The sequence below is a fragment of the Lytechinus variegatus genome, chromosome 4 (assembly GCF_018143015.1).
Source record: "Lytechinus variegatus isolate NC3 chromosome 4, Lvar_3.0, whole genome shotgun sequence".
In the NCBI taxonomy this organism is placed as follows: Eukaryota; Metazoa; Echinodermata; class Echinoidea; order Temnopleuroida; family Toxopneustidae; genus Lytechinus; species Lytechinus variegatus.
This window is the reverse complement of record NC_054743.1, coordinates 51359385-51425568: the sequence shown is the minus strand read 5'-3', so window position 1 is coordinate 51425568 and position 66184 is coordinate 51359385. Positions and strand designations below refer to the sequence as shown.

General features: G+C 36.4%; 1 protein-coding gene and 1 long non-coding RNA gene across 4 annotated transcripts; one reads left to right on the top strand and one right to left on the bottom strand.

Moving 5' to 3' along the window:
- The first annotated feature begins 6076 nt into the window (after positions 1-6076).
- Positions 6077-35773, top strand: LOC121414270 (probable ribonuclease ZC3H12D). 3 transcript variants are annotated; one of them, XM_041607386.1, is made up of 7 exons: positions 6077-6510; positions 25462-26210; positions 26536-26675; positions 30298-30532; positions 33306-34220; positions 34612-34696; positions 34940-35773. In XM_041607386.1, the coding sequence occupies exons 1-7, from the start codon at positions 6250-6252 to the stop codon at positions 35366-35368; spliced, it is 2814 nt and encodes a 937-aa protein (XP_041463320.1). In that variant the 5' UTR covers positions 6077-6249; the 3' UTR covers positions 35369-35773. The 3 variants fall into 3 exon arrangements, with proteins under 3 accessions (XP_041463320.1, XP_041463321.1, XP_041463322.1); XM_041607387.1 differs by lacking the exon at positions 6077-6510 and adding an exon at positions 23028-23363; XM_041607388.1 differs by lacking the exon at positions 6077-6510 and adding an exon at positions 23585-24211.
- A 2628-nt stretch (positions 35774-38401) lies between these two features.
- On the bottom strand, positions 38402-40575 carry LOC121414269. Its single transcript, XR_005969832.1, has 2 exons — positions 38702-40575; positions 38402-38480 (listed from the first exon to the last, which is right to left on the bottom strand). It is a non-coding gene; the product is annotated as an uncharacterized LOC121414269 (long non-coding RNA).
- Positions 40576-66184: the final 25609 nt, after the last annotated feature.

Sequence of the window (66184 nt, the reverse complement as noted above, 5' to 3'; positions counted from 1 at the left end):
TCTCTATCTACTTTTTAAAAAATATTTCTGTTATTTTGTGCAATAAAAAAATCTTTTATTGCATTGTTTGTCTGGTTTTCCTCCCCCTTCCTTTCGAGGCCTTTATCACTTTCAAGCTCTATAGCTTAAGATGGAGGTCTCCCACATTTCAAAATGTATTATGTCGATATATGTATATATATTTTTCAGCTCTTTGTTTTGATAATTAAAAAAAATATCAGGTATGAATATATGTCAATTAGATTGTTAGAATATATGTATGCATATGTTATTCATTATGTCATTTGCTTATTGTTATGTTATGCTAAGAAAAAATTTATTACACTTGTATATATTTGTGTTATAGGAATGTGGTAATGTGGAAATAAATAAATCATATCAAAATATTTTTTTTCCACAGGAGTTGCTTAATGAGTGTAGAAAACCACCTACGAATTATCATATCTCAAAATTATTCCGTTAAAAAAAGAGAGCAATCTGATTTTGGGGGGACTTACTTTAAATTGTTGTGTATATTAATTTCTCTTCCTTCTCTCTTCTTTCATTTTCTTCCTTCTTTTATTGTCATTCTTTTTATTTCGCTTTCCGCTTTCATTTTCTTTCTTTATTTCTTTCTTTCTTTATTTTTGTCTTTCACTCTTTCTTTCTGTCTTTCTTTCTTTCACTCTTTCTTTCTTTCTTTCTTTCCTTCCTTCCTTCCTCCCTCCCTCCCTTCCTTCCTTCCTTCCTTCCTTTCTTCCTTTCTCCTTTTTTTCTTTCTTTCTTCCATTTTTCTTCAAATTTGTATGTTCTGCTTTTTTCTTTTATTTTATCTGTCATTTATCTTAATCATGTTAATTGGGTTAATTGGTGGTAGATAAGTTTTTCGGAGGTCGGAGGGCAAATCCGTTAATTTTTTCTGTTTTTGCCTTCTCAGCCATTGTTTTCATGGGGGGGTGGATATTAACACTCTTCAAATCACAAAGAAATTAGTGTGCTATGCAGACTCTGAATGGCTCGTGAGGTGGGATCTGCTGGTTTGCTTCGCAAACCAGCCTGAAAGGGCGAGCGAAGCGAGCCATTACCTAGTCTGCTATGCAGACTCGTTGAATCAGCTGAGGTACACACACACACTGCAGATGTGGGTCTACATTTGTAGACTACAAAGAAATATGAGCAAAACGCGCGCGCGCGCGTGTGTGTGTGTGTACGTGTGGTTTTTTAAGCTTTTACTGTATTTTATTTTCATTATGTCATATTCTCTTATTTTTATTCAATTCTTTTTCTATTCGTTTAATTGAATTCATTATTATTCCATAAATGTATTAAAGTAACACTTTAAATATGGTTTTAAATCACCATTCTTTCAGTTCATGGGCTGGGTATTTCATCTTTCCGTTGTGTGTGTGTGAGGATGCGAGTGTGTACATAATTGCGATTATCACATTTGACAGAGGTTTGATACTTAGGGGTGCTCCAGGCTGAAAAAAATAATTGAAAAGGTAAAGAAAAATCAGACAAACAAATCACTGAAAATTTGATCAAAATTGGACAACGAAAAACAAAGTGATGGCATTTTAAAGATTTGCATTATTCCGGTAAAACAGTTCTAGGCATGTCTTCATGAATATGCAATGAGCAAATCTCTGATGTTATATCCCCCACTTGTTCTTTGGTGTTTTATTACATGAAATTAGGCTTATTCAAATTTTTACTTCCAAGAACTGAAAATTGATTGACAACTGATTTAGCATGTTTATTGCATTAGATATTCATTGTTGCAACTCATTTCATTATAATGGTTACACAATGTATGGAAAAATGCTTATGATTTCATGTAATAACATACGAAAAAGCAAAGTGGGGATTTGAAATCATCAGCCCACCTAGTGAATATTCATAATGACATGCATATATTTTTGCAAAATATTGCTAAACTTTAGAATTCAATAACTTTGATATTTGTTATCCGATTTTGATGACATTTTCAGCATCTTGCTCTGCTAATTTTACTTTATTTATTTAGATATAGATATTTGCAGTCTGTAGCATCCCTTTAATGTGGAAGTGTCGTGGTGTAGCGGTTCTGACTCTCGCCTTGTAATCAGAGGGTCGTGTGTTCGAATCCCACCATGGCCTAGCGTCCTTTGGCAAGGCGTTAATCCACACTTTGCCACTCTTCACCCAGGTGTTAAATGGGTACCCGGTAGGATGTGAAAGCCTATATGTAATATGCCTAGCAATTGAGGCTTGGAACTCTTGTTGGAATGCTCCCCAGGGAGTGGAGAAGGTGCATACATTGTATGCAGGCATGCAAGGATCCGATGACCGGGGTAATAATATGTCTGTATTAAAAGCGCTTAGAGACAACGTTCCGATGTATCAAGCGATATAAATGCGGAATATTATTATTATTATTATAATTTGCCACAGTCGTGTATGTAGGTGAGAGGACAAACAGTTATGAACGTGGAGCCGAAACAAGCTGTTGCTTTTGTGAAGAATGGGAAATGTTAGTAAATGGTAATCATCCAATCTCAAAAATAAATTCATTATTTCAAAATCAATGGAGTGTAAGAAGAGCATAAATACCAATGAATGAAAAACACTGGCCACTGATGCTATTAATGTCTGTCTGCCTAATCGTGAATTAAAATTCTTTACCAATTTTTAAAAGGTTGCCGGCTCAAATTTGAATAAAGGTATTATGCTTTTTAATTTCATCGCCCTTTTTGCATGTTTAATTGGAAAAAAAAATGAAATCGCATGCCAATAAAGTTAAATTGGATTAATTTTTTTCTCATTCTCATAGGTCATTCAAATTCGTTCCAAAATGATTAAAGATTCATGTCGTTAAAGGGGAAGTTCACCCTGACAAAAAGTTTATTGTAAAAAATAGCAGAAAAATTAATGAAAAATATTGCCGAAGGTTTGAGAAAAATTCATCAAATAATTAAAAAGTTATTAGAATTTCAATAATTTGATTTGTGACGTCATATGCGAGCAGCATTCCTACATAGCGAATGGTAAAAAATCAATGAAATGTCATTTTCTCAGAAAATTGAAAATGGTTTTCACTGTAACTGTTGTATATCAATAGAAAAATCGTTTCACACCCGATCATGAAAAGAAAACAAAATTAAGTCATCAGAAACCATACAAAATTTGAAATTTATGCATTTTATATTGCATAACACATGGGACAGCTGCTCGTTTATGACGTCACAAATCCAAAACTTTGAACTCTAATAACTTTCTTACTCTTTAACGGATTTTCCTCAAACCTTCACCAATATTTTTACTATTTTTCCTGCTATTTTTACAAGAAAGTTTTCTTCAGGGTGAACTTCCCCTTTAAAGGGTAGGCCTACTCCGGGCTGAAAGTAAGTATATTCAAATAGATAGAGTAGAATTAACCGAACATAACGCTGAAAATTTCAAAATTTGATAGTAAATAATAATGTAACTGAATTTTAACCTGAGGCAATTCTGTGTGAAACGGTTGCTGTACACATCCTTATGAATATGCAATAATGCATGGGCTGCTGATGGCACGCCCCACTTTATCTTTTCTGTTAATAATCATGATTATCGCAAAGTTTTGACATGTATTATGTCGCCCTTGTAACAAATAAGTTCCAACAATCTTACACATTACATCAGTTGTCAATCCATTTTCGCCATCCTTGAAGGTTAACTAAGGAATAGGAGATCGTCAGCTTGATGAATTCATGAAGAGATGGATCCAACTGTTTTCACTGAAATAATGCAAAAACTCTCTTTGTCTGATTTTTATGAAATTTTCAGTGTTTTGTTTGTCTGATTTACTTTATCTGTTCAAATCATATTGCTTTCAGTCTGGAGTATAGCTTTATCATTTAAAGGTCAAGTCCACCTCAGAAACAAAATGTTAAATTGAATAAATAAAAAAAAATCAGACAAGCACTATAGTAAAAATTTCATCAAAATCGGATGTAAAATAAGAAAGTTGTGACATTTTAAAGTTTTCGCTTATTTGTCAGAAAATAGTTATATGCACAATTTAGTCACTTGCGAATAAGAATATCGATGATGTCCCTCACTATTTATTTTGTTTTTAATTGTTTGAATTATACAATATCTAAATTTTTACAGATTTGACATCAAGGACCAACTTGACTGAACTTTAAAATATTAACCATTGGTAATTCCACATATTCAGCGAGAAACAAAATTTTGTTTCACATGCAGGACAATGAGGAGGAAATAAGAATATTTCATATTTCAATAAATTACAAAAGAAATAGTGAGTGAGTGATGTCATCAGTTCCCTCATTTGCATAATACCGACCGGGATGTGCATATAACTGTTTTGTGAACTTAAGCGAAACTTAAAAATGTCATAGCTTTCTTATTTTACATCCAATTTTGATGAAATTTTCAGTGTTACACTGTAAAAATGATGTGCTAATTTAGCACTAACAGTGCTTGTATACAGTGGCGCAGCTAGGATTTTTTCCCGGGGGGGCACGGGGGGGTCCTTGCTTTTTCAGGGGGGCACCATTTTTTCCGGAGTGTGTGTATGTGTCACAAGGGCGGATCCGACTTTCGTCCGTAGGGGACGGGGCCTAAAATAATCTTCACCTATATTTTCCCCGATCGGTCACTTTTTAGTTTTATTCTTAAAAAACAACATAAACATGAAATAATCTCATAAGCCTTATAAAAGGTGCGAGCGCGAAGCGCGAGGAATTTTTTTTTTACTTTCAGGTATTTTGTCCTGAAAATTTAATATTCTGGGCAATGTTATTTGTGATCCTGAACAAGATCCGTATGTAACTATACTGCGAAAGCGCGAGCAGAAATTTTTATAACTGTTCTAGCATTATCCAAAAGGGACCTCTTAAGGACTACTTACAGTTACCTATAGGAAGACGGTATATATGTCAATAATGCGAGCGCGAAGCGCGAGCAATTTTTTTTTTTTTGGCATTCCGACCTAAAAAAAATGGTCATTCTAAGCGCTTTTTGTATTGATAAATGGGGTAGGTATGTAACTAAACAATTTATGCGAGCGCGAAGCGCGAGAGGAAGAAAAATTCAGATTTTAGACCTAAAAGCGGGGCCACTCTATTCATATTTTGTAAATCATAAATAGGATATAGTTAATTGGGTATCATTAATAATGCGATCGTGAAGCGTGAGCAGACAATTATTGATATTCTGATGTGAAACTGGATAATTTAAGTACACTTTAAATAAAGAGCACGCAGTCTTTCGCGCATGTTTAGATTTAGACCTAGAATCTGGGCATACATTTGTTCAATGGAAAATTATGGAATACACGTAGACAATTGGAACTTTGCTAATCAAACAATGTGAGCACGAAGCGTGAGCTTAAAATGCTGATGTGTAGACCATAAAACGGACATTTTACAGAGCACTTACATTTGTAAATGAAAAAAATAATGAAAGATCGATGTTCAAGCTAAAATATGTTTTGTATATTGACTTTTTAAAACTTGTCCCATATCAGCCAATTGAGCAAGATATGAAGCTCATCGAATAGGCAATTTTGGCGCGAAGCGCCAGCATAAAATTTATATAGTAACATGAAAGATTGTTTTTAGCAAGTCTTAATTTCCCTGACATTATTTCATTCACTCGTCTCCCTCCTCTTATTTTCCTTTTCTTTTTTTTCTTCTGTCTTTCTTCTTCTTTTCCTTTTTTTTCTTTTCTTCTTTCTCCTTGCTTTTTTGCTCTGCCAATTTTTTTCAGGGGGGGGCACCTGGGGGGCACACCAAATCTCAGGGAGGCACGTGCCCCCAGGGCCCCCCCTGTAGCTACGTCACTGCTTGTATAGGGACTGCACTACTTGTACTGATTTTCTAGTTCAAATTTAAACTAGAAAATCAACACTCGTAGTGCAGTCACTATGAAAGCACTTAATTTTCTACAATGTATGCTTGTTGGATTTTTTTCTTTTGATTCAAATCAACTTTTTGTCGGTTGCGTAGGTCGGGTACATGGAGATATACTAGTACTAGTATACGTGGTCGGGTGTTAGTTTTCCTCCTCACCAAAAACATCATTGTCGCCCTCTTTTGGTCATTTTTTTTTAATAGAATCATACCGTCATATCGCGATCGATAGATCATAGATTAGTTTCACTATTCTTGATCTGCCCGATATCTCGTGAAAGAAGATGTCCATGATGTAGGCATATTCAGTTTGTACTTGACGAACATAGGACAATTACTTGCTGTTTATCAGCAGAAACATGTTAAGAAGATGAGCTCCGAATTTGTCGTTTCTGCCGAGAAGCGCGATGATGTTGCAAAGAAGCTTCTGCAAATCCAGGATGTGTTCGGCGTGCGAGTCCTGTGCGGGGAAACCGAAGGGGGTCGAAGCGGGGATTCGGGCTGTGTCCTCCCTGTGGATGCCGCAGAGCTGGAGCCGGAACTACCGGTATGTGCTGACTCGTCAATCTCGGCTGCTCCAGCGTGGGTTCAAGTCGTTGGCAGTTCAAAACAAGCCTGTGAAAAAGCAAAGGTAAGTTGATCAGGATTTTTTAATGTAAGTCCAGCCACAAGGACTGGTCTGGTGATGACCTTGTCATCATGGTCTGGTGGAGTAGGCTGGCAGCCACTGCACTTGGGCCTGGCATGGCAGTGGCAGCGCAGCCGTCTGTTTCGAGGAGTTTTTTATTTTTATTTTTTTCATTTCTCGTACACCGTCACCATGGTCACAGATGGCTCGCTATCATGCAGCCACCATTACTATTAGGCTAGTGATTAGGGGGTTATCAATGGAAAATTCCCCCGACAGGGCTCATCGATTTTTGTCTTTAAAAAAATATATGAAAAGAAACCAGTGAACCGTACCGTACCAAAATAAAGTTTATAATTCCGGTTTTTTTTCTTTTGGCCTGAAATGCACCAAAACAGTCACAAAAACAAAGATCACAAATGGAATACAATTTGCAATTATTAATTAGCTTAAAGTCACCTAGGCTAAGGTACTGAAATGACACACCATTAAAAGTAGATGTAAACATACGTTAACACCGCATGATTTTGGAGAAATTACTAACTTATTATTTTTTTATAAATTTCAACTGCATTTTCAAGGTCATTTCCCACAATACAAACTATGCCTACTTGTAGATAGTCTTTTAGTGCTAATTACAGACTCATCACGGAAGATATCATTTTGTCTTGGCTCTTCATCTTTGAGAAATCACAATTTGAAATGTGTTGATAAGCTTGTACATGGTGTGTCATTTTACATCAGTGTGGGGTGTTTATGACCATTTTTTACTGCGTAAATAAGCAGCTTAAAATTTCGTTAGCAAAACCCAAAATTTCTTTGGTAACCCTTGAAAATATGGGTAATACCTTGGTCACATTTGCTCTACGGCGGACGAACGGCAAGTCGAAAACAGTTGTTATATGTACGAGTTCAGTATGGGTTACATTTTATGTACGAGCTACATGTAGGTGGTTTGTCTAAAAATGAATGAAACGGATCTTTTTGACTCACTGTACGGCCGCCGTAGAGCAAATGTGACCAAGTTAGCAATGTCTATCAAAGCACAGAAATTGATGTCGTTCCTTGATGGGACGAGGGATGATCTGTACATGTATGACTTTGAACTTGGCATTTTTGAAAAAAATCCAACTTTGTACAAGTGCAGTCAGGCCAATATTTTGTGATTCAGTGAAGCATGTATTAGAAAATGTACATAATATTGGGTTCTTAACTATGATTTTTTTCTCGCCTGCATAGCAGAGCGAGATTATAGGTGCCGCTTTTCTGACAGCGACGGCGGCATCGTCAACATTAAAATCTTAACCAAGGTTAAGTTTTTGAAATTTCATCATAACATAGAGAAAGTATATGGACCTAGTTCTTGAAACTTGGACATAAGGGTAATCAAGTATTACTGAACATCCTGCCTGAGTTTCAGGTCAAATGACCAAGGTCAAATGTTATTCAGGTTTTCAGGGTCAATGAACTTAGACCATGTTGGAGGAATCAATCAAAATCTTTATAACCAAGGTTAAGTTATTAAAATGTTATTTAATATATGGACCTAGTTCATAAAACTTAGACGTAAGGGTTATAGTGTATCACTGGAGATCCTGCCTGAGTTTCAGGTCACATGATTAAGGTCAAAGGTCAGGTCAACAAACTAAATGGCTATGTTGGGTTTTTTTGAGGTACATTGTATTGTCATCAGTTTATGGATCTAGTTCATGAAACTTGGACATTAGAGCAACCATGTATCTCTGAATATCATATGTGAGTTTCAGGTCACATGACCAAGGTCAAAGGTCACTTACATGTACATGTATGGTCAACAAACTTTAGCCATGTTAGGGGTATTTGAGGAATTGTCATAATTTTGAAATTTTATGGATCTACGTGTAGTTCATGAAACTTGGACATACATGTAAGAGCAAGCAAGTACATGTATCCCTGGATATCATGTGCGAGTTTCAGGTCACATGACCAAGGTCAAAGGTCACTTATGGTCAACAAACTTTAGCCATGTTAGGGGTATTTGAGGAATTGTCATAACTTTGAAATTTTATGGATCTAGTTCATGAAACTTGGACATAAGAGCAAGCAAGTATCTCTGAATATCATGTGCGAGTTTCAGGTCACATGACCAAGGTCAAAGGTCACTTTAATATGGTCAACAAATTTTAGCCATGTTGTAGATATTTGTGGAATTGTCATAACTGTTTAAGTTTATGGATCTAGTTCATGAAACTTGGATCTACATGTAAGAGCAGCAATGTATCCCTGAATACACCTTTTGCGTGTTTCAGGAACATGGCACAAAAATCAAAGGTCATTTGGTTTAAATAAAATGACCTATGGCCGTGTTGGGAGTACATGTATGTGTTGACTTGGCATCATATTAAACTTAAAAAGTTTATGGATCTAGGCTAGCTCATGAAGCATCAACATATTATGAAGGGTAATCAAGTATGAATGATAGTTTTCCACATGTACAGTCAGTATGTCTTAGGTCACATGATCATGGTCAAAGGTCATTTTGGGTGAATGGGCATATTACATGTATATTATCACATACATGTATAAAGTGTTTTCTTCTAAAGGTGGTTTCAGACCGCCTCGAAGTTCGCCAGTTCCAGGTATTCTCTGATCGGGAAATTTACCCCGATCAGAAAATACCAGGTATTTTGGTAATGTGAAAGCAAACTACGCGTAATTTCCCCGAAAGAAAATACCCGCTAAATAGTAGGTACGTGTACTTGGTGAAATTACGAGAACTTTCGTGGGGATTTTTCCAAGGTCGCAGGTATTTTGGCAATGTGAAAGCAAATTACGGGAACTTATAGCACAGTGTGTCGTTGGGCACGTCGGCATGGGTGGCTGCTGGGTTAATGATTATGAATCTCGCGCCTTGCCTGCTTATCAGACAATACTGCGCATGCTCGTAACTTCGGGAACTTATCCCGAACGATGTGTTTCGGGGCGGTGTGAATGCAGGAATAATTAACGGGTATTTTTTAGCCTTAAAAAGTTCTCGTAATTTAACGGGGATTCTTGTGATCGAGGCGGTTTGAAACCACCTTAAGAATAAATTATTCATTAGCTGTTTTCAGAGGCAGCACTGCTGCTATATCGAATTGTGTAATAAAGGGAGACTGCCAGATTGTTAGATTTATAAGCCTCCAAAGATACATAAACATACATCATACATGGACCATAAAGTTCTTCCAATTTACTTAAAATGAGCAGTGAAACTAATACCCCTTTCATAAACCCAATTATGCGGCTAATAGCAGCATAATTTGGTCGTAAAATCGGAGGAGGACCAGAGTTATCCGCATGATTTTGATGCTGAGCACTATTATCCGCATAATAGCAGCATCGGGACCAGATTTTGACTTTATGAACGCATTTCCAAATAATGCGGATAATTGCCATGGTGCGGTCACGAGGTCACCCTTTTCCAACACCACCGCAACGGAGGGGGCGTGTCCAGTTGTCATGACAATTATCCGCCTTTTTCAGGACGGGCGCTTGTAAAAATAGTGGGGATTATTTTCGGAGTTTGTGAACGCAAATTTTATTGAATTATCCGCATTCTTTGGCGGCTAATTGGAGGATGGGTTTATGAAAAGGGTATAATTAAACTTTGCTGCAGCAGTCAATAAAAAACAGCTGTTTGACCACACATTGGTTGCTAAGGGAGGCTGTATCTTAGCAACCATTTGACCTTGGGGCAAAATATTTTGGAATTTTCTGTCAGACACTTGGGAGAACATTTGGTGCGAATAAAGACAATCGGAAGGGGGTCAGGTGACAAATTGTCTGAAAATTGGTTGATTTGATATGGATTGACCCAACCCAATAGCCAAAATATTTCTCAGATTGAATGTTATATTTTCCATACAGACACTTGTCTTTATAACTCCTTCATTCTCCCTCTCCCTTTTTAAAGGGGTGTGTTGGGGCGGATGGGGGATCTCCACAACTGGGCGTTGTGGCGTGCGCCTGTAATCCAAGCTGTGGGAAGTTACAAATTGATGCAGAGGTTCGAGGTTCGAGCCCTGATCACATCTTTCGGATGGTGACGTAAAAGGTCGGTCGCAGACGTAAAAAATCATACCTGATTGATACATGTCTGTCAAAAACTCAAAATACACACATACACATTCCATTTCCAATGTACATGTAATACCGAATACAAAGACTGAGACTAGCAATTATCAATCTTAAAAATAAGTGACATTAGAATTATCACACCAAAGAATCGTTTTGTTTGAACTAAAACCACTGTCAGTGTCAAAGGATTTTGGAAGATATTGGTAATTGCTGAGAAATCATTTTTTAAAGGCCCATGGAATCCTATCAAATTGTCAAACCTTTTTGTACATCTACACTGTCCTACATGTCATACATGTACGTACTTGTTTTGGTCATGGATAGATTTAATGGTTTTGCAAAGTTCTGTTTTATAATACATGTAAACTGTACCAGAGGTACATGTACAGTGTATGTAGATCTAGCAATATACAGTGACGATTAATATCTCATGATAGCGTTTACTGCAACCATGGTAGTGAATAGGAGTTACTTTGATTTCTTCTTTTTGAAAGAAATACAAAAAAAAAGATATTGGAAATAATTGTGTAAGGAGGTGAATACACTGTACATGTACTGCCAAAATTTGCCAAAAACTAAAAATGGTCAAAACCGAACATGTCCATGTAGGTTTGGGTGTTGGTTCAAAATTAAATTACTTTTATATATGACAAATAATGGTTTTTAGCTTGAGCTACAGTTTCATCAGTGGCTCTCATGTATGTAAGTGTGCCCTTTGTGAACCAGTATACAACTAGAGTTGCCCGGCGGGTCGCGCAGCCGAGCACATGTATCCCCCGAACCCACCGCTTCATCCTTCATTGCGATATTTATATAGAGCTCAAACAGAAATTTGACAAAAAATACAATTTTCTGTTATATGCTGCAAGAGGTGTGAGACAAAATAATTAAGCAATAAAAGTAGTCAATATTTTCAGTTTACATGTAATAGCCTCTTTTAGATATTATATTGTCCTCCTTTTCTATTTTTGCATCAATGGTTACAGAATGAGCAACAAGTTCATGGTCATCATGAATGAAAACCTACATGTACATGTACTTATGTATGTTAATTGCATAACTGTTTGCAATTGGAGCATTGTGTGGCCCAGTGGATTAGTCTTCGGACTTTGAAACAGAGGGTTGTGGGTTCGAATCCCAGCCATGGTGCAATTTCCTTCAGCAAGAAACTGATCCACAATGTGCTGCACTCAACCCAGGTGAGGTACATGTAAATGGGTACCGGTAGGAAGTAATTCCTTAAAAAGCTGTGTGCGCTATGAACGCCTAGCTTAGCCGGGTATATAGGAGCGCCTTGAGCACCTAACAAGGTGGATATGTGCGCAATATAAATACCCTATATTAAATATCATTATTATTATTGGTTAAGGTCTCTTTTACATATACATTTAGGAATCCCCAGCTAAATAAAGCATGTTTGCTTTAGAACTTTATTTATCAACGGAAGTTACCGGAAGGGAATTTCATTCATCATCTGTTTTAGATATTCCCCAGTATCCAAAACAATTGGGAGAAATAAAAAGACTGAAGGATAGAGTTTTTAACTCTTTTTATTCATTGCTCAAGCTTTGCCATGGCAATACAATCGAGACACCAAAATATTAGCAGTGTCCAGGTCTACAAACTTGTTTCTGACGTCAATCAAACAATGCACCTACGCATTCAATCGCTGGGATCATTGTAAACCCTGCACTTAAGCATCACAACTTGGGTCCAAAGTTCGGTTTGTCTGGTTTAGGTTGAGTAGCTTCCCTCTTTGTTGTAGAATTTTTATCCATAAAAGAATTTTCAGTCATGAGCTTTTACGAAGAGAATTAAAATCAAGGCTCTATTAAAGTTTGTTTACAATTACATGCACAGTGCATGTGACGAATTTGTGATGTCATACTTGGTTTATTGTGATGTCAAACATAGCCTTTGTGATGTCATTGCAAGTTACTATGAAAGTTGTGATTACCTTGAAAGTATTTTGGATGGGAAATTAAAATGTGCCAGGCATAAAATACATCTACAAATACAGATCAAACTTTATTTGCATCCAGACTCAGTGATGGAAGGAATGTATTACATGTATTTGAGGGAAAAGAATTTAAAGTGTAAAATTTTGTGAATATTTTCAGCTGTGCAGGACCTGTGAGTAATGAATTGATTTTTTAGTCCGAAGTTCAAGGCTAAGAGATTAGTTTGTGTTTGGTGCTTTTGACCTGGCCTTACTTGTCAACAATTTTAGAAGTACATGTATACTGTGGAATAGAAACATCATGGTACAGTGTGACTGTGTTGTACCTGGTATTCATTTTTCATCATTCCTTGGAAAGGTAGGCTCGTAATGTGCTGCAAAATTGATTTTGGTACTGTGTTTTAACTACCCCAATCTCTTTAATTTATAAATTAAAGAGATGCTGGCCAGTAGAAAATTGTTGAGTAATAGTGCACCTCTTTCTTTATTTCATTTTCATCCTCAAATAATCTCATGAATACAGATCTGAATAATGTGGACTTGGCAATAAAAACTGAGGTCATGAATTCAGAAATTGTTGTTGTACGAGTGCAGCAATGAATATTTGCAAGTGATACGTACATGTAGATTGTAGGCGCAGACCCAGAATGAAACTTTGATCAACAGTAGGGCTTGACCTTTAACACAGATACAACAACATAATATATCATTACAGAAAAAAAGGTGACTTTAATAGGGGGGAAGTATGTATATCAGAAATGAAGAAGATTTTATCAGTGTATGGCAAAAGTAGTCAGTTACATGCAGTGTGTGTACATGTACATGTATGCAGGGGGGGAGAGGGGGGTCAAGATGGTCAACCAATCAACCCCCTACATTTTTTTGATACCCAACCCCCTCAAATATTGGAGACCTTTTTTTTTTGCTGTCAAATTTCAAAGTGCTGGGTAATTAAACGACCTAAAATTTATGTTGAAGACCTTTTTCTTTTTTTTCTTGTCCTATTTTTTTGGTACAAGATGACCTAAAATTTGTGGTGCATACATGTACCTTTTTTTGTCAACATTTCTTTCAGCTTGAAATCCCGCTCCTTTCAGAAATCCTGTGTACCTTGGTTACAAACAGGGAATTGCTAGATGTACATCAATAAAACTTAAGCTGTCAAGAGACAAGGAAATACTTCAGGGCTACAAGTGATTAGGAGCGTGGAGCGTTGTGGCCCAGTGGATTAGTCTTCGGACTTTGAAACAGAGGGTCGTGGGTTCGAATCCCAGCCATGGCGTAATTTCCTTCAGCAAGAAACTGATCCACAATAGGTAGTTTCAGACCGCTTCGAAGTTCGTCAGTTCCAGGTATTCTCTGATCGAGAAATTTACCCCGATCAGAAAATACCAGGTATTTTGGTAATGTGAAAGCAAACTACGCGTAATTTTCCCGAAAGAAAATAACCGCTAAATAGTAGGTACTTGGCGAAATTACGAGAACTTTCGCGGGGATTTTTCCAAGGTTGCAGGTATTTTGGCAATGTGAAAGCAAATTACGGGAACTTTTAGCCCAGCGTGTTGTTGGGTACGGTCGCTGCTGGGCTAGTGATTTTGAATCTCGCGCTTTGCCTGCTTATCAGACCATACTGCGCATGCTCGTAACTTCACGAACTTATCCCGAAGGGTATGTTTCATGGCGGTGTGAATGCAGGAATAATTAATGGGTATTTTTCAGCCTAAAAAAGTTCTCGTAATTTAACGGGGATTCTTGTGATCGAGGCGGTTTGAAACCACCTAATGTGCTGCACTCAACCCAGGTGAGGTAAATGGGTACCGGTAGGAAGTAATTCCTTAAGAAGCTGTGTGCGCTATGAACGCCTAGCTTACATGTACATGTAGCCTGGTAATATAGGAGCGCCTTGAGCACCTAACAAGGTGGATATGTGCGCAGTATAAATATCCTATATTATTAGCTTTTATGATGGTCTGAATCGCCCCTAAAACGTCCCCAAATGCCCCTAAAACTTCCCAAAATGCATGCTAGGGCGACTGTTCTAAGATCTGTCACAAACAATATCCAAGATTATTGAAAAAAAATATTCTAAACTATTGAAGAATTATGATACTTGCATGTACTGTGTAATCACTTGTTACCCCTAAAAAGTAGCCCTTGAATTAAAAGAATTAGCCCATAAATTCTTAAATTCAATTGCCCAAATTTGGGGGAGGGGGGGGGAAGATAGGCCCCCCCCCCAAAAAAAAAAAGAACATGCTTAGTATGCAGTTTTCATTTGTAGTGAATTGATAGACCTGTTCAGGTGTCATTGTTATCATATACAGGTACTGTATATTGTGTGCTGGAGTTAAAAGTCATGTGACATGTCACCTGATGACTAATAGAGGGGTGACTGTGTTGTAATGAAGGTACAGTAAATGGTGCTAATTCGTACCAGTTACTACATGTATGATGTACACTTTAGGCCTACAATGTACCGGTACACAATTCATTATCAGACTGAACAGGGTAAATGGTGCTAATTGTCTATGATGTACATGTGTAGGCCTACACTACAATGTACATGTATGTAGAGTGTTATTACACTTCATGTAGTACTATTACTTGGGCTGTATACATACATGTACATGTACATACACATGTATTATGAATACATGTAATAACCAAATTCTTATGGGATTTGGCAATGATTTCGAGAAAAGAAATTGTCTACCTGTATGGGTGTTCAAAGATAAATACCATTTGTGGTAACGATCTCTAAATGAGTTTCAACAGAATCCAATGAAATTACTACCAAAGTGTTTGTCAGTATAAATAGAAAAAATGTCTGAATTATATCAAGCTGAGATTTCATGATTTTACAAAGATCAGTTTACATTTAATGTACCAAATCTAGATGTATGATAATATTTTGACAATTTACCATACAACTTTCTCATGAAATAATTATTTGCTGCAACTACAGTGTACGGTCTTTTACCTTTAATTCACATTTAATATCTCAGGTACAATACAACACATCTTTGCTATACAGGTATTAAATTAAGCCTTGTGGTACTGAGTCATAAAGTAAAAATATGAATGACATACAAAGATTTTGAAATGCTACCAAAGTGTGATGTCGTGAAGACAGTTTTTGGGATTACATCATGTATTACAACATACATGAAGATCTATCTACACTGCTGTTGCTTTAAAATATAAACATCAGTATTTTTTAAAGGACAACTCCACCCTAACAAAAACATGATTTGAATAAAAAGAGAAAAATTCAACAAGCATAACACTGAAAATTTCATCAAAATCGGATGTAAAATAAGAAAGTTATGGCATTTTAAAGTTTTGCTTCATTTCACAAAACAGTGCACATCTCGGTCGGTATGCAAATGAGGAATTGATGACATCATTCACTCACTATTTCTTTTGTATTTTATTATATGAAATATGAAATATTTTCATTTTCTCATCATTGTCATGTGAAATGAAGTTTCATTCCTCCCTCAACACGTGAACTTCCATTATTTTAACATTTTGTGCTGAAGGCACGGAGGTCCTTTTCGTCAAATTCGTAAAAATTGAAATATTGTATAATTCAAACAATAAAAACCAAAAGAAATAGTGAGTGACATCATCGACTCTCTCATTTGGATGTAACTGGCTCGTTCATTTAACTATTTTGTTAAAAATAAGCGAAACTCTGAAATGTCATAACTTTCTTATTTTACATCCGATTTTGATGAAATTTTCAGCATTGTGCTTGTCTGATTTTTCTCTATTGATTCAAATAAATATTTTTCTGAGGAGGACTTGACCTTTAATTCTTTTTTTTATGAGCCCCATTGAAGTCAATGTACATGTACATAATGTATGGTTCTGTTAGGGGGGGTGAATATTTCAGCTCACATGCAACTCTTGAAACCTCTTTTTCCGTCCGCTATAATTCACTTTTTGTTTTTGGACAGATCAGGATTTTGAGCTGGGAAACATACAAGGAAATGCAATAGGAAATGCCATACATTACGTACCGACTTTAGTTTTTTAATAGTGTTAGGACAGTCTTCCCTCACTTTCTATAATTAGAAAATCCTACCAAAATTCATGACCCCTGTGACTGTAGTGTAGGCCTAATCTTGGAAAGCAAATTTCCTAAATTCAGTTGTGCATGAGGGTTTATCCAGGATGTGCTTGAACTTTTCAGAAAGAAATTGAATTTATCATGGTACTCGTGAGGCCAAATCAATGTCTTATTTGTTTAGAATTCATTTCAGATCCTGGAATGGGAGAGCAGAATTTCTAGTGTCATTAGATTAGGAAGTGTAGTTGCTTTAAATACTGCTTGAAGGCAAGTTATTCATTTCACATCATACTCTATCAGTGGGATTCATATTTTTAATAAAAAAAAGTCTTGAGAAATTACAAAAGGAGGAGAAAAATAGTGTTTTTCATTAAAGCTTGTGTATAGTTTTGGTAAATCCACCAAAATGCTCCTATCACTATTCCGATTCATTGCTAGCTAATATGAATGGATATGCCCTATAACAGTTATGATGTGGAGGATATGAAATTAAAATGTGTTTTACAGGATAAATTTTGCGATTTTACATGGAAATTTAACTTGATCGGGTCACCCGATCAAATTAAAATATCTGTGTGTTTTTGTCTTTCAATTAAATCCTATTCCAAATCATGGAACGGGCTGAAACTTTCAAGATATGTTCTTTGTCTGTAACTTTTGGATATCTAATCACTAAATTTATAAGATAAGTGCTTGAATGCCCATTTTTTAAATTTAAAACAAGCATCGCCGAGAGAGGGCACTATATATCCAAGATTTGAATATTTGAAATTTTCACTGAGAAGTGCAGTTGGAAAAATATCTAACGGTCTCTACGCTTCAGTAAGACTGTCATATTAGATGATATTCGATTATCAATCACATTATTGACCCTTTACCAAAGCTATACACAGGCTTTAACCATACTCATATTCAAAGCACAATACATGTATATCTTTATTACATCCTGTTTGTGAATTTGATGAAATGTACTGCTGTACATGTACATGATTTGAACATGGCAAGTGCATGCAGTCTTTCAAAAATGTGGAACAATTGCAAAGCGATACCAGGAAAATTATTCCCTGGAACAACTTTCTCCATAGTTCATGTAATTTCAATAATTATCATATTCCTTTGGGGCAGTATTTGCTTTGTCATGAAAGAAAAATTTGAAGTTAAGCTTTTGTAAAAAAAAAAGATATTTTAGCCATTTATGTAATTGAAGTAAATGGAAATGTAATCCTGACTCCTTGCCGTACGCTGTACATGTTGGCGTACATCACAATGACGTCCTCCTGTGGCCTATACATGTAGGCCCGTACATGTACATGTATTTGAAGTCTCCATCATGGGTATTACCAAGTTTCATTTAACTTTAAGAATTCGTATGTTATGCATTTACATACATGTACATGTATGCCCAAATTTGTCCTAGCTTTTACATTGGGGAGATCGGGGTTGGAACGTGGGGTACATGTAAGTTGAAACATTGTAATTTTCTTTAACGCAGGCCTGTAAAATAAATTTATGCAATACTGCCCTCAATTTATTCACTATTAAAACACTGTTGTATCATTACCGGTAATAGCAATATATTGAGGGTAGTAGTGCATAAATTAGAACAGGCGTTAAAGAAAATTACAATGTTTCAACTTTTAATACACTGCGTTCCAACTAATCCCAATCTCCCTTACTGGTGTATATCTACATGTACTAGTCTGATTTTGCTTTTTCCTCTACATTTTGTTTGAATTCTTTATTCTCTGTAGGGCCTATATGGTCTTTAATATACATGTATGCTCCTTTCCTTCAGCTGGAAAACTTCTATATGTAGGGTCACAAATTCAGGGCAACACGACTTCTGTATGAACATACAATAAGTTCAGTCGTAATACATGCAATTTTTGGAAATTTTAAATTATTTATAAAAAAGATGACTATGCAGGATTTCAAACGGAAGATTGAAATCATCTGATGAATTCTGGTGCAATGTATGTTTGCTTTTATTCACCTAATGCCCATTCAAACAAGGTTTCTCATTGTGTGTAATTGTGCATGTACATGATGATAGTCCGCTGAATCACACATTGTAAATCAGTCATTGGAACTACAGTATGCAGTATTGTTGTATTTGAATACATGTACCTTCCAGCTCTGGGCTAAAAATAGCACACCTGTTTATGTTTGGTTATTATAAATAGTGAAATTTTTTGGAAAATTACCATTTCTGCTCATTTTCAAATACACCCGCATATATTAATTGATGGTTTGATTATTTGGGATGATGCTCCTCTGGCCACCATTTATATACATGTACCATCTTTCCTGAAAAAGTGTGTTTGTACTTTGAATTCACTACAACTGAAGAAATAAGCTTATTGATTTTAAACCTCAGAAGAAAAAGAAAATCAGAATACCATTGTACTTTGTGCTTAAAAGAGGTTGTGATTTTCCATAGGTTCAGATCACAAGATTGCATACGTGTCTTTATAAACTAGGATAAAGATTACTGTCGTAAAGATTGGAAGAGCAGAGCAACGTATTTGTTTACCGGTACTGATTTCAAGATGTATTTTTAGCTCCATAATCTCTGACTAGAAGTTCCATATCTGGGATACATATTACATAAATCTAGTACCATACAGTCTTTATTAGAAAGGTAGGCCAGAATGTTATTTTTAATTTGAACCTACATGTTTTTGGTGTTTAACTTTCATGTTCATGTACACAGAACTACATATTCATAGTACTTGAAGATGGAAGCCTTGATGTGCACTGTAAAGATGCATTGGATCAGATTCAAAGTGGGCATATATACGTGGCCTACTACTGTACATGTGAACTGGCAATTCACACTTTCATCAAGGAGATGATGATTGCTTTCATCAGCAATCTGCACATATAAGGTTATGCCCAGCATACATTCATGTACAGTGTATACTCAGTGGATGCTCAGTGATGCACACTTCATCTTCTGTCGCGGACGTTTGGGGGAAGTCCCGAATTATGAGCCTGCAAGTCCAGTCATGCATTGTAGTGTAGTAGCGATGATGGCTGTAAAGAGTACAATGTAGGTCTGGGTTTTCTCGGACCTGGATCTGATCTTGAATAATAGAAGGAAATGTTGCAAGAATATAAAGAAAACAAGGCTTTTGGATGTCCTTCCATGCAATACCATAGGCTTACATGGAAGTCACAGAGAGAGCTGAAAGGAGAAAGAGAAAATTGAGACTCAACTTGTGATTCAGTCTTGTTTCCATATTAAAAAACATGCTTCAATAAAAGTCAATAGTATTCATAGTATGCTGGGTAAACCCTTCACTTGAGTTATGTGGTCTGAATGTAGCCTATAGTGCCTTGTGTACATGACTATGTGCTACATGTAGTCTTGTGATGACCCACTTGTTTTGTCAAATTTACATTCAGGGTCTGTGCGTACAGACTAGATCTAGTTACTGTCGGAGCTGTTATTTTCGCGGGGGTTTTATTTTCGCGGATTTCGCTAATTGCTGATCGGCCGCGAATTTAACAACACGCGAAAATATTGACACATTTCTCAGTCAGTGCCAATGCCCCCAACAGCAAAGCTTTGCTATTGAAAACATTCTGCATAGTGAGAAAATGGAGATATGCACCTGTATATGTACAAAAAGAAGGCTTACAAGTAGAAAGTACAGAACTTTAGTGATTCAAAAAGTTAGCTAGAATTTCACTTTTTTTAATCTCTCAAACAAAATCAGGGCCTAAACTATTTTCTAACATTATTTTATCAATATTTATACACTCACTGTAATATTAAAATGTATTTTCCATGAAGCAATTTGATTTTATTGTCATCTGATTGACTCTATACACACGTATTGGTAGCTATTTGCATACTCATTAATATTCATAAGTCACATGACCACAATTTTTGAGGTGAACATTCTGTTCACTAAATTCCACAATTTTGCACTTTTTACCAACTTTTTGAAAAATGAATCGAACAAAACACAAATTCCAAAGATTGCTTAACCCTATAGATCCTGTGGCATGATGAATTTTTAGATCTAAAGGTTAAAAAAGTGAAATTTAAGCCACTTTTTCCACAATTTGTAACTGTTTTTACAGGGACATATTTATGTACAAAAGACATATCAGCATGGTGACTTTGAGGAGTGTAGATATTTCCACATGAATTGCACTAGTTTTGCTTCTTTGAAATGCTGTGGAAATGTATCTACATCTTCCGATCGCGAATTTAACAACCCGCGAAAATGTCGGGACCCCCAATAACTGCACACGAAAATAACAGCTTTTACAGTTTTAGTTACTGCTGCGATGCATTTGGTTTTTATTGCGTTTACAACATTAATAAATTTCAGGTCAATAAAAGGCAAGGCTGAAAAAAAACTAAAATGTAATACATGTATTACAGTACCTCAATTTTTACTCACTGCTGGTGAAGAGTGTTGTTTCTGTCTCAAGAGAAAATTAAATTTGCATGAGGCATGGAGATGGGTCCTTTTAAGAAATAAAATCAGAATAATAATGCTTGTTAAAAAGTTGAAATCATAATTAAATTATTACTAGGGAATTGAAGATGTATAAATTGATTTTTTGTGTGTACTGTACAATATGTACATGTAGGCCTACATGTTTGTAGAAAAAAGTAATTCACATACATGTACAATACGGCAGGCCTATATTAATCCTTCATCTAGACTGTTTACGCCACAATCACATGTATCTCTAAAATAGGAGTGAAACTTCCTTTCCTTTTTTTAAATTAAAAATGTAGCTGGTATTTCCCTTCCATTTTAATACATGTACATTGCCTGCATTCATCAATGAATATTATGCCATGCAGTATAAAAAACCCCCAATGCTGCGGCTTTATACATGTATGTTGATTTTATTACTAAGAATCCCTGCACTGGTCAACCGACAGTTCCTATGCTAACCACAGATTGATATCACATTTGAAATCCCAATTGTTTTTTTTTTTAATATAAAGCATATGCTGCTACTCTTGCAAAGTAAGAAATATATTGACAGGAAGAAAGAAGCAATCCTGGCTGGGAAAGTTTGTGCATGGTTTAAAACAGTCCCCAGTTGGTATCGGCCTCTATATTCTGTATGATGCATAATACATTGCCGCCTGAGCCTCAGGAAAAAAATAAAAATAAAATGACAGATTATGTTTTGAAAAGCTTACAAAAATGAAATGAAGGTGCATATTAAAAATGATGATTGTATCAGAACTGTGGTAAGAATAGCATATTTTCGTCGACTGCCAAAAAATTATTAGAGAAGAAGACTGTCATCAATAGGCAAGATTTAACATACATGTGCATGTATTCATGTAGCCTACATTCTGTAGCTGTTTTACCAATAAAAACATTGCTGCAAGCTATACACAATTGCTATTTATCATTTGGTTATATCTCTGCATGCTATTTTAAGCTGTATAAAAGCTAATCATTATTAGCAACTACATGTACATGTAGCTTGAAATTTCTTTTGACTGAGGGTAATTCCCACTGACCCTATTTGTCTCCTATTTTGATAGGCATCTGTAAAATAAAAAGTGCTGCGACCTTCTTTGGTTTATAAAGTTACAATAGTTTCACTTGTGTATGGCCTATTCATTTTTATTTCCGTATACTAGGCAGGTTTTCTTGTAGCTAAAAAACCCCAAAGAAAAACAGAAAAGTGGAGAAAGCAGATTGCATGATCTTGCCTTTCTATGTACAGGTACAGGTCAAGAGAGACAGACATGTAGCTATACCCCGAGCACAAAAATTTCATGCTAGCTGCTAGCTTGTTGCTTGCTTGTGGCTAGCTAGTGATTACATGTAGCTAGTGTCTATACACATATACTGTAGCTTGTATAAGGCATGCTGAGATATGATTAAATTGATCTTTTAGAGAGCATGCACTGTTTTCTATCTTGAAATTTTCAATAATTGTTGAGCCACCAGCTTGTCCATGGCTAAATAGCTACACTGAACATGTAGTTACTATGTATACTATTGTGCAGCATCCTTTTTTGCCAGTCAGATGGGCTTGATTTGTTTGATTGCAGAGTTGCATTGAATTTCCTGGCCTACTTTCACTACTCAGTACTCTGTTTCTACCGATCAGGGCAGAAAGATCGGGTTGGAAAAGGAAATTACAAAACAAAGAAAATATCCGTAGCAGAGAGCTACCGCGCTGTCAGAGATCCTTTGTTGCTTGCCACCGATATTCCGCAATTTGCTTCTTTTATGGGGTTTTATTTCGAAGCAGGTCTTCGCATTTGCTGATGAGATCAAGTCCAGACAGGTATGCCTAAACCGCTTTGCCCTGCTACATATTAAAATGTGTTCAACTAGACATGCATCTGTAATAGATCATGGCAATTCATGCCCAGGGTTATGCCAACATGCCTACCAAAAATCCCCTTCCGAGTGTTCATTCATCAAGTGAGATAATATTCTCCTATCGCAATAGGAAGCTTTCTGTACAGGGCACAGGTACAAGGTCCATACTTTGTAAAACCTCCGGCTAGGATTGGTATAAATAGCAGAGATTTGATGGAGTTGAACCACAGTATTCAATGTGAGGCCAGTGTGAGAGGAACTTTGTAAACAAAACATTCCTGGGTGAGCTGAATGAATATCTGACTGGCAAACATCTAAATTTGTTTTTCCATCTGAAGTTGAAATTGAAGTTTAAGAGAATTGATATGTGATTTTATTTGATCCTGATTGCAGCAAGGTAATGTGTACATGCAGGCCTAAGCCCTAGTGTATTTTGTATTTTCTCTCTTTTTTTTACAGCCATTCTTTTGTATTATTTTGGTTTCTACCCCCTTTATACCCTCTGATCTGACCTGTATTTGAATTGTAAACCTATTATATCATACCCCCCCCCTCTCTCTCTCTCTCTCTCTCCCTCTCTCGATCTGTTTCTCTTTATTAAACCCACATCCTGTTGATCTCTGTCATTCTAATGTGAAGAATCTTTTGTTTTCTCTTTCTGCTGTAGTGATTATCCTATTCTTTTTTTTTCTTTTTTAAATGTCACCATTCAAAAAGAGAAGCACAGCCTTGCTTTTGTATTAATGTATGCATATCAGTATCCACAATTTAAAGCTTGTATGTAATGCTGAAAGTATACATGTTGGGTTTTGTAAATTCATGACTTGCTGTCAAAGGACATATAGTTTATTTCAAATCTTATTGTTAGGTTATCCAATATGTGCCCACGGAGATTCATTATTTGCACTCAATAGACGTTGCATTATATGCACTTGTGTTTTCAAAACAATGCAAGTTTTAGGACACCATGGTAACAATTTGGAATGTTTGTATATAATTTCAACCTATACTTGTAGTGTGATTTTGTTCCGGCTACATGTATGTGCTAGTGTTTACTTGGTTACGTTCACATATGCAATGCATTTATTAATAGTAACAAGTTCATTGAGATGCCTGGATTCTTTGCGGAAGAACGATTCAACACCGTTCCATTTTCAAAACTAAACTGAATGATATACATTTTATTTTTGTTCAAAGTTCAGACCAAGGAGCTTGTTCAGACTGCATTTATGATGTCTTACATAGGTCAGTGCTACATGTTGTTTGAAATATGAGACCATTTTGCAAGGAGTTTTGTGGGAAACTGGCATTTCGCTTGAGGATCTGTTTGGGTACATGTACCATTTCAGAGAATGATTTCACTGGTAGATCGTATGACTGCTCCAATACAAAAATATACAAAAGTTTTGTGTTGTAGACCTACATGTATACAGTGACTTATAAACAGAGCTTTATTGAGAGCTTTGCTCAGTACATGGAGGTAGTACCTCCATGCTCAGTATGACTAAAAATGCTTGAAATATTTAATTCCCTGAATTTCATTTTAATTTAATTGAAAATGTAGTAAAATACATGTATCAGTTCATACAAAATTGATCTTTTCATTTCCATTGAAGGTCACAAAAAGCAGTTCTTCAAGGTTAACTATATCAGGTTTGATAATAGATGAAAAACAATTTCAATGAAATGTCTGGTCCCTTTGTAGATCAGATATTTTTTCTTGATTGTATTTTAATTAATCACTTTTTATGTCATCGGTATTAAAAGTGAAACTATCCTGGTGATAGGCTGACACCACCCACACAACATATACAGTATGCTCTTGGCTGTGGTAACCAAACCAGCTGTTGTATTAAATCCATAGTCATAAATCTATACACAACTCTTTTATTTACAATCATATCTAAACAATCATTGCTATGTTACCACTGGCGACACTGCTAATTGTTTTGTTTATTTGCCGACTTGGAGTTCCATAAAATGTGCGATTGTTGCAGGATAGGCATCATTCATTCATTCAGTTCTGATTACATTGGAATGTTGGTATTAGTGCTTGTAATGTGTGGAATGTTATGATATATTCAACCTCCACTTTACGTAAAGTTATGTGCTCGATGTTGACATTATACTCACTCGGTGAAAAAGCAAGTGTTTTCTATTTTCTTGGTTTGTCAGTAATCCTGGTTTGTAAAGTTCACAACTTGACAATATTCCCTTCTCAGGCGGGCTGGGCTTGAACTTTACAATATTCATGTACAAGTAGATTTATCTTGCTTCATCCAATTTCGAATTGTTATCATTATTCTCTGCTTTAGATTGGATTGTAATTCTAATGGCGAGTCTAATTAAATTAGCTAGCTCCTTTGTCAAAGCAAGGAGCTTTGATAGGTTGAGGTTGAAAGTTTCTTGGTCACTCTTCTGGATCTCATGACATACTGTGAAAGTAATTAGAACTGTTTTTTTTAACATTGTTTTTCTCTTGTTGTTCCCTTCAGGAATACATCCTCTCTTTGTGTTCAGACAAAAGAATTGAAGAAACCTACCCAAGGCAGACCCTCGACATGCTGGACGGACGCATCCCACAGCTGGAGTACGATTCCGGCGCCGTCATTGAGAGACTTCCAGGAGACAAGCTACGGATTCAGGGCCAAGATGAAAACATTCTGAGGGCACTGTCCCTGATATCTGGCAATACGAACGGTGAAGTTCACAACTCAGAGAATGGTGCAATACACGAAAGGAGGGAACCCTCCAGGACAATTACTGCCATGTCAAGGACAGACTTCAGCGATAGCCGTCATTCACCCAGGGAGGACGAAGTTGCTGAGAGATTAAGGCCAATTGGAGTCGCAAACGGGAGTCCAAGAGAGATTCCCAGCCAGGAATTGCAGACCAAAGCCGTTCCATCGTCTTCGTCAGTAACCTCATCATCAACATCTTCAAAAACAAACTCTCAGAGTAAGCATGAGGATATCATCTCCCTCATGCTCAAGCTTGGCTATTCTAGACAGATTGTAGAGCAAGTCCTGCAACAGGTTGGAGACCAGGCTTCAAGCGATGAGGTCCTGAGGATGCTTGTGAATCTCGGATCACCAAAGATAACAGAAGATGGAGGTAGCGATGCCAAAGAAGTGGACATAGGGTCAGGAAAGAAGGATTTCAGCGATGGTGTTCAAGAGTCTGAGGAGACCGACTCAGACCCGTACAGGCCAATTATAATTGATGGAAGTAATGTAGCAATGAGGTAAGGTTCTGGACCCTCTTTCACCAAACTTGCTATCAAAAGCAGACATAATGCAACTATTGTAAAGCTCTTGAAATCATGCTATTTGACAGGATAAGGGCAATTTTGCGTTAGAATTTTATATTGGTTTTATGAAACACTGGCCATACTTGCCTAGAGCTTGTAATGGTTTTGATATTCAGACTTTCATTGTGCATGGGATATGCCCTATCAGTTCCTTATGATATTGTTATTGAATCAAAGAAATGTACTTGAAGACTATTGCTGTGTAATGTATGTTTTGCATATCATAGTCAATTGTAGTTTCTCAATATTCATCTTGTAGCTATGGCAACTCGAACGTGTTTAACTGCAAGGGAATTCATACCGTAGTCATGTGGTTTCTTCTCCGAGGTCATAACACTATCTACGTCTTTGTGCCAAGTTGGAGGAAGGAACAGTCTAAACCGGAAACACCCATCAAAGGTGAGGGCCAATACCTACATGTACATGTACATACAGGCCATGCATGTATTTTTCATAAGTGTACATTATTATAGGCTCAAAGACCTGACAATAATAGTTTACTTGTGATTTTTAAATTGCTTTCATGACTTTAAATGGTGTTTTAATAAAAATTCAAGTGTGAATACTTGAGAAGGTCATCACAAATAAACACTCTTCATTTCAACCAGTTGTTTTTCAAATCTAAGTTGTTTGGAGATTTGTTTATGATCAGGGAACTTGTCTCATTTCAGCGTTATTGACAGAATTGGGCCCATTATTTTGTTTGAAAGGTTGTTCAAAAATTTGTAAATAGAATGGCATGCTCTTTAAACTCAATCAACATAAAATGGGTTCACATGTACATACATTGTGTGAATTACATGTATCAGGAAATGTGCCATACATGTTTCGTGCATTGTTATCCATGACCAATTCATGAAATATTGCTTATTTTTTCAATCAATTCCTTTTAAAATCCTGTTTAGTTATTGTATTTTGCACAAAGTATTGATGACTAAGGTCTCTGATTCAGAATAAATTCATTCAAATTTGTATCTAATTTTCTCATAGATTTTAATGCATAAATGTCTGTGTACATGCAAATATCTGTGTAGGCACTCCCTTGAGTACTAACAATAGGCATTGCTGCGCCAGGCTCGCTTTGTTTGTTGTTCACAATGCATTCACCGCAGGGTTTGTTGCTCTGCCTTTGTGAGTTATTTTTAGCTGGTACTTCCCCTATTTTGGAAAGGATGGATGCGAGGGGAGGGGGAAGGGAAATTCATTTTTTTCATGCAGTCTTGCCTCTGAAATTTCAACTTCATACAAAGATATTTCTTTCTGAATACGAGAATCGGAGTCAATTGTTATTACTTTTATTTACAAGTCATTGCCTCTTATTCTATGTATGGATTGATACCTTTAAATTTATAAGAAATTTGTAGAGTTTCATAAACAGACAAAGAAGAAACTATCCTCCACAAAGTTTTTTATCCTCACAAAATTATATTTACTCACATGTCATCAGTTTATATTTAGCCATGTCTTTACTTTGGTAAGCAGGGTGGTGAACATGAATAACATACTTCCTATTCTCTGTGATTAAAATGGAATTTATCCTCAAAGACAGTGGCCCGTATTCTGAAGTTGGGATTAACTGAATAGACCATGGTCTAACTCTGTGCTAAAATTATGGGATGCCAAAAGTGTCAAAATTTTTATAACGTATGTTTCTTATTTTTACTGTGCTCTTTCCTTATTCATCAATGATGAAGACAATCATCTATTTATACTTCTTTAATAGACAATTATGAATGATTTTAGAGCCAAATGAACTGAAGTATGATATCCCTACCATTAGTGATTTATGTTACAATTGGAAATCCATAGTTAAAACACAACTTTAGTTAACTCGACTTCAGAATACGGGCCTGTTTATTTAAATTCTTATCAGTAACCCTTTGTGGTTTATCTTAGGAACTTTAAAATAGAAGCCTTATCATTCATAATCTGCAGTATGTAAACAAACAAAAAATTTTTATATGTTGCTTCGGAGGGAAATATTTTAAAGTAAGTTCCCGCCCTCGTTGTGACATCCGATTGTAAATTGACCTAATGTTTCCTTGATAAGATATACATGTAGAATTTCCTCATGCGTCTTCAGTCCCTCTAGGTGGTTTCAGACCGCCTCGAAGTTCGCCAGTTCCAGGTATTCTCTGATCGGGAAATATACCCCGATCAGAAAATACCAGGTATTTTGGTAATTTGAAAGCAAACGACGCGTAATTTCCCCGAAAGAAAATACCCGCTAAATAGTAGGTACTTGGCGAAATTACGAGAACTTTAGTGGGGATTTTTCCAAGGTCGCAGGTATTTTGGCGATGTGAAAGCAAATTACGGGAACTTTTAGCCCAGCGTGTCGTTGAGCGCGGCGGCGTGGGTGGTTGCTGGGCTAGTGATTTTGAATCTCGCGCCTTGCCTGCTTATCAGACCATACTGCGCATGCTCGTAACTTCAGGAACTTATCCCGAAGGATGTGTTTCGGGGCGGTGTGAATGCAGGAATAATTAACGGGTATTTTTTAGCCTTAAAAAGTTCTCGTAATTTAACGGGGATTCTTGTGATCGAGGCGGTTTGAAACCACCTTCTGACTCATTCAAATGTAATTCTTGATATCTGATATTTCTCATTCTTAATAGAACTGCATGTACAGTTTGATTTCAAGATAAATTGAGATAAACTTTGAGGAAGGGATATTGCTTAAACTAATACGTCATTAGTTCATACAAATCTCATTGCTCTACTTTCATAATAGCAGCAACATGTTTATAATTAGCAGCACCTTGAAGTCTTTATTGTGATGAAAGTCATTTGTGAAGTAGGCATTCATACATGTATCACACAGGTCATTTTATACATACATGTAGGCCTACATGAACTGTACTTAAACTACTTTAAAGATGGCCTTTTCTGTAATTTGTTCACCATACATGTACATGTACATGTACATTGCCCTCTCACAACCAGTAATAATGCAATTTAAACAATTCACAATTTTTCCCCCTTTCTAGTGTTATTGATCAAAACAATTTCTGTACTTCATGTGTTCTAAATGAAATCCAATGACCAAACACTATTTTATGATTTGAAAATCTTGAGCCCATGATTGGTATTCAGAAATTTATAGTTTTACATCATTATTTATTTCCTGCAAGATCTTTGTTTGCTTCTAGATATCCTGTTGAGAAAAAAAATAGATCAAGGACATCCAACCTTCAAAAGTGTGCTTAAAAGCTTTTCACCTGTTTTTAGTAGGGAAATGTTTTATACTCACATTTTTTATGCTTTAAGATTTAGGTTATTATAAACATTGTCTTTAATTGGAAAATACATGTATTTCTGAGTTTTGGGTGAATTTTGGTATAAAGGAAGCTGCGGTTTTTGATGAATTTTATTTCTCAGAACTTTATCAGACAAAACAGGAATTAAGCTTTTATTGATACCTAGCATCAAACAGGAATTAAAAAGCAAACAACTCAGCAAAAAATAAAAATGTACTAATTGCATTCATAGAAAATACATGTAATCTCATGAATCCTTGTTAGTCATTAATAGCTGAATTCAAACAGTGCTTTCATACACCAAAGACACAGTTATTGTACATACATGTAGACAAATCATAGAAAATAAGTAAACATCTAAGTAAATGTTGAAAATTAATATGTACCGTACATGTAGGCAATTCTTTAGAAAGTTGGCTGTTCAAAATATAACATGAACACAAACATGTAGATCTCAATTATAACTGCGATGGACATCTGATGGCTTGTAAAAGGTTATTTTGGGGTTACATCAACAAATTCAAGTTCGGAAATACAGTATGGTCTTCTGTGTCAGGTTTTTGTTGAACTCAATTTACACTGTACATGTAGTTCTCTATACAGTGTACTTGTACAATTTTTGCTTTTTATACCGTTTTTAATACCTACATGTAGAATAGATTGTTGTATATTCGGTCAATATTCTGATTTATATGATGTTTATTTTATTTTGAACAATACATGTACATGTATTTCTTAAAAAATATTTTTCCTTGACACAGACCAAGAGATTCTGATGGATCTTGAGAAATCCAAAATCCTGGTCTGGACGCCCTCGCGGAGGGTCAAAGGTCGGCGGATGGTTTGCTATGACGACCGCTACATCCTCAACCTTGCCCACGAACTGGATGGGATTGTTGTCTCCAATGACACCTTCAGGGATCTATGCGCAGAGAAACCGGAATACCGTAAAGTAGTGGAAGAAAGGCTACTGATGTATTCCTTTGCGGGTGATAAGTAAGTCCTTTCAAAATAATATCAAAAATATTTGTAAATTGCAAGTTAAGCTACTTCAAGCATACGATTAATGAATAACCTTAATAGTGTTATAAAACCCTGACCAGTCATGTAATGTTTATGATATGAATGTATCATTGTAATTATGGTTTTGGTCCTCATAAAGATTGAGGAAGTGCACACCCTCTCGGCATTGTGCCGATCACACAACGTTCTAAACCAAATTTTGATTGCTATCAATACATGTACATGTAGGTCGTCATCACCTTGATAAAATCTACAAAGCTGTCTGCGTGTATGTGTATTATGTTTATTATTGCATTGGTTCCTTTGCTTGTATTTTGAAGAAAGGGAAACTATTATTAAAAATGAATGTTTGTTTATGGATACCAAAGCCCAGGTTCTTGATACTTCTAGGGGTATGTTTCGATCAAAGAGGAAGTGGGTGAGATAACAAGATTTTGTTTGGTTAAGATGTCATACATGTAGTTATTGAAATATTTGCCCCTCCCCATATATTGATCAAGAGATTGTGCAAATCATACATTCTTTTAGCCTTTGTAATGCACTAGATGGACTGAAAGCAATAATAAATATGATATTTCAGATAAACTTGTGACTTTGTATTGGAAAAATACATGCATTAGTAATCTGTTGTATTTCATTTTCATATCTAGACTCAGAAAATACATGACTACATGGTAAAAAGATGCAAAACTATTTCAGGGGAAGGAGATCATTTCCTTGTTTATTGCGATTTGTATATTTTCAAAACTTTGAAACGTCTGAGAACTCCCTAAGGTTTTTTTAAGCCCATGGCATGAATTAAAAATAATTAAGGCACACTCATTCTTGCAGCTGTACTGCATGTACATTACATTATGCTTGTTACTCAGGGAGGTTTACATGGACAAAAAGAAAGGTCTCTTTCTTGTTTCAAATACAGTACATGTATGTATGAATCATTGAAAATTAAACTGAGATAGTACGGTAACGTCCATACATACAGCTATCACATTCATTCAATGTACATGTATGTAAATATATTTCAGTGTGCCGCACTGTAAAAGTACTTGTGCGTGTACATGTATGTGTAGGTTATAAATCAATATCGGAACTTCGGAAGTAATTAGTGTAAAAGATGAATAGGTTGCCACTTGAACCTTGGACGGTCTTCAAACCTTGGATTTCCTCAATGTACTTTATGATAGGATAAACTATTGATAATGATGATGATGTACAGAAACAGTATGATGATGGTGATGTTGCTGGTGATGATTATGGTGGTGGTGGTGATGATGATGATGATGGTGGTGGTGATGATGATGATGATGGTGGTGGTGGTGATGACAATGATGATGATGGTGGTGGTGATGATGATGATGATGATGGTGGTGGTGATGATGATGATGATGATGATGATGGTGGTGGTGGTGATGATGATGATGATGATGGTGGTGGTGGTGATGATGATGATGATGGTGGTGGTGGTGATGATGATGATGATGATGGTGGTAGTGGTGATGATGATGAGGAGGAGTAGGTAAAGAAGGTAGACACAGAGGAGCATGATACATCTTCACCAGAATTTTATTATTTTTTTGTTGTTGGGGGTGCATCAATACAAAGTGTTATACAGTATACATTTTATATGTATTAAAGTTCATCTCAGTCCTACAGGTATGCCCTTTTCATATTTGATTAAATTGCAAGATCAAGTAGTGTGCAATAGGGTCTGTTAAAAACTTAAAAAGGTCTACTCTTTACATGAAGGCTCAAAGTCCACTTTTGTAAAGCATGAATAGTCTTCCATTACAGACTCTTCATGGAAAATAATGCATCCTCTATTGAAGCATTTGTATGTGCAGAATAGAGAATGTCACTGCATAGTGTTTATGAAATTGGACCATGTTCGGTTGGGCCTTGCCCTGAGCTTGCCGTAGCATGTCACTCAGCCTCGTACTTGCCAAATTCTGTGGGTCTACATGTGAGAATACACATGCTCTATCAGGGGAAAGTCCCCCATTAATCAATGTCCTACCCTGAACTTCCCCATGGGCAAGATTTGGAGCCGGATCTTTCCTAGCCGCAAGCCTTGGCTGAATATGACATATTTTGACAAACATGTCGCTCAATGGACTGACCCACAGGTCATTTTGAATCTAATAGACTAGGATATAATATCTGCATCTCTCAATTTGTAATTTATGTACATGTGTGATACTGACAGTAATGCATCACACGTCTGCACAATATGAACACACAAAACTGTCACATAAATTTCCAAACAGTTGAAATATGATATATCCTCTTGCATACTGTACATGTATGTATTTCTACATTTCCGTCAAAAGAGTAGATATTTTTTTCCAAACGGTGTACACAGTTATAGGGCCAGTTTATATTTGATAAATTATAGGCGTATTCTTTAAAAGTACATGTATGCCATGTTTATTTTTTATCCTTTAGATTTGGGGGCATCTGCATGTAAACAAATGTTTGTCTGTGTGTGTGTTTTTTTTTAATGTATGTTGCTTTTAAAAGTTTTGACTTTTGATAATGTATCCATCCCCCATATGGCATTTTCATGCATGTACATGTATGATACTGCACCTCCACTATTGAGCAAAACATTTATTTTTTAAAATAACAAAGTTATAATGATTTAAAATTGTACCTAATTTATTGCGACAATCACTGGTGAATGTACTCATTTCATTATGTTTGTAATATGTAATTAATATTTTTTTTCATCTTTTTTCTTTTCCATCAGGTTTATGCCGCCTGATGATCCACTTGGAAGACATGGTCCGAATCTGGATAACTTCCTTCGCAAGACACCCTCAAAGCCAAGTCACCAGATGCAGCTGTGCCCCTATGGTAAGAAGTGTACTTATGGCAATAAGTGCAAGTACAGCCACCCAGAGAGGAGCAGGAATGTGAAGACAACCAGTGAGATCCTGGTAGAGAAGGACCGCCAAAGACAAGAGCAGAAGCTCAAGGCGAACCTGATGGCAAGGGCACTCAAGACAGAGGTGCCTGAGATGCCGTGGGAAAAGGAGAACGGGAGAGGTACCACAGATCCACTCCCTTACCAGTCGGGATCAAGGGGTTTGGCGATGTCTCATGGAGGAGCCACCCAACAGCACAGTGGTGCTGTGACGTTGCCGCTAAGGAATCCGCCAATGCCTGATAAGACCATGAACACTGTACCTCTGGTTGGTCCGCAGCATGTGCAGCAGTACCGAATGCACCCTCAGAACTTGCAATCCATCAACGAGGGCTGGTTGCCCTCGGATGAGAGGGTCCATGATGGTTGGCCATCATCCGAACATAGAATTCCTGCCGCGTCCTACCACCCACACCAGGCAATGGCTCGGCCCCAACATAGGAACCAGCAACTCCCGAACAGGTCTTCCATGACTGCTCCGATTTCTGGGTACACTCCCCATCCTCAACCTATGCGGGAAATGATGACAGCGCCTCTGTCCACCGTTGATTACTACCAGCAGCACGCTACACAGCAGTCTGAGAAGCGATATTCCTTACCCATCGGGGGAGTTGATCAGCAGAGACCTCAGAAGCAGCCTCAGCAGCAGCAACAGGTTCGTCCTCCCCAGAGAGTCAGCAATAACATGACCGAATTCAGCAAGGAATTCCATCAGATGTCCCTTCTTGATACTTCCAGGTTAGCTCCTTGCTTCTTGATCCTTTGCATACTTCATGTTTGACTTCAACCAGTTTTCAAAGAAATATTAATTTGTAATAGATTTTCATACTGTTGAACGATGAATGTTTATGGCAAGTAAATTACAATTTAGTAATGCTAAAATTGAATTTGAGTTAGCTGCAATGGTTTAGATTTGAATACGAGTCATATAGGCTTTCAATTTAATAGTCGATGGTAAGATATAAAAGCTACAATTTTGAACTAACTATCTACAAAGAAGCTCATGGTAGGCCTTAGCTCAGAATTCAGTATTCCTTTATCTGTCAACCGCTATCAATTACAAATCACTGCATATGAATGATGACAACGGAATTAAATCTTTCATGTCAATTTATATATTTTGTCACAGTCACGGGAGTGCCTTTGACGAGGAAAGACATTACAGCTATCCGTTGACCACACCTTACAGAGGCTCTCCAGTCCTCAACACGCAGGTAAAGATCAAAAGAAAAAAAAAACTTTAATAGCATTGACCTTTCAAAGTAAATATTTAAAGGTATCCCTTGTTGGCAATTCCATAAAATATTATAATCATTTGTACATCAGACACATTTTTCTCTATTCTTAGTTTGCTTGATGAATTGCCAAAATTGTTATCATTTGAGAGCATTACAAATCATTGAGGCAAGTGATTTTTTATATTTCAATATTGTTTATTATCCCTGATTGTTCAACAGACCCCAGCCAATGCTTACTTGGACGACGAGGGTTATTTTTCACCTATCACCCCAAAGGAAGTGGGTATTCCTTCGCCGGGGATACCCTCCCACCCATCATCGTCAAGATACCCTCAGCATCCAAACACAGATAGCACTCTTCATCCTCACCGCTTCATGTACCCCAGCACCATACCTACCACATCCTACACCAATCCCCCGCATCAGGTACCCGGTAGTGGATCAGATGCACTCAGGCATGGAGGACACCTTGGGATGCATCCCAACCAAATCTTTAATCCAGTAGAAAGTCCTCGGAGGACGTCTGAACCGTTGCCTCCAAGGCAGGTCTGGGGTGGTGGAGGGTCTGAACACTCCGATACCTCCAGGACAGTGGAGAGTGGGGAAAGCAGGATGAGGATGGCAACATCAAGACAGCTTCCAAGTTAAGATAATGATCTATTAAAGAGGAATGGTGTCACCAAGACAGTTTTGAAGCTAGAATCATGGTCTACCAAGGTTGGTACTGTCAAAACAGCTTTCAAGCAAGGAACATGATCTAATGGAGATGGTTTCTTCAAGACAGCTTCCAATCTAGGATCATGATCTTCTTGGGATGTTACCATCATATCTTCTGAGTTGGGATCATGATCTATCAAGGACTTAACCTTTGAGATAGCTTCCAAGCTTGAATCATGAGCTAACAGGGTAGAGTAGACAAATTTATTGATTATTTCCATTTACTGTTGTTAAGATCATGCTTTCTAGGTGAACAGAAAATCTACACCACGGACCTGACTTAAGTCCTGATAATATTTCATAAATTGCATCCACTTAGATTCTGTTCTTGAACTTGGCCAAAAGTAGAGATTGAGGGTCAGCCAATAGTGATTTTCTTCTGCTGGAGATGTTTATAAAGGAGAAAAAAATAGATGGAAAATATTATGGAAATATGGGTTGGTCAGGACATTTTGGGGGTGGTCAAATTTCAATTGAAAATGAACTTAGGGTTTTTTCTAGGGTCAGTCAGGTTTCGGCAAGCTAATCTTTATCAGCCTATAATGTGTCCCATGTTAGAATCAGCCTTCACAGTTTATACCTAGCATTATGCCAGCTTGCATGAGCAGCTTCAGCTTGTCAAGACTCAAGTTGAAAATGGGAATATATGATGAAATCCTACAAGATTCTTAACCCTATATAGCCCGGGGGGGGGGGGGGGCCTCAGATCTCGGCCGTTTATCGACCGATTGCGACCAAATTTGGTGTGTGGGTGTCTCATTATGTATTTTACATGTACAAGAATGCGTTGTCAAATTTGTGATATTTATTATCATTTGTTATTTATCTAATTAATTATGCAAATATTCAAATTTTTTTCAAGGAATCTTCATTTTTTTTAGTTTTCCCCCCATTTTTTGAGAAAATGCAATGGAATCAAGCATGTTAGTAGCCAGTCATGTAATCTCAAAGACAGCTCAACTGTATTGAAATTGTATAATTATTAGATTATAATAGTAATTAATTATGCGCATATGCTAATTTTTCTCGAAATTCTGAATTTCACATATTGATTACCACGTCTGGTCATAAATTTTTTCTAGTTGTGTACTGAAGAAAGGTGATATTTACTTTATATTTTGACATTATATCATCAAAAAGTGAAAATACTTATGCAAATTAGAGATAAATGAATATTCATTAGCAGCCAGAAAGTTGAATGTTTCAAAGTAATTTATTAGATGGATAATATTCTTGTTTCCTTCCGTGTTTCCAAATTCTTATGTATTTCTTTGTTTTTAATTTATTATGTATTTCTTTGTTTTGAAATCTCTATTTTTTATTGTTTTTTTAAATCTAGAATAGTTGGTGATAGTCCAAAAGAAAGTTATGTGAGGAAAAACAGAAAAAAAAACATTCATCTGACAACACTTCTTGTAAAACCCATACATTGTACACACAAAAGTCGATGGAAATTGCCATTTTCGGTGACATTGGTCACGAATATGTGCTATATCTCCGCAAGTGTACCCCCGATTTTCGCAAACAGGGTCTCAAAATGTGCGGGAGATGTGAAAAAAAAAGTCATGAAATTTCAGCGTATTATTTTTTTGCATTTAGAAATTATCGCGAAAAATGTCGAGGGGGGCCTTTTAGGCCCCCCCGGGCTATATAGGGTTAAATGTGGATACATGTACATGTATATGATTGTGAACGCTGCAATCTGCTTGTTGATTATTCTTGCACCAAAACTTGCTACTTTATATATTATTATGATCAATAAAAATCATTGACTCCGTTGGCATAGATTTTTAATAGTCTGAATACATTCATACATTTGATGCAACCATGAATATGCCTCACATCGCACAGGTTGTTATTTCATGATCAAACCATAGCGATGCCATTGAAAATGCCGCCAATTGTTACATGTGACTAAGTCTAAGTCATCCCCTTTCTGAATAGACATGCCTGGCCACCCCTTTATAATGAAACTACATGGTTGGTCGATCTATGGGCAAAGTTCATGGGATTCCGACTGCCAGCCCTCCTCCCCCGCAATGCTTCCATCCTGGAATCACTTCCAACTTACAATCTACTTCCTCTTTTGATGAATAGAATGCCATAATGGCATAGAGGAAGTAGAATATCCCGTTGGTGGGGCTTCTTGTAGTCCATTTCTTGCTCAAATAGAAACATAGTTCACGGAACTGGGGCAGGCTGGCTACCTGTTGAAAGGTACTGAAGTGTGCCGACCAATAATATTTTTGTTGTGTCACCATGATGTATACATCACTGGTATGTCGTGGGTTTCATAAGCCGTACCAGGCGCCTTGAGGATACGCAGTTCTGAAAGTGAATAGCACTAAGAATAAACAATGATACATTGATAGAGAAGTTCAAAAGAATATCTTTAAGGATTTGATGTATCACAGCTACACTACATGTATGTGGGATGATGTCACTCAAGCGGTACCAGGTACCATATGAATTCATGACTGCTTGAATTTCTTTGTTTCCCTATTGTATGTCTAGTGTTGCTCAATTTGTCTATGAAATAATGACATATGTTTAATATCCTACTGGCATATTACAAGTTATGTAAAGATGGAAGAGTAACTTCCTTTGAAACCCCTTTTCTTAAAATATTGCCTAATAATTCTCTGAAATACATGTATTATCTTTGTAATTGACCATACTATAATTAAACAATATTCTTTCCGAATTTCTCTTTCATTTGTCATACCTATTAAAGCAAGTATATTAATCATATATATCTATTGGTCATTATAACCTCTAATTCATGCAATATACATGTATTATAAATATATTCCTCGTTATGCAGACCTAGTTAGAGTACTGTCATGAAAATAAAATGATATCTTATTAGGCATTTAGAGTTTCTATTGCACATAATGATTAGGGTTTTTCTCATTTCAATCACAATTTTCTAAAACCAAGTATATATTTTTTTCTATAATAACCAAACACAGTTTCCACCATACAGTGTCTATTGGGCAATTCCATAAAATATGTATGTCCCACCCATTAAGTGTATATCTGTCTCTGATTTCTGGGGAGTGTTTCACAAAGATTTAAGTATGACTTAGGTCGCACTTAAATGTCGACGCGTACATGATATGCAACGCGCAATCTTATTGATCAATACGCAGTAGTGCGCGTCCTCCTGGCATCATCTGACCAATGCTGTCATGCCTTTTATACTGCGCGCAACTAGACATTTAAGTGCGACTCTAAGTCATACTTAAATCTTTGTGTAACAACCCCTGATTTCTGGTTCCATTGGCAGTCTGCAATGTTCTCAAAGGACCATGACTTGGTCAGTTTATGAAGTGAAGTCTGACTTGAGAAAAATGGGGGTCGCACATACATAAAGGTTGATCATTTTATGGAATTGCCCTAAACTGTTGAATTGATTTGACTACTTTGTAAATTCCCTTACACTTTATATCCCTTTTCCTGTGTGTTGTGTAATAATTCCTTGTTTGTAATGCATTTTCTCAGAGGTGCGTGGTTTGTCATCTGTAGTTTTTTAAAAAATAATAATGGTTGTTATAAACTTTGAGATCAAAACAAGAAATTGTAAAGTCAAGTACAGGATGCGGTACAGTATATTACTGTTCTTTTGTATAAAATAATCAAACTATGTACAGGCAGTTGCTACAAACTGATGATAGATATGTATGGGCATTTTGTCCAGCCTTTGCTATGTTATTTCCCCTTCTTTGTTTTTTTTGTAATAAAGAAGAGCAATTGTTTTTGTGGTAAATGTATATGTGAACCAAAATTATCAAGGAAGCATATTATTATAACCTTGGAAATGTCACTTGTATCAAAATCTCTTTTTATTTATGTTATTTTCATTTTTTTTAATTTTCTTTTTAAACTCCAAACACATTGGCTCATATGCTTCTTCAATTTTCTTCCTGTTTAGGTTCGAGGAATCTCAGATATTCTTTAAAGCAAAAAAAGATAGAGTAATGCCATTAGAGGGAGAGAGAGAGAGAGAGGTGGTGGTGGGGGGGGATAAGGAAAATGCATATGCATTTTTTTATTTACATGTATTAGATGTGGAAAGGTTTATATACCTGGATTGTTTTCTAAATTCTAGTCCAACAAATATATATATTATACATATATTCCTCACATGTATATTTTCTTCTTTCATTTTCTCAATATGGTTTAATAGCTGTGTAGCATTGTACAATTTTATGCAGTTCTCAGTAATGTGATTGTGTGATTCATTGATGCCAATTTTCATTTTTTATTTTTTGCTTGCAACAAAATATGTGATTGATCGTATGACATCAGTAAGCCGTGAGGGTGACCCAATGTTAATAATGGAAAATGTATTTTAATCTTTCAATTTACTTGTGCTATTCAGGACCTTCCAAGAAATTCTTTCACAAAATGTTGTGAGTAGATAAACTAATTCACTGAGCCAATGGCAATTCGTGTCGAAACACCGCCAACATTGAAATTAATGAATATATGCATTAAAGAGGAATAGAAATCTTGGAAGAACTTAACTTGTTTGAGAATATGCATTAAAGCGGAGTATTGAGAAAAAGTTGACGAATTGTCAGAAAGTAATGATTTTTTTAAGTGAAAGATATACTTAATTCTCTTTCTGACTTTCATAGAAATGGAAATGCATTAAAAGTAATCAACCAAATGTGATTAGCTTGTACATTGAACCTCTTTAAAAAAATGTACCATTCCAACTTTGATTTATAAACACTGCCAATTTGTCTACAATTTCAAATATTTGTTACTTTAGCCATGGCTTTCATGCTATCTTCTCATATAGTGCAGATGTATTTTAATGAAATATTTGTTTTATCCTACCATCACTTTGTAATTTTTCATACATCATGTATTGCTTAAGTTGTGTATATACTGCTTGTTAGTTGAGGGTGACTGAACGCATGATTGTATCATAATTCAGGTGCAAACTCATTTACACATAGACATCATTTCACACAAGAATGGTCCCTGTCATGGGTAGTAACTTAAATGAACAGTTTTTTTCATGAAATTTCCCCCGGACTACTTGCTTTAATGGTTTTTTTTATTTATTTATAATTTGTTAATCTTTTCTAGTTCCCATTATTATAAAAATTCATATATCAATTTCATTTTTTTAGATTAGCATTGTTTTTTATTCACTTGACATTAATTGAAATTTTGTTTTTTCGTTATTTGTTTAATTAGTTTATTAGTAAAAAAAAAACAATACTAGTGTGGATATGTGTCATTCAATTAATATATAATTTGGATTTCATTTAGGCCTAGTGAAATCATTTTATTTATATTTCATATCTGTATCATATTTTGAACAAAACACAATGAATGAACAAGTATGATGTATTGTATGATGTTAAAGGTATTTGCATTAAAGGCAAAAGTATTTAAGTATATCGAAAGATTTACATTCAAGGTAAATATTGAAGAGTTTTGTAAGCTACCCTTTTATTTTTAAAAGGAAATACAGTGTGTGCATTGTCATTTTATTAAGAAATTATGCATGATTTTTATGATTAATTTGTGAAAGCAAATAAAAGTATCAAACCAATTACATTACATGTCTCTAGAGTGTGATATACATCTCTTGTGTCACTTTAAAGGTCAAGTCCACCTCAGATAAATGTTGATTTGAATCAATAGAGAAAAATCAGACAAACACAATGCTGAAAATTTCATCAAAATCGGATGTTAAATAAGAAAGTTATGACATTTCAAAGTTTCGCTTATTTTCAACAAAATAGTTTTATGAACGAGCCAGTTACATCCAAATGAGAGAGTCGATGATGTCACTCACTATTTTATTGTTTGAATTATTCAATATTTCAATTTTTATGAATTTGACGATTAGGACCTCCTTGCCTGAAGCACAAAATGTTGAAAATAATGGATTCCACGTGTTCAGGGAGGAATGAAACTTCATTTCACATGACAATGACGAGAAAATAAAAATATTTCATATAATAAAATACAAAAGAAATAGTGAGTGATGTCATCAACTCTCTCATTTGGATGTAACTGGTTCGTTCATATAACTATTTTGTTGAAAATAAGCGAAACTTTAAAATGCCATAACTTTCTTATTTTACATCCGATTTTGATGAAATTTTCAGTATTATGCTTGTTGGATTTTCCTCTGTTTTTTCTCTGTTAAACATTGGGTTTGTTGTTTAATTGTGTGTGGTTATACGCAAAATAGATTGCTCTGTGAGCCTCAACTTTTATAGAGAACTTGCCAGTTTCGGTAACGATTTCAAAACCAGTTCATTCAGAATAGATAATGAAAAATAAAACACCCAAGTGTTTGTTGGCATTAGCTCTGCCTCTTCGTCTTCATTATCTTTAAAATATTCTGGAAGAAATTGTAATTGCTGAGAAAATTAAAAATTGAAAAATTGAAAACTTGGCAAGAAATTCCATCTCGATTTCGGGTGTATATCCAAGCAATAACCAATGTATACTTATCTGTGTTGGTGATCTTCAGTGTAATAATCACTTGCCATCTTATTGATTTCATTATATCACAAAATTCAGTTAGATTTTTAGAATATAACAATACCGGATCTAGATGATAATAAACCTTTGTTTAACAGCCATTCGTGAAAATTAAATCTATGTGTTAACTGCGATTTCTTTCATTTGTCATGCTCAATAAAAGTATTAAGAAATGCAATCAAATCAGAGAAGGCCTGGAAAACCAAGTTCAACCGTTTCGACCCCGATACGAATTCTTATAACTCGTTCAAACCGCAAATCCAAATATGTCAATTTAAAAATGTTGTGTTCAACTGAGGACAAATATAGTTCAAAGAAGATGCAGGTGGGCAAATGCCCAACATCAAGGTAAATACATGGAGCTATCAATTATATTTCACCCTTCTCTCTTTCCCTTTCTCTCTCTCCCTCTCTCTTGGGGGCCGTACGCCAAACGAGTCGGCAGAAACACTTCTAACAAATTCCTGGAATCAACCGATTCGATTTCTGGATGATTTCTCACCCTAAAAGAACGTTAATATCACAGGTTTCGTAGTTTTCCGGTAAAAAAATCAACCACAAATACAAAGTCAGGGGGATTATACAATTCGTGATAGTGGAAAGAATTAATTCCTTTATCGGGTTTCTAAATACAATGTTAAAAACAGACCTTTTGATTTACTATTATTTTTTTTTCACTTTAGAATCGGTAGAAACGTTAGTATCGTGTTCGCTGCCACCGTTGTTTTGTAAATAAATGTAGCTGTGCTTAAATCAGTGCCTGAATATACATTTTATTATAAAGAACAAGTCCACCCCAGCAATAAGTTTATTTTTGAAAAAGAAAGAGAAGTCAAATCACGATGAACACCATCGATTTCATCAGTAAGTTTCTAAAGCTTCGATTTATTTCACATAACAGTTGTGCACATCATCACTGACGGTATGCAAATGAGTGGATCGGTGCCATCACACCGTCACTATTCTGTTGTTTTTCTGTTATAACATAATGGAAAATAGTTCATCTTATTTTTTCTTCAATGGAGTGTTAAAATCTATTTTGATTTATTCATGACGATGTGGAATTGTCACTATCGTAACATAAATTTTATTGTGCTTTGATGAAGAGTTTCTTAAATATTGTCGAATCTGAAGAAAAAAAAATCGTAGAATAAAATACAAAAGAAATAGTGAGTGCAGGGGCGGTAATGTCACCCACATGCCCAAAAGGTAAGGGGACAAGGGGCTGGAAAATTTTATCATCCCAAAAGTAAGGTCATCTCGTCCTAAAATACATGTACATGTTTTATTTCGATTTTGAATGATGTATTTCTTACCATCATAAAAGACAACAAATAGTGGGGGGCATTTGATATTGTGTCACCCCTTCTATTTTGAGTAGGGGGACACGTCCCTATGTTCCCCCTGGGATTTCCGCCCATGAGTGAGTGTGTGAGTGAGTGAGTGACGCTCTCTCCCATTACTGTGTTGTGCATAAATGTTTTGGAAGAAATACGCAAAATTTTAAAGTCTAGTTAGATAACTTTCTTTATTTTCTAGTAGATTTCGATGAAAGTTTCAGCATTACGCCATATTTTCTCTTTTTACTAAAAATAAGTTTTTGATGGGGTAGACTTAATCTTCCAATATTTATTTTATGTATATGTATACATACATTATTTTCATTTCTGCCACTGCAAACACCAATTACACGATTTCAACCCTTAAAAACAGCCCTACCTACCCCAGAAATACCAATTACAAAATATTCAACCCCAAACAAGCCCAAGCGATTCCAAGACACCAATTATTTCGACCCTACAACAGCCCAACACCCCCCCCCCTCCCCATTTTCCAGAAAATAATAATCCAAAACTGTACAACGAGTTTGGTTACTATAAAACTTAACTCAAACTTAAAATGCTAAAACTAATGATATTACTTAACCATCACTATTAATTCGCCGAATATCGTGTGAGTAAAAACCAAATAACAACAAAATTTGAAACCTCACAAATCTTCAAAATAAGGGGAGTGGGAAAATATGTCATGAACGCATTATCATTATATGGCCGGAATCTGTATCTTCTCCCGCATAATTTGATAACATAGTTATGTGCATATGTCTTTACGCTCAGTAGGTATATAAATCATTAAAATGCATTAAATGCATTAAAATCCATTGCAAAACTCATTTCCAATAATTGAAACACTTTCAGCAATGATAAAGTTAATTTCATTAAAATTGTATGTTTACTAACTCACGTATATGATTATGACATCATTGGCATCTGGATTCATTCATTGCTGTCAAAGTCTTACTTTTGCCCGAATCTACTTTACATCATTGTTAGAAAAATATCTCCTGATTATTCAATCGTTAACACACACCACTTAAATATGATATCAAATTATTTTGGAGAAGGTAATTTTTAGGCCATATTCATAATGTGTTCATGGCATAATTTTCCTCTAAATTTGGATTTATGAGATGTTAATTTCTTCTAGTCACACGGTATAACCCGGTAACCTATTCAATTAAAAAAATCGATTCAATTCAATGTTATTTTATTGTCCACATGGAAATTCGCTTTGCTCGCATCATAAACACTATCGTGTAATAAAACATTACATAATATGGATAGATACAATTATACAAAATTACATCACTATAAAAGTCCAGCTTTTTGGCCAAAACAATTTTGAAATTTTAAAGCAAGAGAGAAAGATGGTGACTAAAAAAAATCACGTAATTAATGTTATATCTGAAAGGAAATCGTGAGCAAGATATGGGACCAAAACGGCTGTGGTTAAACATAGTAGCGGGAATACCCTAATGTCGCCATGTGCAATATCCCCTTGTGCAACATTAACTTTTACTTTAACATTATGCCTTGCTAAAAATAGTGCTTTCATTTGTAGAAATAAATTCTGAGATGATAATGTAAAATGCGACAAAACTTTTGTTTTGTTTATGTTTGGTTGAAATTAGGCCATCTTTGAATTACTTTCTTTTGTTTTATCTCACTCCCTTCTTTCTCTTTCTATCCAATGATAATTTCTGATCATTATTCTATCACTCCTTCTCCTCTCTCTCTCTCCCCTTCTCTCTCTCTCTCTCTTTCTTCTCTCTGTTTCTATGTCCACCCTAATCTTTCCAAAGATATCTCTTGTTTCGAACAATTCTTCCCTTTGCTTTTTTTCTTCTGTTTACTAAGAAAGTATATTATGGCGTACTCGAGTCCTTTCCGGATATTGACAGTCTGATGTGCTATATAATACACCGAACAGGGACCAACCCCGTTCAAATTAAACGGATGGTCCAGGCAGAAAATATCCATATTTCAATACATAGAGTAGAATTCACTGAGCAAAATGCCGAAAATTTCATCAAAATCGGATAACAAATAATAGAGTTATTGAAGTTTGAAGTTTAGCAATATCTTGTGAAAACAGTCGTAATGAATATTCATTAGGTGGGCTGATGATGTCACATCTCTACTTTCCGTTTTTTTTATGTTATTACATAAAATCATATTTGTTTCATCATTTCATACTTGTATAAATAATATGTCTCCCTTACAATGAAATAAGTTGCAGCAATAAATATCTAATGCAATAATCAGTTGTCAATCCAATTTTCTAGTTCTTGGAGGAAACAAAATTGAATCAACCTAATTTCATATAATAAAATACAAAAGAACAAGTGGGGATGTGACATTATCAGCCCACCTAATGAATATTCATAACTACTGTTTTCACAGAATATTGCTAAACTTAAAAATTCAATAACTTTGTTATTTGTTATCCGACTTTGATGAAATTTCCGCAGAGTGAATTCTACTCTAATTATTAAACGGGAAGTTCACCCTGAAGAAAACTTTGTTTTAAAAAAAGCAGAAAAATTAGTAAAAAATATCGGTGAAGGTTTGAGAAAAATCCGTTAAAGAGTAAGAAAGTTATTAGAGTTCAAAGTTTTGGATTTGTGACGTCATAAACGAGCAGCTGCCCCATGTGTTATGTAATATAAAATGCATGAATTTCAAATTTTGTATGGTTCCTGATGACTTAATTTTGTTTTCTATTCATGATCAGGTGTGAAATGATTTGTCTATTGATATACAAAAGGTACAGTGAAAACCATTTTCAATTTTCTGAGAAAATGAAATTTCATTGATTTTGTACCATTCGCTATGTAGGAATGCTGCTCGCATATGACGTCACAAATCAAATAATTGAAATTCTAATAACTTTTTAATTATTGATGAATTTTTCTCAAACCTTCGGCAATATTTTTCATATTTTTTTCTGCTATTTTTACAATAAACTTTTTGTTAGGGTGAACTTCCCCTTTAAGCTATAACAATACTTTCAGCCCGGACCATCCCTTTAATGGTGAAAAGGGAAGGGCAGGGGGAGAAGAGGGAGAAATAATTTAGGTGTACTCCAGGCGGAAAATAATGATATGAATAGATCTGAATTGATAATCAGACAAACAAAGCACTGGAAAAATCAACAAAATCGATAAAGTTTTGCATTATTTCGGAGAAACAGTTCCGTCCTATACGAATGTGCAATGAACCAGCTGCAGTGAAGTCATATTCTCAGTTATCATTTTATATTTTACTATACGGAAAATAATTATATTCATTCAAATTTTATCCTCCAAGAATGAAAACAAACGGATTGACATCTGGTTTGATACGCCACTGCTGCCTTTTATTTGGATACAATTAGGCGGTCGTATCACATACACACATAATATGAAAATAAGAAATAATTAATTTTTAATGTAAATCATAAAAGAAAGGTGGGGGACATGACGTCATCGGCCAACCTATTGCATATTCACGAGGCGGCGTGCATAAAATATTCATTAACTTTAAAGTTCAATAGCTCTGTTATTTTTTTCCAGCCATTTTCATTGATTTGCTCGGTGAATTTCACTCTTTTTATTTAGATGTAATTATATATTAAACCTTGAATACCCCTTTGAAAAAAAAAACGAGAAACATGAGAAAGAAAAATAAAACCATTGGACAGATAAAACGACAGGAAGAAAAGCTCCGAGTAGAGTCATAATTGATGTGTTTCAAATTTCCGACCTTTTATTTGAGATCACTATCAGGAACTGACATTAAAAGGAAAACTTGCTGTAATCATATAGAACTAAATCAATTGATCAAATCTCTTGACCTTTCTGTATATGCATTGGGGTTTTTGTTACTTTTCTACCATTTAGTTCAAGACCTTCAGCTAATTGATCCTAACAATTTTTACTTTTGTACATCAATTTCTTTCATCTTTACTGCACAATGATAGCCAACGAACTTTATAAATAAGATATCACAATCTCTGTTCTTATTTGTTGGTTTAATCTAAGCATTATTTTTCTCATTATACATCCAAACTTGTCTTTCTTTCAACCACCCCCCCCCCCTTTACTTACTGCACACCCAGAAGTTTCTGAACTCCATGTTAATGACCCCGTTGGCCTATAAGAATATTATTTGAACTTCTCTTTCAAATTCAATTCTCTTTCCCTCCTATTCACCACATTTTAAAATAATATTGTTCCTCTAAGTACATTTTTTTTCTATTTCATTAGAGTTTTCTTTATCCCTACCTACTATCAAAATCTTACCCTTCCACTATTATTATTATCAGCTTCTTTAATGTTATGTTGTCTCATGCCTCTTAATTCTGGTTGAACTACTCGGTAACTTACTTAGTCACGAGTAATTGCACCTTTGTTATTTAATTGATTTGGTTCCATTTAAATACAAGTTTTCCCGTTAATGTCAGTTCCTAAATAAAAGGTCGATAATTTGGCCTAGGCCTATACTTCCTTACCAGGTTTACCTTTGAGTCGCATTGTCCCTGTTTTCGGGACCGGTGATGGCAGTAGACAAAATTGATTATCCTGATTTCGTGACGTGAACCAACATACTAGAATTTAGAAACTGAAATCCGGCGTGGTGTTCGGTAAAAAAGGAAACGCGTCACTAAATATGTTTCCCTCATGCAGTCTTGCCCAATAATTATTGGTCAATTAATGTTCTTGCCCACTTTCTATTATCATCCCATAATCACTTATATTGTTGTCATGACTACCATGTTCTTGTATAATATAGAATGTTTCGAACAACAATTCATATAGATTATTCCATTATTTCACCCAAGTTGTATGAACAGCAATGGCCTTCCCCCTTTTATCGCTATATTGTGTAACTTAATGTCTTTATTACACAAATCGATATTACGTCATTTTCATAAGAATATTTTATGATGTGCAACTTGGGCGGTGGAGCAGTTGAAGGTGGGGGGGGGGCAGGGAAAAGGGCACCTTTAAATTTCTTTCAAAGGCCCGACCTGAAGACAAATAAAAAATGACTTATCTACAGTGCTGTAATGAGTCAAACATTTTGAAGGGGTTAGATTTGTCAAATAAAAAATGACTTATCTTCAGTGCTGTAATGAGTCAAACATTTTGAAGGGGCTAGATTTGTCGTATCACATAAAATGTATAAGAAGCTCCAATCGAGCGAAGCAAGTGAGCAAAAGTTTTGACATATTTTATAACGAAAATCCAAATTTGTGATAGATTTTGACATAACATTCAGAAAATAACATTTCCACCCTTCTCTCTATCCTTCTCTTTCCTTGTCTTTCCTTTTCTCTTTTTTTTCTTGGTTGTGATTTTTTTTCCTGGGGGGCAAGAGCCTCCCCCCCCCATCTGTAAGCCACTGCTTATCTACTCCACTCAGTCATGCCGACTCATGAAACTCAAGAGACGAAGGATTATTTCTTACAAGTTTTTTCCTTCATGTATAGTAACATAAAAATGAGAATATTATTTTCTTGTTTCAAAGGGGCGCTCGTTGTCACATAAAACGGGTCCTTCTCAGGTGAAAGGGGCACTTAACATGTTCTTGAGGGGCAATTTTCTTGGGTAAAAGGGGGTACTGATACGAGAAAGGGCACCTATAAAAAAGCATAGGGGCACTTGCTAATGGTATAAGAACGGGCTCTTCTTAGGTATGAAATGGGCACAACACGTTCTTGAGGGGCACTTTTCTTGGGTATAAAAAGGGGTATTGATACGAGAAAGGGCGCCTAAAAATTCAAGGGCACTTGTTAACGGTATACGCAAGGGCTCTTCTCAAGTATGAAATGGCACAGAACACGTTCGCAGGGGCAATTTTCTTGGGCACATAAGCACGGGGGCACTTTCTCACACATAAAACTGGTCCTTATCAGTACACGATCGTTAAGGGAATTTTTCTTGCATAAAAAGGGCGCTTTTCCAGTGCTTCAAAAAGGGTGGGGGCACTTTGCCCCATGGTCCCTCCCCCGGGTTCTTAGCACCTGTCGTGTAACATATTTTATCTCGCTACCATGACAATAATAAAGAGACTTAAAGGAGAATGAAACCATTGGAACAAGATAGCTTGTGTGAAAACAGAAAAATCAAAGAAACAGATCAACGAAAGTTTGAGAAAAATCGGACAAAATAATGAGAAGGTTATGACCATTTGAATATTTTGATCACTAATGCTATGGAGATCCTCAAATTGACAATGCGACAAAGATGTATGATGTCACTTGTGAACAACTCTCTTTATCACATCTATCAGTAGATCATGTGTTCTCTCTATAGGAGGGCATGTAATACATATTTTTAAAGAATACATAACGGATAAAGAGTTTTTATCACCATAAGAAAAAGGAAAAAGAGACATTTTGAGGGTATTTTATAGTCCATCAAAGGGAAAGTTGTTCACATGTGACATCAGACATCCTTGTCGCATTGCCAATGGGAGGATCTCCATAGCATTAGTGATCGCAATATTCAAATGCTCAAAACTTTCTCATTATTTTGTTTGATTTTACTCAAACTTTCTTTGTTCTTATTCTTTTATTTTTCTGTTTCGACACAAGCCTATTCATTCTAAATGTTTCATTCCCATTTAAACGGCAAAATGTTAAGAAATTTACTGAGGGGTACTTCAGACTGAAATTAATGGCATTCAAATAGAGTAACAACGAGCAAAATGCTGAAAAGCTTCGACCTGCTGCCGCCAGGTCGACGCTGGACCGTTAGGTATGGCCGTACCCCCCTTTTTTCGGTTAATGGATCGTCCTGTCGGCAGCGCTGGGGTACAATTTTCTTGTAAATTAAGATTATGTTGTATGTACTTATACAATGTTCTTTTTTTATTGAAGTGCAACGATATGTTCTGTATATTTTGATTATCTTTTATGTCGAATAAAAACTGCAAAGATAAAAAAATGCTGAAAATTTCATTGAACTCTGATAAGAAATAATGAAGTCATTGAATATCGGCGATACTTCGTACTGAAAAACAGTGTGTTGTATTTATGCCGTCATGCATGGGTGGGCTGATGGTAGGATTTCCACATCTTTCTTTTTGTGAAACCAATATCATTTTACATTTTCTTACATGTCGAGCCAGTGTAAAAACATGCCTTTCTTGTAACGAAATAAGTTTCGTCAATGCATATCCATTAAGTCGGGTCGTGTGGTCCAGTGGTTAGAGCATTGGACTCATAATCGCAAGGTTGTGAGTTCGAATCCCAACTCTGCCATTGTCTCCACTTTGATAAAAAGGCCCAAGAGTGATATCTGTCGTCTATTACGTCAGCCACTATGACTGATTAACCTAGACGTAAAATGTTTCCAAGGTAATTGGTATACCAGCTTGGCACGTTTACCAGCAGAAAATGCTGTCCTGCCGAGTTCCTACGGTGGTTACCACAAACCATTAGTTTTACATACATTCTTGACAACATTTTTAACCCCCAATAAATGTAGGCTATTTTGACCCCCCCCCCCCCAAAAAAAAATAATAAAACAGCCAACGCAGATATGAGAGAGCTGATCCTCATAGTTCCCAAGAAATCTGAAGGCCCACCATAGAGATAAAGAAAGAGAGAGAGAAGGGGGGAGAGTGAGAAGAATGTTTATTATAAAAAAATACAGAAAACGGTTTAGGGAAATCATAAATAAAATACCAACCAAATAAGCCTTTGGGAACTAACACATTTCCTGGTTCTTTGAATTATCAATATTTTTTACATAACAGCACAGCGGGGTTGATATATATTTTTCTTTGAATCTTAAACAAGATCTTTTAAAAATAACTCGAAGGAAACAAAGTATGGTGTTCCATGAAATTCAATACCACGTTAGGACACTTAAAGACTTCGAAATAATTATGCTTTCTTAGAAAAGAAGGCAAAAATGAATGTTTTACATTAAAGGCAAATGATTATGGTATCTTATATATACAAATCATTTACAGTGTGTTTGTTAAAAGACTTCATTGGAAGCGAAAATTGAACTGACACATTACAAATTAAATGTTGATAAGCTACAGAATACAACAAACTAACAAAGCCAGTTTTATGCATTTTACAGCTTGTCATAGGAGTATTCCCCTTTCAGAAACATTCCAATTCGCAAAGTGCAATCGTGCTATTCACAAGTCCCTGACGTCCGGATAAAGCTGTGATTATGTGCGTTTTCACGTAACACATAAAGAAAGAAAACAAAATCACATCATTTTCTTGTTTTCCAGTTCCAGTTCATAAATTTACGCGATACCCCCCGCTTTTTTTTGTTCGTCCTAATTGGTCACAACTGCTGTGCCGGGTAAATACGAACACAATTCCTGATACGGATGACAAAGCTTCGCAAAATATAAAGCATCAAATAAAACTTGGCCAAAATAAGTTCTAGAGCTAATTAAGTTTCGCCAATATAGGCAGGAATTACTCAAAACCTTGCTGTTTTGTGCTTTAAAATTCCACTTCGTGATTTGGAAAAAGATAAAACAATCAATTTTGTCTACATACACAACGATTGTACCGAAACTCCAACCACAAATAGATTCAGGTCGTTGAAAAGCGCAATGAAGCCCATTTTCGAGAATCTCGAATTCGAGTGTTTAAATCACTAATTTTAAAGGACAAGTCCACCCCAACGAAAACTTGATTTAAATAAAAAGAGAAAAATTCAACAAGCATAACACTGAAAATTTCATCAAAATCGGATGTAAAATAAGAAAGTTATGGCATTTTAAAGTTTCACTTCATTTCACAAAACAGTTATATGCACATTTCGGTCGGTATGCAAATGAGGAACTAATGACATCAGTCACTCACTGTTTCTTTTGAATTTTATTACATGAAATATGAAATATTTTTATTTTCTTGTCATTGTCATGTGAAGTTTCATTCCTCCCTGAACACGTGGAATTCCATTATTTTAACATTTTGTGCTTCAGGCAAGGAGGTATACTAATCGTCAAATTCATGAAAATTGAAACATTGTATCATTCAAACAATAAAAAACAAAAGAAATAGTGAGTGAGTGACATCATCGACTCTCTCATTTGGATGTATAACTGGCTCGTTCATAATTATAACAATTTTGTTAAAAATAAGCGAAACTTTGAAAAGTCATAACTTTCTTATTTTACATCCGATTTTGATGAAATTTTCAGCATTGTGCTCGTCTGATTTTTCTCTATTGATTCAAATCAACATTATTCTGAGGTGGACTTGACCTTTAACATGTATAGCCTTAATGCCTAGCTGGTAAGCAATGAAAATCGACAAGGCATGAAACTTGCTGCATTCTGATTCTTAAAGGGATGGTCCGGGCTGAAAATATTTATATCTTAATACATAGAGTAGATTCACTGAGCGAAATGCCGAAAATTTTATCAAAATCGGATAACAAAATAATACAGTCATTGAAGTTTAAACTTTAGCTATGTTTTGTGAAAATAGTCGTCTCGAATATTCATTAGGTGGGGTGATGATGTCACATCTCCACTTTCCGTTTTCCTATGTTATAACAAAATATCATATATTTTCATTATTTCATACTTGTGGGAATCATGTCTTCCTTACAATGAAATAATTTTGCAGCAATAAATATCTAATGCACTAAATCAGCTGTCAATCCAATTTTTCAAGTTCTTGGAGGAAAAAATGTGAATAAATCTAATTTCATATAATAAAATACAAAAGAACAAGTGAAGATATGACATCATCAGCCCACCTAATGAATATTCATGATGACTGTTTTACCAAAATATTGCTAAACTTTAAAAATCCAATAATTTTGTTATTTGTTATCCGATTTTGATGAAATTTTCGGCATTTTTCTCAATGAATTCTACTCTATTTATTAAGCTATACAAACTTTTAGTCGGACCATCACTTTAATAATGTCAGGTATTCCAAAAATATATAGTTGCTTAATCTGGCTTCTGTTATGGTCTTTAAAGGGTAATTTAACTTTACAATGAAGTCTATGACAAGATATAACACCGGTAAATGTATATACTGCGATTTAATTGTCACAAAAGATTTCTCAAGATGCATGTAGCCATTTCTTATTCATGTAAATTGTAGGCCTACATCTACCCATCGCTTGTATTTGTCTGGACTTTTGCTATCATTTTAGGGAATTCTCGGAATTGCATTGCGATGAAAAAATCTTGTTTGTTTAAGGTCAAACTTATTTTTACTATCAAACAGTAAGCATGAAGCAAAGCATTACGTGAGAAACGTCACGATTTTGCACACTTCTAAATTATTATTCGTAAATGGGAGGGGGCCGGGGTCTAACTTCTAAGTCATGCTAGGCTAGCCCCCCCCCCCCCCCCCTTTGCCATCCCTGGGCTTGTCTACACAGGCATTGAATTAGCTGTTTGTTTCACAATCACACCAGCTTTTTCACGAAAAGCGGGGGCTTGGGAGCAATAATGACCCGGTTATTACAAAAACACCCGGTATATGTCTATAAATAAAGGCAACTCTCCTGGAAAACAAAATATGCCAGACGATTTTCGTATGCTCTGAACCGTTTTAATCTCTAAGCGCTATGTTCATCGCCCCCGCCCGCCCACTCAAACCGACCGGCGAGTCATTGGTGGGCCAACTTGAACATCCTGCGCAATAAAGATTCAGCTTGGCGTTATTCAAAGTAACCCTGTCCAGAATTCCCCTTGCGATTTCCCTGCATTTGCAATTAGTTAACTTTAATAATTAACTGGTTAGAGTATCTATATCATTACGCAGAAGCTTTTAAAATCTGCTTTCACCCCCCCCCCTCCCCCCCAAAAAAATGTGGATATTCAATGAAATTTGAGTGAAAATAGTATGCTTGGGAACTTATCTGACAAGGCGTGAAAAGGGGGCAGCTTTTCGCCCCATCCTCTTAAAAGAGCCGCACAGTGAGTGCATGCCCCTAGCTGGCTCTCTACCCGTCTCTTTTTTATTTCCCTTTTCTGACCATTCCCACTTTATTTCTTCTATTTTTCCTATTTCTCTACATCTGCGAATCCAGCTTTTATCGTTTCTGATTAATCTTGTCTCTCCTATTAAGTTGTGGTTTAATTATGGAGAGCCAAATCTCTCAATACAGTGACATCCAATTTATTAAATCACATGACACCCAAATTGTTAATACTTGTCTGGGAATGACAACTGAAGCATTTTTCCTCATTATGAAAGCAAGTGGAACAAAATAGGAAACAAAACTAATATACAACATAAACATAATTTTTGAATGCTCGGCTCCCCATAATTTTAGCAAAGTTAGCCCGTGATCTAAGATAAACCTGACTTCAAAATACGGGCCTCTGTTTAAGTTGTATAATGATTATCTCTATTTGTATATGTCTAATTAATTATCGTTGTTTTCACTTACCCTTATTATTATTTCCTTTTCATTAATTTCTTATCGTTTTCAAACAATATTTGTATATACTTTGAAGATTCCACAATAAATTCTACTCTTTGCTGCTATTATGATTTGGGCCCGATGGGAGATCGGTATAGGTACAATTTGATAGAAAGTTTGACATACCACACCGGGCATAATTGAACCAGTATATACAAATCTTTGAGAAAAACGGACTTTGCACTTGTTACACATTGTATCAAAGGTTCAGTTATATAGCTAACATAAAGATTCAAAGTGCTCGTTCGTATAGTACTAGTATTCCTTTTGAATTACTTTACCCCCCCCCCCCCCGCTCCCGGCGCGTATATTATTCTGGAGTGATTGGAGGGCGCCATCATATTCCACTATATCTACCCTTTCAAGCAAGCACTTTGAATATTTTTTTATTAATAATTATGTTAGATATAGAACTGAACCTTTGACACAATGTATAAGTGAATTGATTGATGTTGGATACAAAAAAGTACAAAGTCAATTTTCCTCAAAGTTTGTAATAGCAGCACAGAATATAATTTATTGTGTATCTTCAAAATACTAGAAATATATGGTTTTAATTATTTTCTGAATATTAAATGATTTTTTTTAAATCTGCCCTCGAATTACCTTAGGCAGTGGGTGAATTCAAGTTCAGTGTAACATTTGGGTCGATTTTTATATTAGCAAAGTCCTAACAGACTATAGTCTTGGGACAAGTTTCGTTTAGTGCCGAGCTATATAAAGAACATAATTTTACGCATCATATTGTTTGATAAATTAGATTTTGTATTGCAATTTTAACACCAACATCAAACTTGAATCATCCATTTTATGTCCTTATTACTTCATCTAGGTCCTTTAAAGGGGAAGCTCATCCTGAAAAAAAGTTTGTGAAAATAGCAGAAAAAATATCACACCCCACATCAAAAGTGAATGTGTACATGTAAGTTGAAATAAGCTCCATGAATAAAGTTTTCTGAAGGGCATAACTTTTTTATTGGAGGGGGGAGGGGGAGTTAAGCGTGATTAGAATAAAACTTCTTTGTACAAGACACCACAACAATAATGAAGAATAAGAGAAGAGAAATAGAAAATTTCATAATGTTTAATACCTCCATAATTATATAGAAAAGGAAATTGAAAATTCCTATTAAAACAAAAACTGGCAGCCCAGAGGAATTATCCCAGAATTAATGCCCTCCGTCACTCCGTAAACTGAAGTCTGCAGGGACAGACCCTCATTAAAACTTTGATCAAGAAGTGGGTCTTCACACAAGACCGGCACATACGACGCTTCAGTACATAAGTCATTGTAGGCTACACATACAGACTACTTTAGGGGTTTCAACAGTATAGACTCGCCATTATTATAGGTAAACTCAGATTAGTATTCAGATCAGTGACCCTGACTCACACAGAATGATTTCATACCCAGTACGTGATGTAAATTTTCCTGCTGAACTCATACAAATATACATGACATCGCTTGAAAAAAAGATTTTATTCTTAATTGTACAGAGAAGTGAACATGCGACCTTCAAACATGATATGCCATTGCCAAAGTTTAATTGTAAATTTAACGATGACATCACCTTGTTCATGTCGTTGAGGGCGACATTTCATTTGTCTTTTCCGTGGCCGAGTGGTCTAAGGCGCCTGACTGTACATAGAAAGTCCGGGGTTCGCTCCCGGCCGCGGCACCTACGCCCGTGGGCAAAGCATTTAATGTACAATGCTCTTTTATCCAGGTGGGTGTTTCATAAAGCTGTTCGTAAGTTAAGAGCGACTTTAAGAACGGCTGGTGAGCCTTTCTTGCGCACTAAACCATCGTCAATAGTATAGGCCCGGTGTACACTCTAAATTACAGGGATTTAAAATAAGTCCACATGGACTGTAGTTCGGGACCAATCGAATTCCTGATTTAGTTTGAATCCTTAAGATTCATTTTTAAATCTCGAAAGTTTTAAACGTAAATCATTTGAGATTTAAATTTAAGTCTTTAGGACTAAAAATAATTCCAGAAATCGACTGGTCCCTAACTACAGTCCAGCTGGACTTATTTTTAAATCCCTGTAATTTAGAGTGTATAGGCCTACCATTTACCAAAAGAAAGGATAAAATGGAAATGCTATGTGCATTATTGGTAAAAAAAATAAATAATACTTTAGTATCTCATTCGCCATTAAGGCTCACTGATCTGTATACTATCACTGACAGTGTACACTATAGTATACAGACGAGTGATTAGGCTTCATCTCTTTTCAGATCTCACCAATCTTCTACACCAGCACTTTTTCACTCTATACCCCTGCCACCGCTTTCTTTTTTATAATCCTTCACCCCCTCCCTTTTGTCATTTTCATTGATTTGTTCTTTGTATAGCATATCTGAATGATGAATCTATTGACCTCTTTGTGCCTCTATCATTCCTCCTGCTAGCCCCTCACTCTCTTTCTCATCATCCCTTCATCTCTACCTTCTCAATTAATTTCTTTTCAATACTCTTCTTTTTTCATCCAACCATCGCTGTTACATAAACAACAGAAACAAAAATATTTAAAGAAGCATGAATATGAAGAGGACATAAATGAAAGGGTTGCTTTTAACAGGATATTTTCTTCTCTCCTTTTTTTTGTTGGGGGGGGAGGGGTGAAGTTAAACTCGTTTTTCAAGAACCACATAATAATAGTTGCCCTCTAAAAGGACATGTAAAAACTCATTGTATTGCACTGAATACTCTAGGATACATGAAAAGTCATTAAATCACAAAGCACTCAATTTTTGGAGGATACAAGTCATGTCTAATGATGTCATTTGCCCCCTTCTCTATCCCCCCATTCATCTCTCTCTTTCTTTCTCTCTATGCACTGAAAGAGGCTTTCATTTGTATTAATGCCATCATTAATTGGTGTTTCAGTAGTAAGATCACAACACAGACCAGGCGCACATTTCATAAAGGATTGCAACTGTTGTAACTTTGCCCTTATGGCAGCTACCATGGTAACCTTGATTTTGATTGGCTGCTGAGCCCTGTTGCCATGATGGTAGCCATAATGGCAAAGTTACAACAATTGTAACTCTTTATGAAATGGTGCGTGCCCCTGTGGGTGTTTCATAAAGCTGTTCCTAAGATACCAATGACTTTACGCAGGACTGGTGACCCCTGTTACAACGCATAATGTCGCAATCTGCGACATTATGCCAAGAGCGTCCGACGCATAATGTCGCAGTCAACGCATTATGTCGCAGTCAACGCATAATGTCGTAGTTTTTCTAACGCATAATGTCACATGTCGCAACGCATAATGTCACAGCGGTATTTTCTTCAGGACTCGAGCTACAGATAAAATATAAAACATGCTTTTACTTAGTATTTTGAGACACGAGAAAGAAAATGAAATTATTTGGAAATCAGGATTACTCTTTGTATGGATATTTATCGGTTTATTGCCATTTCGTCTACTGCCTTTTCCCCACTATCGCATGGTCTGATATCATTTCGTCTACCATTAGTTAGTCAACTATCAACATAGTCCAATAGCCATTTCGTCTAATTACCATCTCGTCTAATAGCCAGTTGGTCTAATAGCCGTTGTGTTTATTATCATTTAGTCTAATTGTATTTTTTTCAGTTGGTCAAATATCCATTTTGTCGAATATCATTACGTCTATTACCTTTTGGTCTAACAGCCAATTGGTCTAATAACCACTTGGTGTACTCTCATTTTCGTCCATGTTCCATTTGGTCTAACTTCAGTTGGTTCGCTATATCACTTTGTCTAAACCCATTTCGGCTAACAATCATTTGGTATCGTTGCCATGGGTCCAATCACCATTAGGTCCTATCACCGGTTCTAGGACAATTACCCCCCAGAAAATCACCTTCCGGACAACCACCTCTTGACATTTAGCCTCCGAGGACAATTACCCCCCCCCCGGACAATTACCCCCAGACAATCACCCCCTGGACAATTATTTCACAGACAATTACCCCCCCCCCCCTCAGCAAATGCCCCCGAGGACAATGATTCCCCAGACAGTTACCGCCAAACAATTACCCCCGCAAAATCCCCACACCTTCTCTCTGGCATCGAATCAAGCATGACCCCCAGGGGGGAAGGGGCACTCGACCAAAAAAGTGGTAGGGATGTGCCGCGGGCGAGACAAAAAACGGGGTCCTTGGAACGGATCGCTAGCGTGTCATTGCTGATGCATCCCTGTGGAACGGACATGCGTGCATGATGTAGCTAGCCCGGCGGCACGTCCGCCGTGTGCGCTCGCGCAGAGGTGATGGTCGGACAGCGCTCTGCGGCCGCATTTCACCAAAATTGCCGCTCATCGTAGCAGATCAATGTGACTGGAACGGCGTAACGAAAAATATGACAAGCTTTGGAGCGGATTTCTTTCTTCTTTTTTTCTCGATAAGAAGAAAATGTTTTGCCTTGGAGCGGCTTTCTTTGTTCTTTTTCTCAATAAGACAAAGATGCTATGCCTTGGAAAGGAAATTTGAGTGTAAAAATGGGGGTCCCCTCCGCGGCACATTATTATACACTGAGTGCCCCCCTCCCCCGGGCGCGCGTTTCCGTTTTACACCCTGGCGAAGGCATTTTCCGGAAAAGTAGCCAAAAAGCGACTAGTGAAGAGTCTACACACGTCGCTGGTTGCATGCAGCGTGCGACACAGGCGAGTCCACCACCGCATGCAATTTGCACAGTTACTGATCAGAGCACAGAGTTCCTCGGCACTTCATGTCCAGAGAGAGCGGCAGTCAGGAGTGAAATCCGAACATGCTTTTGCAGTCGCGTTGTTTATGATAGTTTTTTTTTCTAAAAATAAATTATTAACTAAATGAATAGAATGACAGACAAATCAAAATAAACAGATACTTATAATGGAAAGACAAATTGAAGTTTGATGGATTGATACACTTAGAAGCTGCCGAAAGATAGAAATAGAAGACTGATAAATAGATAAAGACAAGATAGACAGATATGATAGATAGATAGAAATAGAGAGAGGGGGGGGGGAGAGAGAGGTGGATAGATAGATAGAAAGAGAGAGAAAGAGGGAGAGATGGATGGATAGATAGATAAATAGAGAGAGGGGAGAGACAGAGAGGTCGATATATAGAGGGAGAGGGGAGAGAGAGAGAGAGGATAGATAGAGAGATGTAGATAGAAATATGGACGGACAAAGAGAAAGAGAGAAAAAAAAGACAGACAGATGCTAGAGAAGGAGAGAGATAGAGAATTTGAGAGACAGATAGATAGATAGAAAGATAAAGAATGAGAGAGACAGAGAAGATAGATAGATACATAGATAGATAGATAGATAGACAGACAGATGGATAGATAGAGATAGATAGATGAGAGATAGATAGATGTTAGATAGATGAAGAGGGAGGGAGACAGAATATTAACAAATTAACAGATAGATAAGTTAAAAAAATAGATAAATAGAAAGAGAGAATAAGAGAAAGACAGACAGATGGATAGATAGATAGAGAGAGAGAGATATTAAATAGATAATTGAAGAATGAGAGAGACGGAGAATATTATTAATTAATTGACAGATAGATAGATAGATACTCTAGTTAAAAAAATAGATAAATAGATAGAGAGAAATAGAGAAAGACAGACAGATGGATAGATAGATGGATAGATAGATGAGAGATAGAGAATTTGAGATAGATAGATGTTAGATAAAGAATGAGAGAGACAGAGAAGATTATTAGATAGATAGATACTGCAGTTACATAGATAGAGATAGATATATAGACAGATAGAGAGCAAGACAGACATCAGCAAATCGGCAAGGCAAATGATCAAGGCAAACATTCGTATTGAACCTGGAAAGTATAAGCTCAGCTGCATTTGCAAGTACGGTATATTCTGCGGATATTAAACTTCGGTGCGGACTTTGGATCGCGCGCCCAGCTGATAATGTAAACAAACGTAGACGTAGACTCTTCACTAGTCGCTTTTTGGCTACTTTTCCGGAAAATGCCTTCGCCAGGGTGTAAAACGGAAACGCGCCCCCCGGGCGTGAACCATTATAATGATCTGGGTCGGTGGCACAGGTTTTCAATATATTTTCTACTTTATCTTATGTTAATAACTTTCTCTCTTATATCGCTCTTTCTCCTTTTTTCTCTCTCCCTCTCTCTCATTTTCTTCTTTTTCATATTTTTTCTTCCTTTTCCGCCTTTTTTCTTTTTTTTTGTTTAGCAATGCCTTCTGCATCATGAAAAATGGGGGTGGGGGCTTGCGCTATATAGCTACGCATATGTACATCAGAAAATGTGTAAACTGGCCCACATACTAAGTTTTCATAGAACAATTGAACATTCATGAAAAGACACGATTAGACATAATAATCACAAATGCCTAATTTCTCTGATTCCAACTGATCTGATTTTTTCTTGATTCATTTGGGGTTTAATTTCAGGAAAAAATCAGGAAAATAGATAAAACATTGAAAAGACACCTTCACAGGTAGAAATATTGAAAGTCGGTAACGCAAACCATCAACACTACTATTGACAAGAAGAACCTATAAACCTGTTATTTTAAAACAATTCATCTAACAAGAAGCTAAGAATTATGAAACAATTGGTGCACATTCCAGATTAAGATGTGGCTTTAGTTTTAATACAGTAAGCAAAAAAAATATGCAAAGATAATATACACAAGAACGCCTTGTAATTTTACAATTTAGGCCATAACTCTGTGCACTCCCTTTGTCTAGGGGGTTATTGTTCCCGTTGGTAATTGTCCTCTGGGGTAATTATCCGGGGGTAATTTTCCTCGGAGGGGGGGTTAATTTTCCTATGGGGTAATTGTCCGGGGCTAGTTGTCCGGGGGTAATTGTCATTGGGGGGGGTAGTTGTTCAGGGGGTAATTGTCCGGGGGTAATTGTCCAGGGGGTAATTGTCCAGGGGGAAATTGCCCAAGGGGGTAGTTGTCCGGGGGGGGGTAATTGTCCTCAGGGGGTAATCGTCCTCGGGGGTAGTTTTACAGGGGTAGTTGTCCTCAGGGGGGTAATTGTCCTCGGGGGGTAATTGTCCTCAGGTGGGTAAACTTGTCAGGGATTAGTTGTCCGGAAGGGTGATTGTCCGTGGGGTAATTGTCCTAGAACCAATGATTGGACCTATTGGTGATTGGACCCGTGGCAACGATACCAAATGAGTGTTAGCCGAAATGGATTTAGACAAAGTGATAGCGAACCAACTGAAGTTAGACCAAATGGAACATGGACGAAAATGAGAGTACACCAAGTGGTTATTAGACCAATTGGCTATTAGACCAAAAGGTAATAGACGTAATGATATTGGACAAAATGGATATTGGACCAACTGAAAAAAATACAATTAGACTAAATGATAATAAACACAACGGCTATTAGACCAACTGGCTATTAGACGAGATGGTAATTAGACGAAATGGCTATTGGACTATGTTGATAGTTGACTAACTAATGGTAGACGAAATGATATCAGACCATGCGATAGTGGGGAAAAGGCAGTAGACGAAATTGTAATAAAGCGACAAATATCCATAGTTCCATACAAACAGTAATCCTGATTTCAAAATAATTTCTTTCTCTTTTTCGTGTCTCAAAATACTAAGTCAAAGCATGTTTTATATCTTATCTGTAGCTCGAGTCCTGAAGAAAATACCGCTGTGACATTATGCGTTGCGGCATGTGACATTATGCGTTGACGATTTGCTGCGACATTATGCGTTGCGACATGTGACATTATGCGTTAGAAAAACTACGACATTATGCGTTGACTGCGACATTCCCGACCTTTCGTTTGAGGACGCGGACGCTAATTTACAACGGTAGTTGATTTTGGAAGAGACTTTTTGGGCCGTTCGTAAAACTCTAGCCGGCAATGCAAATTGTGTGACATGAGATTTTTTTTTCGTTTCGCATCTGCGACGGAAACGTTCAATATGCGTTTCGTGTGCAAAATTCTGGTTGCTACTATGGTAACAGCGATATATCCGATTGAGGACGACTTTCCAAAGCCACATTTGATTCCTCCTAGAGCTCGAGAGGCCGCCCGGGGGGCCCACTTCCATTGATTAGTGGATACCAAGAGCAACCACGCGTAAAAGGGGACAGAGTGGGCAAGTACATTACGTATAGACCTATGTAGCGTTATAAGGGTGTCAAAACGATGTTTAAAATGCTGAAAAAGGGATACTGACATATCCAATACTTGTAGGGTGTCACAATCCAAATACTAATTAAGAGATGCATTTTCATAATATGAAAAAGACTTACTTCCACTGTTTAGTGTGCTTTTCGAAACTCCATTGTCGCGCCTGGTATCCACTCATCAATGGAAGTGGTCCCCCCGGAATTTGAATCTAATCCCCATTTCTGGGGAATGTAAAACATAATGCCCCTCACATCGTGTGCTAGAGGCATATCGTTTGTGTAGAAGGCGTACACAATAGAACAAAGAAACCCGTTAGCTCAAACCATGGACCCTATAGGGTCCGTGCTTAAACGTATTGTACATGTATATGCTGTGTACAGAAATGGTTTTGGCTAGAGAGGTTGATCTGACCCATGAAATCAATTGCCAGTGATCCACCAATAATCCACATTAAATGCAATATCGATTCGATGGACTGTAATGATCTATATCTAAGCGTTCATTCAGTAAGTTTTTCCTCATTCAATATGTACTCGATCTGTTTGAAAAACCACTTTCTTATCCATGTCATAATCTATTTTAGGTCCTGCATTTCGAATATCTCCAGCCATCAGTCATAATATACATGTATGTATAGTGCGGGTGTCGCGGGAAAGGATTTTGCACACGAAAAGCAGATCTGTAGGGCCTGTAACCCCCCTGTAACACAAAGTTTAGCATTGATCGTACAGCAGTTTTCTACGTTTGATTCTATTGACTATAATGTACAATCAATCTTAAAAATCAAGTGTATGATTAAGCGATAACTTTTGTGTAAGGGGACCCCAAAATTAGCGTCGGTGAAGATTGCGAAAGGTCCCAATTATGCGTTGGTGCGACACTCCCGACCTTTCGTTTGAGGACGCGAACGCTAATTACAACGGTAGTTGATTTTGGAAGAGACTTTTTGGGCCCGTCGTAAAACTCTAGCCGGCAATGCAAATTGTGTGACATGAGATTTTTTTTTCGTTTCGCATCTGCGACGGAAACGTTCAATATGCGTTTCGTGTGCAAAATTCTGGTTGCTACTATGGTAACAGCGATATATCCGATTGAGGACGACTTTCCAAAGCCACATTTGACTCCTCCTAGAGCTCGAGAGGCCGCCCGGGGGGCCCACTTCCATTGATTAGTGGATACCAAGAGCAACCACGCGTAAAAGGGGACAGAGTGGGAAGTACATTACGTATAGACCTATGTAGCGTTATAAGGGTGTCAAAACGATGTTTAAAATGCTGAAAAGGGGATACTGACATATCCAATAATTGTAGGGTGTCACAATCCAAATACTAATTAAGAGATGCATTTTCATAATATGAAAAAGACTTACTTCCATTGTTTAGGGTGCTTTTCGAAACTCCATTGTCACGCCTGGTATCCACTTATCAATGGAAGTGGTCCCCCCGGAATTTGAATCTAATCCCCATTTCTGGGGAATGTAAAACATAATGCCCCTCACATCGTGTGCTCGAGGCATATCGTTTGTGTAGAAGGCGTACACAATAGAACAAAGAAACCCGTTAGCTCAAACCATGGACCCTATAGGGTCCGTGCTTAAACGTATTGTACATGTATATGCTGTGTACAGAAATGGTTTTGGCTAGAGAGGTTGATCTGACCCATGAAATCAATTGCCAGTGATCCACCAATAATCCACATTAAATGCAATATCGATTCGATGGACTGTAATAATCTATATCTAAGCGTTCATTCAGTAAGTTTTTCCTCATTCAATACGTACTCGATCTGTTTGAAAAACCACTTTCTTATCCATGTCATAATCTATTTTAGGTCCTGCATTTCGAATATCTCCAGCCATCAGTCATAATATACATGTATGCATAGTGCGGGTGTCGCGGGAAAGGATTTTGCACACGAAAAGCAGATCTGTAGGGCCTGTAACCCCCCTGTAACACAAAGTTTAGCATTGATCGTACAGCAGTTTTCTACGTTTGATTCTATTGACTATAATGTACAATCAATCTTAAAAATCAAGTGTATGATTAAGCGTTAACTTTTGTGTAAGGGGACCCCAATATTAGCGTCGGTGAAGATTGCGAAAGGTCCCAATTATCGGTTGCAACAACCCCTTCTTCTGCTAAATGATACATACATATGCCATTCATATAGGACATAAGAACAAGTTTCAATCGTTCGTAAAGTTGTGCATAACTTTACGAGCAGCTTTATGAAATACCCACCCAGCATCTAGTAAGGGTAATAGCCTGTAGCCAAGGCATCCATTGCTAAGTCCCTACGACTGAATACATACATGCATGGTGCATCAGGGCAATTCCATGCCAGAAAAATCAGCCATTATCACAATTTTCAACTTGCTGTCCAAACAAACGAGGAACTTCAATTTGTTTGGTTGTAATATTAAAGTACTACTGGGTAGTCATACAGAAAAATGACAACCAACAAAAATATGTTTTCCTTTGATGAATTAGGGGTGAAAATGTTGCGTGTCGTACGGGACATTTCTGAGTCCCGTACGACACGCAACATTTTCACCTTTAATTCACCTGTACTCGAACATTGTTGGTTGTCAGTTTTACACACTACTACCCGGTTTAACTTTATCACTGACAAAAAAGAAAGTTTTATTGCGCAAGCATTTGGCTGAGAGACGGTAAATTGTTGTCAAGATGTCCCGTACGACACATATGGAATCGCCCATCAGCAGTGCAGAGGCGCTTCCTCAGTCTATTTTCAGACCCTATTCATCAGACAAGCAGCAGGCTAGGCTACAAAGCCAACTGCTCCACAGCCATTATCGAGTAAACCTGCTGGGCTGCCAGTCTTACAATGTTTCTCAAAGGAAGATATAATTTACAAATTCATTAAATACAATTCATGTATACAATATTCATCATTTCTGAAGGGCACGTTCAAGCTATTTTCACATAAACAGATTATCGATAAAAACTGAATTTTTAAACACCTTTCCATCAATGTTACACTTACATCAAATAATTCAGTAAAAAATAAATAAATTCTCGAATGAAAAGAGCTCACATAATCCTCTACCATTGTCGGATCTCTCACAAATATTTATCTTTTAAAATACAATTATAACTTCTCATTACATAATCTCTCTGATTATACATATAATCACAAAAGTTTGAAGTTGATCAGGCAAGTGGCTCTTTTGCTTTCATAACAAACTTATTTGCAGGTAAATAACTTCTAAGACCTTTGACCTTGGTACATCCAAATAGTAATAAATGGGCAATTCCATGCTAGAAAAATCAGCAATTTTCACATTTTTCAAGCTGCT

Excerpts from the sequence above, each read along its gene's own strand:
- LOC121414270 (XM_041607386.1), top strand. The coding sequence starts at position 6,250 with ATGAGCTCCGAATTTGTCGTTTCTGCCGAGAAGCGCGATGATGTTGCA. Across the intron at positions 26,676-30,297 it reads ACCGGAAACACCCATCAAAG|ACCAAGAGATTCTGATGGAT; the intron begins GTGAGGGCCAAT and ends TCCTTGACACAG. Across the intron at positions 34,221-34,611 it reads TCCCTTCTTGATACTTCCAG|TCACGGGAGTGCCTTTGACG; the intron begins GTTAGCTCCTTG and ends ATTTTGTCACAG.